Source organism: Emys orbicularis, chromosome 10, assembly GCF_028017835.1.
Source record: "Emys orbicularis isolate rEmyOrb1 chromosome 10, rEmyOrb1.hap1, whole genome shotgun sequence".
Classification (NCBI taxonomy): Eukaryota; Metazoa; Chordata; order Testudines; family Emydidae; genus Emys; species Emys orbicularis.
The window spans coordinates 50,682,899-50,754,987 of record NC_088692.1 but is presented as its reverse complement, the minus strand read 5'-3'; the positions used below and the strand labels follow the sequence as shown (position 1 = coordinate 50,754,987).

Below are 72,089 nucleotides of genomic sequence, written 5' to 3'. Positions count from 1 at the left end.
CTAGAATTGAGCAATTAAGAGCATAGATCATGAACCAGGCAGCAACTCAAACCTATGCCCAGGGCAAGTTGCAAGCCTTGAGACAGGACTTCCAGGCAGAAAAGGAAGCACTGGCTAAGCAAGTACCGGTCCTTCAGGGACTTGTCAGAATTTAACCATTTGTGTTTGCATATGCTGTAACAGCAGTGTGTTTGCCACAAGAGAAAATTGAATAGTTAAACGCCAATGGGCCCTGCGTTTTGCCCAAGTGGCAAGCCTCACGAGGGAGGACTCGGGTAGCCTTGTGAGTAAGAATGTTTAAGAGAAGAGACCAGGAAGGGTGGGGGCTAGTTGAGAAGCCCACCCTCCTATCTAAATTGGTAGTGAAAAAGCCGGTGCCCATGGAAGGGACGGTTCAGCGAGAAAAGCAGGATTGGGCCCAAGCGGGCAGGCAATAGATAGAGAGATTGGAAAACAGGTTGGAAACTTTGAGGGCATAGTGGAAGGAAAGGAGTAAGTAATTATAAGCATGGGGATTTCAAATCCCCAGGACAATAATTGGAATGGTAAAATCTGAGTTGATTGGGTGTCGTTTTGGGAGACAAGCAAGTGATTTAAGAAAAGAGAGTGAAAAGTTAACTCTGTAGTTGCTAGAGGGAATCAAGCAGTGAAACTTGGTAGGAATGTCTGTAAGTAATTCAGGCAAGAGGTTATTTAAGTGGAATTATTCGACTATGAATACGTTAGTCTAATTTGCTGAAGAACACTCCTGCTGTATACAATCTGTGTTTTATAAGTTTGAGATGAATTGGTATTGTTTAAAGTTGCAAAAACCGAAAATACTTTTGCCAGACACAGGAAACTAGTGTTGTTTAATATGGTGTTTAGCATTTAATCCTTAAGGTGACTTAATGCTTTACAAGATTTGAAATGTTTTAACTAAAGACCAAAGGTTGTGGCTGCAGCAGGGTAGTCAAAGCCAGGAGAATAAAAGATTTGAATTTGTTTTTGGGTAACAAAATAGCAGATAAAAGATCTGGTAAAAAGATAGAGAAGGACAGTGCCCCTGGCTCTGTGTGGTCGAGCTGTCACTTTACTAGGGGTGCATGGAGATTTTGTAAGCACAAAAGAAACAGTTACACCTTGTGTAGAAATGGATGTGGCTAGTGTTGTGGAAATTGAATTGTGGAGAGGATGTGCATTTTCCCCAGAACATGTGCAGTGTATATTGTAGCAGAGGTAAAAGAAATGCAAACCTACCAGTATAGGTTGTGTTGTCTTTTTCAGATCACTGGGTGTTTGAAAGCAGGAGCTAGAAGTAAAAGGCAATCAAAAGTCTGGGAAAGTTAATTGTGTCCCTTTTAAAGTAAGAATCTTTAAGCTGTGGATAGCTTTGGATCTGGAAGCAAGCCAGAAAGCATCTGTATTAATGCAATTTTCTAACTAATAAGGTAGAAGCCACTGAAACCTGGGCTGCCTATGAAACAAATACAAGGAAATATGGGGTAATTCCTCTGTTTTGTCTAAAATCAACAAGAGTATGTGTATATAAAGGAAATATTTTAAGCAATGACTGACTACCCAGAAGGGGTAGACCTCTGTTCTTTTGTCTTTCAGATCATCAGAGAAAACGGATGCCAGCTGAACAGCATTCAATGTACCATGCATTTACTGGTACAATAGGAATTATTTTTGTGTTCTTTGTCCTGTCTTGTGGTGTTTGTCTTGTGGCCAGAATTGTTGGGTTTAATAATTTCATAAGACAGTCTAGTTCAAAATTAAATAGAAGGGTTAAATCAAAAAAAGCAGATACTTGTTTTATTCAACTTGGAATACAAAAAGTGTTTGGATAAATCAGGAAAATGTGATATACTAAAGTCTAATACAGTTGCTTAAGTAAGAAAAAGAAACTTCATTGGCCAGATTTTTAATTGAAAAAATTGTTGTTAAAATTTGCATACCAACAGTCTTTGGAAGCAAGGACATGGAAGGTTAACCCACTCCCCATATTGCCCATGGGATCCTTCTGGCTACCTCAGATTTCTAGCCAGAGGGCTGGGGAGGGAGGAAAGCTATTGGACACCTGAGGTTGTACCGAGTGAACTCCTCAAAAGTGGGTGTGCTTGTCCTGGTTTGTTGCTCCAAAGCTCTGTAATAAAGTTATTTTACTGGAAGGGTGTACATGGCATACATTGAATAAGACGACTAATGTACTGTATAATGGCAATGTGTATGTGTTCATTGTTGGGAAAAGGTGTATGAGTGAAGAGTGGACGTTTCCTTTGTAGGTTAAAAGAAGCCAAGAAGGGGAGAAGGAAAAAGAACAGAATGAGTTAACTGAGGAAAAAAATAGCTAGCAAGCTCAGTCCAAAGATAAGACGTTGGCCCCATCCAAGGATACTACCCACAGCTAAGACTTGGCTGACAGCCAAGAAAAGGGGGGGCCTGAATGTGCCCAACAACTATGATATCTGCAAAACACTGCCAGGCATTAATGAAATGTGTTAGGTTTCTTTTCTCACAGATAAAAGAAGTGCTACCCAAAGACCCTAGCAGCCCTGCCATTCATTGAAACAAGGAGACTGAGTCTATGTAAAGTCCATCAACGAAAGACTGCTTTGGCTCCATGCTGGAAAGGCCCTTTCCAAGTCCTGTTAACCACCAACACCGCTGTGAAGTGCCAAGGACTGCCCACCTGGAACCATGCTTCTTACTGCAAAAAGACCCCTCCACCTGGAGAGGATTCTCCAGCTGCTGATCAGCCTATTTCTCCTGCTAGCTCTGCTGTGCCTCCTGGACAGCAGGGAAGGAGGACAAGGTGAAGTGCTAGTAACCTCTCCTTTGTCCACTGACAGATCTACAATGCCTTTGAATTCTTTTACAGGAATCACACCAGTACAGGGTGAAGTGCTAGTAACCTCTCCCCTGCACTATGGTGAATCACAACTGCTTTTGAAGAAGAAAAGAAGAAACACTCGCTCTGCTGAAACCACCAAAGTCCAGGAATTCCTGACTACAAAAGACATTAAGAACTGGCCCTGGTGGAGAAGACGGAGCATCGTTTATTGGCAAGGAGGGAACTGTGGGGACCGTTCCTGGGAATGCGGGGTCCAGTGGTGGGGTGGATTCTTTCCAGGGGCAGGACTTTGTGCTTATGGACAGGTACCTTCAGGATGCACTGCCCTTCCTAATTGGCTTTCAGAAGATGAATATCAAAACCGCCTTGCCACCACTAGGACTACACCCACTAGTCCCTTGACCCCTGCCACCACCACTGTAACTTACCCAGATACAAACCGTACTGTATATTCCAATGAAACCCATTGGCCAAGGCTTTCACATCTTAGTGATTTACTGAAATTTTGTTCAGAGAAATTATTCTTTAAAGTTCAGGATAATGTATATGAGCAAACAATTGAATGGAAAACAAATGGATCAGTAGAGATAGAAATACATGATATCACTACCAGCGAACCCCAAGAATTAATAATTGCAATTGATGGGTTCTATAGTGAAGTAGATATGATGGTTGTTCCTGGAACTTGTACTGTGTTAAATGAGAGAGGCCCTTATTGTTATTTGGTCACCCAATTAGTGAATAATCAGACAAATACCCAAATTGTTCACAGGGGGCTGCCATTAGATTAGCACAACAGAGGGCTTGGGTTATTTCCTCTAGAAAGAAGAGAGACTTGACCGGATCCCTGTGGGATGGGGCCAATAGTGCAGCAGCAGTGTGGAATATTTTTAAGAACCAGGAACATGATGAGAAATTGGGCCAACTAGAGAAGGCCATTGGCCTTGTTTCTGGAGCACAACTAACCCAGGTACAGGCTGGAGTTGGTGAGTTACATGTTATTTCCGCCCTTAGTTCTATGACCCAGAAGTTGCTAAGAGAGATGGTACTGAATATCACTGAGGCTGGGAAGGCATTGCAGTGGGATCTAGCATGTTCAGAGACTCAGGATTTCCTGAATGACCAGCTGATGTCCATTCGGAATGATCTAGAACATCAGGCTTGGCCCACTGCCCTTACAGACACATCAGGAGTACCATCTGATCTGTGGCCATGGAGACTTACTTGGAAACTTTCTGGATGGAAGTGCGGACGTTCTCAGTGCTCCTTCCAAGCATATGGACCGGTAAAGGGGGTGTGGGCTCCTACATACCGTATCCTGCCGGGTCCATGGGGAGGATGCATGTGGGATTGGATAATTCACCGAGACATCTGGGAAATTAGACCACCTGATATGCCCAATCGATTTTTAGTCAGTGCTCCTGGGATTACACCTCACATTTGGATGGGGTTAGGAAGTCAGTGGACATTTTGGCCATTAGAACCCCCACAGCTTCAGTGTAACCGTAAACTGGAGCCAGGAGAAGTTGTCACTGTTTATGACTACGTTTGCTGGGAGGGTAGGGGACAAGGAACTACCCTGACAGGACACTTACTTTTTCAAGCTAACGATAGCTGTGTGTATGTTAATGACACCACATTACAAGACATACATTTTAATCTCACTACCACTGCAGGCAATCATATTATTTACTGGCCTGCAGATAGAGCTTTCCAAGTAGCCCTTAGGTTCCAGATACCCTTTAATTGGACTAGTTTAGTACCTGATAGATTTCAGAATTTGTTTTCACTGTTACCAGAGATTCAGAAAATCTCTGAAGTACAAGGGCAAATTCACATGCTTCAAAACATATATCAAGTTGAAAAGTATGCCTTTCAGACAGCTTATAGAGTATCCACTTTATGTACTAAGTATGATGTATTGTGCTTTGTGACTAAGGCTGTACAACAACCCCATTATAGTATTGCTATGGGAATGTTATTGCTTGTATTGTTATTAGTTAGCTTAGGATTATGTTATTGTTGTTGTAAAAGACGTAATAATAGTAATACCTTTCATGTTCATGCTAATCATGCATTGTCATTACATCCAATCAGAACCGCTAACATTGAAACATCTGATATAGAATCTGAAGTCCAGGACTTGATGCAAATAGAGGTTTGAGAATGTTTGTTGTACTAGAAGTACAAAAGGGGGGGTTGTGGAAGCAGAAAAAGAACTGTCAGAAAAGAACTGCAATGCATGACAGTTTGTTAGCAAGAGTCAGGCTAACTGTAGCCCTGATAACGCGAGATTTGTAGAAGCGAGGATTGTGTGAGGCGGGTGAGAAAGTACTGTGTGAGAAGTTATTGTGACCTTGTATAGATAAGGTGTAGAAGACCTTGTGTAGATAAGGTATAGGAAATATTGTATGTTGGCAAGAGTCAAAACAATTAAGAAATAAGATATCAAGATGGCTTATGTATAACAAAATGCAGCTGTCCCTCATTATTTTCTGTAATGAAAGGTATAAATGCTTGTTGTAATTAGGTATCAGTGAGAGAGACCTGCTTGGCTCTCTCCCTCTGCACAATTGTGAGAGTGAATAAAGCTTCTGACTTGCTGTACCCAAACAAAAAGTGAGAACTCAGTTTTTCTCCGACAATTCCTAGTAGACAATCGCAGAGTTCTAAGCCGCGTTTAACGTTGTGTTCATTACCATGATTCCTCAAGGTTGTGTTCTAACATGTAGCTGCCCAGTGCATGCAAACTTTCAGGTGTGCTAGGAAGCTTTTATCAGCACTGATTTGGATGATCACTTTACTCGTGAGTGGTGGAACCATCTCAGACTCATGACTTCTACAGCTCCAACCCATCATCCATTCTGGATGGATTTTTCAGGAAAACTATTATAGAAATATCATAAAGAATTATTTGCACTGCTACTAGTCCTGTTTTTTCTATCCTTACTTCTATAAAATTACTTCAGGACAGTGCAGTGCGTCCAACCATTCAGGCCTCAACTTGGGGCTCGTGGTGGAAATTCAGCTGAACATGAGCTCCCAGTGTGATGCTATGGCCAAAAGAGCTCATGCGATCCTGGGATGCATAAACGGGAATTTCAGTTAGGCGCAGAGAGGTTATTTTACCTTTATATTTGGCACTGGTGCAATTGTGGCTGGAATACTGAGTCCGGTTCTGGTGCCCACAGTTCAAAACGGATGTTGAAAAATTGGAGAGGGGTCAGAGAAGAGCCACGAGAAAGATTAAAGGATTAGAAAACCTGCCTTATAGTGATAGGCTCAAAGAGTTCAATCTATTTAGCTTAACAAAAAAAAAAGGTTAAGGGGTGACTTACAGTGTGTGTGTGTCTATCTGGGGAATAAATATTTGATAATTGGCTCTTCAGTCTAGCAGAGAAAGGATTGACATGATCCAGTGCCTAGAAGTTGAAGCTAGACAAATTGAGAATGGGAATAAGGCATGATTTTTTAACAGAGAGACTCATTAACCATTGGAACAAATTAGCAAGGGTCAGGGTGGATTCTCCATCACTGGCCATTTTTAAATCAAGATTGGATTTTTTTTCTCAAAGCTCTGCTCTAGGAATGATTTTGGGGCAGGTCTCTGGCCTGTGTTATACAGGAGGTCAGACTAGATATTCACAATGGTCCCTTCTGGCCTTAGAACCTATGACTCAATTCTAAGTAATACCTTTTACCTGAATTTGCTTTTCCACATATGATGATGGCAGGATGTTAAGGTCTGATATTTTATGATCTATGGCACCACAGTTAAAAGTCCCTGAAAGCAAAAGGAAGGATGGACCAGCCTAGGACTTGGGAAACCTGGGTTCACCTCCCAGCTCTACCACGGTCACTTAGCCACTCTGTGCCTTAATTTCCCATCTGTAAATTGGGGTAACAGCACTGCCATACTTCACAGGGGTGTTCAAGGATAAATACATTAAAGATTGTGAGGCGTTAGATACTACAGTAATGGGGGCCATATAAATACCATGGTAGACAGACCTTTCTGACTGTATAAAGAGCCTGGATAAGTGATGAGATATTGGATCTGGAATCTGTCACTGAATATTACATGTCCTGGGTCTCAGGTGAGTGTAATTTTGGATGATGATAAGGGGAATCTCACATCCCTGTGAAAGAAGGAACATTTTGCTGGCAGCTGGTAGTTGTTTTCAAATGGCAGCAGCTGGGATACACCAGGGGCTTGCATTAGTGGAGCTATGCTGATGGCTGAAATCAGGGCAAATCTCCAATCTAGACAAGGCCTGAAATAGATGGAAATGTGCTGCATTTATGAATCTGGTCTCAGCTGAGCCTTTGTTACACACTCCCATGCATTTTTGGCAGGGTTAGTACAGAATCTTTACACTTCAAGGAGCCAGTTTTACAAACCAGCCCCAAATAGTTCTTTGCATGGATTCAGTATGGGTATTGTTGACCTGAGCCCTGGTCTACACTACGGGGTTAGGTCGAATTTAGCCACGTTAGGTAGATTTTTATAATGAATGTGTCTACACAACCAACCCAGTTCCGTCGACCTAAAGGGCTCTTAAAATCGACTTCTGCACTCCTCCCCGGTGAGGGGAGTAATGCTAAAATTTGGGGTAGTGCAGACGCAATTCGACGTTATTGGCCTCCAGGAGCTATCCCAGAGTGCTCCAATGTGACTGCTCTGGACAGCACTTTCTACTCCAATGCACTAGCCAGGTACACAGGAAAAGCCCCGGGAAATTTTGAATTTCATTTCCTGTTTGGTCAGTGTGGTGAGCTCAGCAGCACAGGTGACCATGCAGTCCTCCCAGAATCGCAAACAAGCTCCAGCATGGACCAAACGGGAGACACTGGATCTGATTGCTGTATGGGGAGAAGAATCTGTGCAGGAAGAACTCCGATCAAAAAGAAGAAATGCAAATATATATGCCAAAATCGCACAGGGCATGGTGCACAGAGGCTACAACAGGGACACACAGCAGTACTACATGAAAGTTAAGGAGCTCAGGCAAGCCTACCAAAAGACAAAGGAGGCAAATGGTCGCTCCGGGTCAGAGCCCCATACATGTCACTTCTATGATCAGCTGCATGGCATTCTAGGGGGGGACCCTACCACTACCCCCCACCACTGTTTGTGGACACCTGCAAGGGGGAAATCTCACACAACAGGGAGGAGGATTTTATGGATGAGGAGGAGGAGAATGCGCAGCAGGCAAGCAGTGAATCTGTTCTCCCAGGTAGCCAGGACCTTTTCATCACCCTGGAGCCAAGGCGGGATCCCTGACCCTGAAGGCAGAGAAGGCACCTCTGGTGAGCGCACATTGGTAACTACAGTACAGGGTTTTAAAGCAATAGTGTTTAATGTTTGATTTGCCCAGAAGACTTGGGATGCATTCACGGCCAGTACAGCTACTGGAAAAATCTGTTAACGTGTCTGGGGATGGAGTGGGAATCCGCCAGGGACATCTCCATGAAGTTCTCCTGGAGGTACTCTGAAAGCCTTTGCAGAAGGTTTCTGGGGAGGGCTGCCTTATTTCGTCCTCCGTGGTAGGACACTTTACCACCCCAAGCCAGTAGCAAGTAGTCTGGAATCATTGCAGCACAAAGCATGGCAGCGAATGGTCCTGGATTTTGGTTGCATTCAAGCAACATTCGGTCTATATCTTTCTGTGTTAGCCTCGGGAGAGTGATATAATTCATGGTCACCTGGTTGAAATAGGGGAATTTTTGTAAGGAAACAGTAAAAGAACCCCATTCATGCTGGGCTGTTTGCACTTGGCTAAAAGGGATCATCCCTGAGAATAGCCATGCGGTGGGGTGGGGGGAGGTGTGTGCTGCACATCCACCCAAAAACCACAGCCCCTCCTTTTAAATGGCAAACCCAACCGGCATTGCTTGCTATGGGAAAGGAGGACACTGCAGTTTGAAACCATTCCTACTTGTTATGAAGGTGTTAGAAGCCAATCCCACATACCCTTTGGCTTACCATGGCGGCCCGGAAACCGAATTCTGTTGCCTAGCCGTGTGTGATGTGTCACCATACCGGCAGGCGCTCAATATAAAAGGCAAAATACGACCTTGTACCTAAAGCACATGTGCTGTCTGCTGTGAATTGCTTGATTCACTGTGAAAGAGTCTCCCTTTTGTTCTCAGAAATGTATCATCTTTAATTTTACTCTCCCTTTTTATCCCCTCACAGGTGCAAATGTTTCTATGCTCCCCCTATCATCTCCGTCCCTGAGGTTATCGCAGATTAGAAGGCAAAAAAAATGCACTCGCGATGACATGTTTTCCAAGCTCATGCAGTCCTCCCGCACTGATAGGGCACATGGAGGCATTCAGTTGCAGAGTCCAGGAAAGCATTAAGTGAGCACGATGAGAAGAGGCAGGATGCGATGCTGAGGCTAATGGGGGAGCAAACAGACATGCTCAGGTGTCTGGTGGAGCTGCAGGAAAGCCACCAATAGCACAGATCACCGCTGCATCCACTGTATAACTGCCTGCTCTCCTCCCCAAGTTCCATATCTTCCTCACCCAGACGCCCAAGAACGCCGGGGGGAGGCTCTGGGCACCCAGCCACTCCAGTCCAGAGGATGGCCCAAGCAACAGAAGGCTGTCATTCAAACAGTTTTGATTTGTAGTGTGGCTACAATAAGCAATGTGGCCTTGTCCTTGCCTCCTCCCCACCCCACCCCACCCCACTCAGGCTACCTTGTCAGTTATCTCACTTTTTAAAAAATTAATAAAAAAAGAATGCATGGTTTCAAAACAATAGTGACTTTGTTTCCTTTACCAGCTGTAATCGAAGGGGGGAGGGTGGTTGGCTTGCATGGAATTAAAATCAACAATGGGGGTGGGTTTGCATGAAGGAGAAACACACACAACTCTCCCACGGTAGCCTGGCAAGTCATGAAACTGGTTTTCAAAGACTCTCTGATGCGCAGTGCGCCTTGCTCTGCTCTTCTAATCGCCCTGGTGTCTGGCTGTTCAAAATCGGCCGCCAGGCGATTTGCCTCAACCTCCCACCCTGCCATAAACGTCTCCCCCTTATTCTCACAGATATTATGGAGCACACAGCAAGCAGCAATAACAATGGGAATATTGGTTGTGCTGAGGTCTAACCTAGTCAGCAAACAGCACCAGTGAGCTTTTAAACGTCCAAAGGCACATTCTACCACCATTCTGCACTTGCTCAGCCTATCGTTGAACTGCTCCTTACTACTGTCCAGGGTGCCGGTGTATGGCTTCATGAGCCATGGGAGCAAGGGGTAGGCTGGGTCTCCAAGGATAACTATTGGCATTTCAACATCCCCCACAGTAATTTTCTGGTCTGGGAAGTAAGTCCCTTCTTGCAGCTGTTCAAACAGCCCGGAGTTCCTAAAGATGCGAGCGTCATGCACCTTTCCTGGCTATCACACGTTGATGTCTGTGAAACGTCCCTTGTGATCCACCAGTGCGTGCAGCACCATTGAGAAGTACCCCTTGCGGTTTACGTACTGGTTGGCAAGGTGGTCTGGTGCCAAGATAGGGATATGTATTCCGTCTATTGCCCCACCACAGTTAGGGAACCCCATTGCAGCAAAGCCATCCACTATGACCTGCACATTTCCCAGGGTCACTACCCTTGATAGCAGAACGTCAGTGATTGCATTGGCTACTTGAATCCCCACAGTAGATTTGCCCACTCCAAATTGATTCCCGACTGACTGGTAGCAGTCAGGCGTTGCAAGCTTCCACAGGGCTATCGCCACTCGCTTCTCAACTGTCAGGGCAGCTCTCATCTTGGTATTCCTGCGCTTCAGGGCGGGGGGAAAGCAACTCACAGAGTTCCAGGAAAGTGGCCTTACGCATGCGAAAGTTTTGCAGCCACTGGGAATCATCCCATACCTGTTTTGCAGCCACTGGGAATCCTCCCATACCTGCAACACTATGTGGTCCCACCAGTCTGTGTTTGTTTGCCGGGTCCAGAATCAGCATTCCACTGTATCAACCAGCCCCACTGCCTCCATGATGTCCCAATTGCCACATCCCGTGCTTTCAGGAACGTCTGTGTCCATATCCTCCTCACAATCATCCTTGTGCTGGTGTCTCTTAGCCTGGTTCTGCACATACTGCAGTATAATGCGTGAGGTGTTTACAATGCTCACAACAGCAGCACTGAGCTGAGCGGGCTCCATGCTTGCCGTGCTATGGCGTATGCACGGGTAACCCAGGAAAAAAGGCGTGAAATGATTGTCTGCAGTTGCTTTCATGGAGGGCGCGAGGGAGGGGAGACTGATGACATGTACCCAAAACCACCCGTGACAATGTTTTTGCCCCATCGGGCATTGGGAGCTTAACCCAGAATTCCAATGGGCAGTGGAGACTGTGGGAACTGTGGGATAGCTGCCCACAGTGCACCGCTCCGTGAGTCGATGCTAGCCACGGTACTGAGGATGCACGCCGCCGACTTAATGCGCTTAGTGGGGACATATAGAATTGACTGTATGTAATCAGGTTTCAGAGTAGCAGCCGTGTTAGTTTGTATCACAAAAAGAACAGGAGTACTTCTGGCACCTTAGAGACTAACAAATTTATTTGAGCATAAGCTTTCATGGTCTACAGCCCACTTCATCAAATGCATAGAATGGAACATATAGTAAGAAATATATATATACAGAGAACATGAAAAGGTGGAAGTAGCCATACTAACTGTAAGAGGATAATTAATTAAATCAACTTCTATAAAATTGACCTAATTTCATAGTGTAGACATACATACCCTTAGATGCACTTGAAAAATGAGAGGGGCATTCAGGTGAAAGGAGGACTTGCAAGCACACATCTGTCCTGAGATAATTTGCCTCCCACCAATAAAGTTGTTAGCAGCTGTTCTCTTAAATTTAAAACAGCTGCTCTCTAATAATACTCTTGCATGAGTGCAGTGGCATGTCACAATGGAGGAAGAAACAAATTGCATTAGCAATATTGTGCACGAAAAGGTTATTATAGCTGAGATGGTGGAATCTAAATCCACCACTACTGAAAGACTGGGAGACAGTCTTAGCTGGTGTAAATGGGTGGAGCTGGATTAAATGCAATGGAAGTACACTGGCCCAAATTGGCTTTGATGGCACAACACCAATTTATATCTCTGGATAATACCGTGTTGGTTTGAGTGCATGGGAGAGGGAGAAGGAGTGGGAACAGCTCTTTTGGCATCAGTGGAGCTACCTTGATTCCCACCAGCTGAGGATCTGGCCCGTGCCTTTTCAGGATCTGCTGCACTGACTGAACGCTGACAGAGCAACATTTCAGGCAATACTGGAGAAATGTTTGGAAATAAAATATAATTGACGCAAAGAAGAAATATAAATTTGTTCCTATACAAAGGATGGGAAAGTCTCTTCATCTCTGTGTGCACAGCACCCAGCACATTAGGGAATGCAGATTGGGCCTTTTGGGTACTACCGTTATATAAATAATTGCTAGTTAATTATCCATTTTTTTATTTTCCTCGTTTCAGTCCACAGTCAAGGAGTTGTCTGGATCTGTGTGTCTTTTTTTCTATCGTGCAGCAGCACAAGTCGCATCTCACACCAGTGCGGCACATCTGCATTGTGGGGGATTGCACTTGTTTTTCTGGTGCAAAAAGTCCCAGTATAGATGGGCCTAACTAGGCTAAACAATGATGGATCCAATCTCATGCATCAAGCCCTCAGCTTGCCACTATGGGGGTCAGGAAGGAATTTCCTTCTTTGATGTATAATTGGCTAGATGTGTTATCAGCCGGGATAGATTAACCACTAAGAACAATAGATTCATGCCCTGAACTCAGGTCATGTGATGATGCTAAAGTAAAGCCACCACAACCCCAGATATTAATGTGTTTAGGGCCCTGTTTGCCTTAATCCAGCCCTAATGCTGAAGACATTTTGTTTTCCTCTGAAACATCATGTGGTGGTCACTTTTGTGGTACCCACTCATACTATAAGCAGTTTTGAATGCCAATGAGCTCTCTAAATGCTAAAATGTGGGTTAGTGCAGTATAGTGTTGTACCCAGTGTGATGCCAGTGCTGGTGTTTGGAACCAATCATTCACATTCATTGTTCTGTGCCTGAGGTGTATAATGGCTGAGAGGGAACTCTCTACACACCAGATGGCTGGGTGTTCAGATACATAAGTCTGTGCCATGAGTCCTGGAGAGCATTTGAAAGACTTAGCAAAGTCAAAGTTACCGAGCAAAGGAGACCGCTAGATTCCTAGGCTGCGTTTTGAACCCACTTTTTAACTACAGGCTACGGGGCAAAGATACACTTCAGAACAGCTTCTGTGGATCCCCACCCCTGGGACATGTGTGCGCCATCGGCACCGTGCACATGGAACCTTATGAGAAGGTTCCATCTGGTCACTGGAATGTCGGCCTAAGTTCTCTGCAGCCGGCATAAGTTTAGTGCAAGTGTAACGGGGTGAGATTCCCTGTGGCTGAGCTCCTGTTTCACCACTGCAGGGTTTTGCGCCATTGTCTCATCTTCCCTGCACTCCTTCCGCTTGCTCAGCATAGTTGTTAAGTGGCGCCTGCCCCATGTGGTTGTGTGACTTCAGTAGCGATATCCTTGGGCTCCTTGGCCAGCTTGGAATTTGGGTCGCTTCTTCTGTCGATCTGGTTTGGGTCGCCAGTTTTCAGTTGGCGCTGCCTCCCTTTATGTCGGGCCGAGATGGTGGGTTCCAAACACAAGGTGAGCTGTAAGCAGCATGCTTCTTGCGGGGGTGAGACATTCCTGTCAGATCAGGACGCTCACTGTATGCCGGCCTTAGGAGACGGGCACAGGCTGACAGGGCCGGATTAACTCTCCTGTGGGCCCGGGGCTATTAGATTTTGGGTTTGGAGTGGGGGAGTGGGCTCAGGGCTGGGGTGGGGGATTGGGGTGCAGGAGTGGTTGCAGCTCCAGACAGAGGGGTGGGCTCTGGGTTGGGGCCAGAGATGGGACAGGGGGTTGGGGTGCAGCAGGAGGTTCAGGGTGCAGGCTCTGGGTGGGAGTTTGGGGGCTCTGGGCTCGGGTAGGGGGTTGGGGTGCAGGAGAGGATGTGGGGTGCAGGCTCCGGCCAGGAGGTGCTTATCTCAGGCGGCTCCTGGTCAGCGGCGCAGCAGGGCTAAGGCAGGATCCCTGCCTGCCCTGGCTCCACGCTGCTGTGCTCCCCGAGGTGGCATTGAGGGCACCCAGCTTGAAGAACTGCAGTTATTGGTAGGTGATCTTTTTCCCTTTAATTCAGACTTGGACCAGTTAATATGCTAGGCTTCATAGATGCATAGATTCCAAAGTCAGAAGGGATCCATTGTGATCATCTAGTCTGACTCTCTGTATGACACGGGCCAGAGACCTGCCCCAAAATAATTCTTGGTGCAGATCTTTGAGAAAAAGCATCCAATTTTGATTTATCAATGCAGACATCAGGGCAGCAAGCCCCTCCCCAGCCCCCCCAACAAAGTACTGGCCACTGACTGGAGTGATGCTTAGGAAATGGACAAGAGGCCGTGTCAGTTGCTGGCAAGGTGGAGGCTGCCAGATCCTCGCACTTCCTGTATCGTAACAGGAACAACGTGTCGCATGAACAACCCGGCCATGGTGCATGGGCCCAAGGCTGCACAGCACACTGCTCAAACCCCTTCCCCTCTATACCTAGACACCAGCCATGGGCACCCGTCAGAGCTCGCCACCAAGTTACTGCCTGTGTGCTCGATCCCCCTTCCAATCAGGTACCAAGCCAGTGTGTAGCGTAACAATAATTCTGCTGAACCTACATTTGAATTAAGACATTTTGTCAGTCGAATTGAACCTTGTCACAGGACTGTTATCGTCTGCTGCCCCAAGATAAATGTCAGCAGCCAAAAAGAGATGGTTATTTTTAAATCCAGAGGTGACCGTCTCCTCTTTCAGTGTCTCTAAATCGTCTTTGCAGAACAGTCTTGAACATATACCAGCTTGGGCACAAAATCCACTTGCCCAGGCTATTACCGATGGAACAGCTAGTGATATTTGACTTGCCCCCACAGCATGAGTGAGTAGCGTTTTGCAAGGCTGATGTAAATTTGAGATATTAGAATCAATTGTTTTACCTGACAGATCCTGCTGTGATACAGCAGCAGTTGTTTATTGTCTAGTTTGATTGATTTGGGCTTTCTCACTGAATGGAGCACACAGTTGTGCCATTCTGAGAACAGTGGTTCTATGAAAGTACAGCTCCTTTTAGCGCATACAGCTCTAATTGGCTGACGTATGCATGTAATTATTATTTTTAAGGAGTTCATTGCTAAACCAGGGTGAGCCATCCAGCTGGTAGACTGGTTTCATTTAACTGGCTGGTTCAGGTTCCATTTGGCATGCCACTGTACTTCTTGTTATCAGATGATAATGGGATTAATCTCCTTCAGCCTTATAAGAGGACATGTCCTTCCTTAGAATTCATAATCACTCATTTTTTGTCATGTAACTTTTGATCTACAGCTAAAATAGAAAACGTAAGATAATTCTTTGCCAAAGCTGCCACGTCTCTAGTTTTTGGATCAGGATCTAGCTTTTGGATCAGTCCCCCCTTCCACATTCATGCTCCCTAATACAGCTGTTGTCTTTTCACTCTGCTACCCCAGCTAGAATTTACTTCACTTGCCAGCGCCATGCTCCTGTTTGGACCCACATCTGCATAGGGAAAATGGGCTCCTGGACAGATGTGCAGATGCATTCTTAAGTCTAAGTGGATAAATGCATTTTGAGGTTTAAAGAGCTTTCTAATGCTAGCTTTCTCCCCCACTCGTCTATCATTAGCGCAGACAGGACAGCTGCCCTGGGAGCCGTCTGAAACAGAATTAGGTTGATCAATTGATAGGCTACTGTAGGGTTGTTTTCAACATACTTTCATTATCTTCTGCAGAGGACACAATCTGGAACAGAAGGGTAAATCTGAACCCAGATATGTTTTAAAGGAGAGATGCAGTCAGTGGCCATTCTCTAAGGGCATTTTCTTTCCTTCACAGTGGCTTGTTAAGCTAAGAGTTGCATGTTGTTTGGGGCATCAGTGGCAGGTGTGTACTTAGCAACTATCCTCTTGGCACTGCAATTATCCGTAATCTGAACCTGCAGTCCCATCCTGTGCTCTGCTAAATTGAATATAATCCGTGGCCTGTGCTGTGGGGTCAAGTCAGAGGTTCCTGTCTGGGCAGATCCCAGTCAGCCTGCGTCAAGGCCTGAAAAAAAGCTTCCAAAATGTCACTGCGCATACTGAAGCTAATGACGTGTTGGTCCTGGCAGTGCAGCGAGCATTGCCTTCTGCACTAACTGAGCAGTCCATGGTGTGACAGCGCGGAGTCAGCCCAGGTGGCAGGCACGCTGGGCCCCTCTTCTGCCTGCAGCATCTGTCAGGCAGGATCACATCAGGGTCAGCATCACAGACTTACTGATGATGGAATAATAGACCGCCTGGATTATCCAGCCTAGAGTCCCTGCAGAAAGCAGGGACCCTGTGCTGTACAGTGGATACCCTTATCCTTGCCTTGAGAGGCTCTTTTGTGTGCCTTAGCAATCCCACTAGGTGATCTAGCCGTCCTTATCCTCATTTGAATTTCTAAGACAGCTGCATCTTCTCGTCTCCTGTAACCTGTTACTGCTGGTTTTATTACTAGCCCCAAAGGGGGTCACTTGGTGACACAAACGGCTGCTAAATGTAGAGCAAGTACACTGACATCCCTGTGTTTCAGCCTGTGGATTACTCTGCCATAGAAGGCCAGAGGGTCAAGTAATATAGCTGGGTTTAAAAAGAGGGGTGGGAGAGGTTAGATAATTTCATAGCTGCACGAGCAATAGTAGAATCTCCCTTAATTCTAAATAATCCTAAAGAGCTTTAGAAAGTATAGCTGCAGCAGCACTGAAATGCAGCCATCTCTGGAGTGGAGAGCAGCAAGCAACCAATACATTGCATCCAGGTGAAAGGAGGGACAGAGGAGCAACACCATCTCCACTCTAATTAAAAAAGGTTGTGTGATCTTTAATATCCAGACAGGTCAGATAGGTTTCTAAAGTCTCATCCTAAAGACCCCTATGTGACAAACTAAATCTGATCCTGTGCTCCAGGACGAGAATACTGTGGTGTATTGAAAACTAAGTTAAAATTACAAAACTATTACTTTAAGTTTTTAAGGGTTTTCCTGGTCCTGCTTGCAGGCTAGGGGGCTCTGTAGGGAAGCTTGTGATCTGGGTCTGTCAGCAGTTAGTCTGCAAAGAGCAAGGAGGGGTGAGCTATGCTTCGCTGCCTTAGGGACCAGCCTGCTTTATCTCCCAGCTTTTGGTGCTTGTGTGCAAAGGTTCTGGATTTCAAGAAATAAAGTAGGGGTACGCTCCGACGTTCCAGAAAGAGCATTGTATGTTTTTACCTAGTTTCTCTGTTTATGTGCCAAGAACATAACAGATCCTGATTTTGGGGGGCCAGGAATTATTTTTGTCCCCAAATAGAGCATTACTCCGTTGTCCAGGTGCATTATGAGTTGCATATTTATTTATTTTTAAACTATTTATTTAGGAAGTTGTAACGAGTTTACAAACTCTTGCCGTGTAAATATCAGAAATGAAGCAATTGTTACACTAGTGAGCTGTTGTTTAAAGGGACATTATCCGGGAATATAATCATCCGATCTTTCTGTTGAACAGGGTGTTATTTTATTAACAAGTGAGCATCATTATAACACCTATGTCATTTCTAGTGATTTTATTAAATGGAGTGAAATCTCTATATATACATATTTAACAGGCCAGTATGTCTATCAAAAATTGGACAGGGTGTGCTGGGGTGGGGGGTTGGTTTTGGTTTTTCTTGCAGGTGAACGTACTTTATCTGAGTACTGAATAAAAGGTAACCAGATATCTAAGTGTCTATCTGTCCTCTATCGGTTTTGTTGGGTATGTAATTGGTGTGTTAATTTTTCCATAATCACACCCTCCTGTATTTTTTGAACCATTCCTCAATAGTTGGGCTATTTTTCTTTTTCCAATGAGAGGCTACCAATAGCTGAGAAGCTACTGGCAGATGAGGGATTAATTCTTCGTTTCCTTTTGTATGACCGTTTCCATTAGGAAGCTCCAGGAGGTTTGCCAAAAGCTCATTTGGTAATAAATATCCAACCATTTGTGATATTTGGTTACAGATACTCTGTAATGACTGGCCATGTCCGCCATATATGCATAAAATCTCCTCTTTTACCACAGTTCTCCAATATTGATCCCCATTCAGTCTGGCTCTATTTTTTAACCTGACTGGTGTGAGATGCCATTGAAACGGTATCTTAATTCCATATGAATCATTGGCTATTGGCCACTGCTAGAAGCAGGAGAGCAGGCTTGATGGATCCATGGGTTGAGCCGGTCTGGCAAATCCTGTATTCTTAGTTGCTTCTCTCTTTTCAATTATCGCCCTTTACATTTGCTCTTTTAGTTTCCTCTTCACTGGGAAAAAAAAACATGATCAGAAGAGCAGAGCAACTGGAAATGCTGCTCCCTGACAGCAGCAGCAGCAGTTGGGGCCCAGGACTGAGATGATAAAACAAAAACCCTAGAACCAAAGGTTAGGGAATTATATGGGATTTATACAGCGGAGGGAAAATTGATTCTCTGGCTTAATCCCCAGTAATGCTTTGTTTAAAGTTATTAGGCTGTGTTTTATGGCCAGTCCTTTCATGTGGCAAGAAATCCAGGGCCAGCCTAGAGCTGCGAGCCGGTGAAGGAAGAAAGGGCTTTCATGCAGGGTGGGGCCACTTGTCTTTGCATTGGCAAGAGAGCCCCAAGGCCCGACAGAATGAAATGGACGGGATGATGCTGGCAAGTGGAACTCGTGTTTCCTGAATAGATGGGGGCATTGACCAAACAGGAAAATGGAATCCTTTTAAAAACAGCTTGTGGATCTCTATGGAGAGACTCCTCAGTATTGAAGCCAATGCAGATCAGAGTTATTGTGAAGGCCTGTGCAGTGTGCAGGTACATTCAAACCAATCTAGAAACTAATATCAGTGGCTGGTTTAAGGAGCTGTGCTGTCTAAAGTTGCACCCTATAGGTTAGGAAAAGCTCATGCATTTAGGAACAAATTATTATTTGTTGGTTGTATTACTGTAGTGCTTAGGAGCCCAGTTACGGCCCAGGCCCCCATTGTGCTAGGCACTGTACAAATATAGAACAAAAAGACAGTCCCTGCCTGCAGTCAAACCTGTGTAACCCCATTGACTTCACTGGAATTGCACTGACGTAGAGGGGTCAGCTTTTACTCATAGACTCATAGACTCATAGACTTTAAGGTCAGAAGGGACCATTATGATCATCTAGTCTGACCTCCCGCATGATGCAGGCCACAAAATCTGACCCACCCACTCCTGGAATAATTCTCTCCCTTGACTCAGCTGTTGAAGTCCCCAAATCATGATTTAAAGACTTCAAGTCGCAGAGAATCCTCCAGCAAGCGACCCCTGCCCCATGCTGCGGAGGAAGGCGAAAAACCTCCAGGGCCTCTGCCAATCTACCCTGGAGGAAAATTCCTTCCTGACCCCAAATATGGCGATCGGTCGATAAGGGTGAATATAGGGATAATAGCAGTGGTACCTGTCTAAGAAAGGGCTATTTTAAGAATGAACTGTCTTTCCCATGATGTTTGTGTGACTTGGAAACCCTAAGTGCTTAGGAGAGGTTCTTATTCATAGAGTCAGAACATCCAGATGACACAATCTGACTGTAGCAGCTGAGAATGGAGTGGCACTAGAGAGAGCTGGTGAGGAGCTACTGCTAACAGCAGAGAAATTCCCCATCCCATAGTGTAGAGCTACTGCTTTCTATTGCCTTATCAAGCTCAGACACATACTCTAGCATATACTGGGCAGATGCCCCTCTGCTAAGTTAGCTGGGTCATTCTTAGCGGTCTGCCTAGTAGGTATTTCTGCTGCTGCTGCTGCGTCCATCACCGCGGTATCGGAGCCCGGGGTTTTAATTAACAACACATACAGCTGCTGTAGCACTTGGCAACCGTTAATTACTCCCCACAGCATCTGTCTGAGGTAGGGGCTGTGAATCTTCTTATCCCTGTTTCACAGATGAAAACGCTGAGGCGAAGGGCAACGTTTTCCAGCTTGGCTTCCTAAACTGAGGAGCCCAACTCCATATGTAGGCACCAAAATAAATGGCCTGATTTTCCAAGGTGCTGAACCACCAGCTCCCATGGAGCAAGCCCAGAGACGCTGGGCCGGCTTCTCTGCTGGTGGACACTGCTTCAGCCCCAGTGATTTCATGGTGCTGTGCTAATTTACACTAGCAGATCATTTGTCCCATTAGCCGAAAGTGCTACTTTTACCATCGTTCTATGGTGTGTCCCGGCTTGGATGCCATCACAAGTGCTGCTGCATTGCAATGCACCATCTGGCTGCTCTTACAGCATATGAAACACTGTGACACGGCAATGGGCCAGTGATGTTCAGAGAGCACAGGAAGCAGCACTGACTTTCTGCTGTTGTGGGGATGACATGTAGAAGACATGCAGTAACCGCAGGGAATATGATCAGTATCCTAGAGACTCCCAAGCGCTTGTGATAGTTTATAGGTGCCCATGTTTAGCGCATGCTCATTCCAGTCAGGATAACATGCTGCTTTCTTTTCACACGACTGGAGGTCATATTGCCTCCTAAAATAAACCAGAGGAGCATCACATGGCCTTGGCAGAGCTGAGATTTCAGAGCTAGTGGTAAAAAAATCCCAACCTGAACAGAGAGGATAAAATAGAAAAGGAAAAGGGAGATTAAATAGATACACGCACAGGGCTAGCTTTCCAGTGAGTGTAAGTTGGCCGGTCTCCGTTGAAGTCATGTCAGTTTACGCTAGCTGAGGGGCTGCCCCGTTGTTGTGTGTGTTAGTGTGCTGTGCACACACTCTGATGCTAAAGCTGACATTCCCCAAATTGCTCAGTAATTTTCTCTAATTGAATGAAGACTCAGGACTGTCCGAGCCATTGGCAACACTGAGCCCTTATTAATAAAGCATCTGGATTTGAAATTAGCTGGAGAAATGACCCTAAAAAAGACAAAGCGGAAGAGAGACTAAATAAAACAAGTGGTTTCTAGGAGCAGTTTGTCTCTGGAGCTGTTCGGTCTCTTAGTGTCCTCCCAACCTCTGTCTATTTTAACTGTTTGTGGGACTGGTTCAGATGGAAATGATGCCTGTTTGGTACAATCATTCTGCCTTCCTGCCCTACAAAGCCTGCTCTACCCAAGCTTTTGGTTTAAGAATCATTCGCTGCCAGTTAAATCCCCTCTCTTTTCTTCCTTGACAGCTTCAGGCCCCACCTTCGGGGAGGCTAGCTGCAAGGGTACGTTTCACTGACCTGTAAAGAGAGGCGCACCACTGCCCGGCTTCCTACCTATATATAGCCAATCTGCCAAGCTGCCTGTTATGAATAAGCAATAAGACACAGCAGGCTGCCTTGATGTTCTTTGGTTCTACGGCCCTGAGGGGGGACGAAGCCCATGGCAGAGTGACTTTGACTCTACAGACACCCTAGATGTGGGCGAGATCCTTCTCCCTAAGCTGCTCACTGCTCTTATAAATGGCCTGGTTTAAAACAGAAAAGTTCCTGCTTTAATTAAGCCCGAAGTGCAGATATGCTCTTGATTCCTTAAAGCTGAACCCACAACCTGTCACTGTCTAACCCAGTGCTTACTGCAGCAAAAGGACACTTTATTCGTGTTGTTATTCTGCCTTCCCCTCCCTCCAGTGAATGTAGTGTTGATGAGCGGTGGCAGGCTGACAGCCCTAGGTTTTGCACTGCTCAGTACCACCTCAGGATGAGCCAAGAAGGGCCTGCAGCCCTAGCGGTTTCATCCATGCTGCTCCTCCAAACAGCCTCATTCTGAAGGTGAGATGATAGATCAATTTCTATGCCTTGCTTTGCGGCTGGGATGGTAGGTGGGGGCGCCAGGAGGCCCTGGGTGTGTGTGATGATTATGCTTTGGTTATGGTCTGACCATGCCCTCCTCCAGTTGGAAATTGGGGTTCACCCTTATTCCCACCCGGGCAGAGGGCTGGTCCACTCACCGAGCCTGATTTCAGATTTCCGGTGAGAGATTTCCCTGCATCTGCTGGCCCTCTTTATCACAGGTCATTATGATCCTCTAGATCAGGGGTCTCAAACTCAAATGACCACGAGGGCCACATGAGGACTAGTGCATTGGCCGAGGGCCGCATTACTGACACCTCCCTCCGCCACCCTTGGCCCCGCCCCCACTCCACCCCTTCCATGAGGCCCTGCCCCCATTCCAACCCCTTCCCTGAAATCCCCACCCCAATTCTGCCCCCTTCCTGCTCCCAGGGAGGGCAGGAGGGGTGTGGGGTGTGGTGGGGGCTCAGGGCAGGGAGTTGGGGTGTGGGGTGCAGGAGGGGTGTGGGGTACAGCAGTGGGTTGGGCTGCAGGAGGGGTGCGGGATACAGCAGGGGGTTGGGGTGCAGGAGGGGTGCAGGGTACAGCAGGGGGTCAGGGTGCAGGAGGGGTGCAGCAGGGGGCTCAGGGCAGTGGGTTGGGCTGCAGGAGGGGTGTGGGGTACAGCAGGGGGTTGGGCTGCAGGAGGGGTTCGTGGGGTGGGCTCCGGCCCGACGCGCACTGGGGGCAGGGCAGGCTCCCTGCCTGCCTGTCCCCGCACCGCTCCGGGAAGTGGCTGGAATGTGGGGGAGGAGGGGCACAGGGGTCTGTGTGTTGCTGTTGCTTCAGGCACCCCCCCCCCCAGCAGCTCCCATTGGCCGGGAACGGGGAACTGCGGCCAATGGGAGCTGCTGGGGATGCTGCCTGAAGCAAGAGCAACACACAGAGCCCTGTGCCCCCCCTTCACCAGGTTCCGGCCGCTTCCCGGAGCGGCAGGGGCAGGGCAGGCAGGGAGCCTGCCCTTCCCCCGGTGCACGTCGGGCTGGAGCCGCTCTAGGTAAACGCTGGGGGGGGCCGCGAGGAGCTTGTGGGCCGCAGAAAACAACCCCGTGGGCTGCATGCGGCCCCTGGGCCGCGTGTTTGAGACCCCTGCTCTAGATATTTGGTATTCAGATGACCTGCGACAGAAAAAGCTCACCTGGTGGAGGCTAGAGTACCGTGGTGAGCATCAGTTGAGATACAGAGAGTTTTTTAAATTCTGTGCTGAGGCTGTGTTGGAGGCAAAGAGCTCTCTTCCTTCACTAGAGAGTTCACAAAGGTCCAAGCGGTGGAGTTACTCCAGATGGTGGACAGATAAATTGAGGAGTCCAGGCTTCCCCACTTAGAAACAGTGTGAATGTTTCTTGAGAGGAGTTTTCAGTTCAGTGGACAAGTTGTTTGAATTTGGACTAGGCTAGCTGCCGCGGTAGTGGCAAATCCACATTGACAAATGCAACCTCTTCACTGGTTGAGTTCTAGCCAGTTTTGCTCAGGGAAGTTCTAAGTATCTTGGGGGAACTCTCTGAGAACAGAGCTCTCAAACTGGATGTGTGTCCCTCTTGTCTGATAAAGCCAACTAGAGTGGATTGTTTGTGGAGATCACGAGTTTAAAGTCAGACGTGACTGTCACATCATCTAACTTTCTGCATATCACAGGCCATCAGTACTATCCAGTCACTTCCACTCCACGTCCAATAACCGGAATTAGATCAAAGTATTACAGCTCCCAGGACATAGGCTCTGGGGCTCAAGCACTCATGGAAAAAGCCAGCCACAGCTGTTCAGCGGCGCCACCTATCAGCTGTTTGGCAGCTGGCAGGAGGCACTTGGGGGAGGGTGAAGAGCAGCGAGGGGCAGGCAGGTGGGGGGTCTCAGGGGGAGGAGCAGAGTGGGGGCAGGAAGAGATGGAGCAAGGGTGGGATCTCGGGGATGGAATGGAGTGGAGGCAGGAAGAGGTGGAGTGAGGGCAGGGCCTTGGGAAAGGTGGTGGAGCAGGGGTAGGAAGAGGTGGAAGGAGGGCGGAGCCTCGGGGGAAGGAGCAGAATGGGGGTGGGACCTCAGGGTGGAGCACCCACGAGGAAAAATAAAAGTCAGCGCCTATGTCCCAGGACACTAAAATATGGTGTGCCACGGGCAGAGAACAAGGGACCACTCCAATGCAGTGGCTAGATGAAGTGAGCTATGCCTAGATGATCCAGGCTTCCCAAAGGAAAGGAAAGGTGGTGGCTTCTTTGGCAGGAGCAGTCGGTCATTAGGTCCATGCTCAAGAAATGTCCTGTGCTGCTGCGCTTTCCAGTTATCACCCCACATCTCATGGGAAGGCAGCTTTGATGTTATCTGGAGAGGCTTCAGATTTCCTCGATCGCGGTGAATCTGACTTCTGGGCTGCATGTGAACTGTGTGGGCATCCTTGATGGGTGCTGTCTCCCTTGCACTGTCTCTGATGCGTCTTTCAGAGGGCTCAGAAACCCTGAATACAATTGGCCACCAGGCTGTGTTGGATGGGGCGAGGGGATTGGTCCTGCTTTGAGCAGGGGGTTGGACTAGATCACCTCCTGAGGTCCCTTCCAACCCTGATATTCTATGATTCTATGAGGTGCAGATATTTTTTGTACTGTTCCAATGTTTGCTGCAGATGATCAGGACCTGCTGTGGTTGGAGCTAAAGCTTCACTTCATACTCCTGAGCATCACTGCTAGGTCGGCCTACATTTTACATGTAGACCGGGCTTCATGCTAGATCGTGGGTTCTCGACTTGTGGGGGGGGTCGTGACCAGTCTGCCCTTCCCATGTTGCTAAATGGGAGAAGGGTCCTAGCTAGATGGGAGGATGGTTCCACAGCATAAAGAGAACCACTGGCCTTGGTCTGCACTTAAAAATTATATATCAGCGCAGCTTTGTCAGGCAGTGGTGTGAGAAAAACACACCCCGACTGACCTAGCTATGCTGACAAAACCCCCAGTGCAGATGCAACTATCCCAATGGAAGAGCACTTCTGGTGACATAGCTACCGTTTGGGGAGGTGGTATTCCTACACCGGTTTAGGCGGCGTCTTCACTGGGGGGCTATGCCGGCACAGGCTCTGTAGTGTAGACATAGCCTAAATGATCATAATGGTCCCAAATGTCCTTAAAATCCAAGAAATATTCCCGTGCCTCAATTTCCCTATCTGTAAAACAGGGATAATAATACTTCCCTCTCTCCCAGGGGTGCTGAGGCTCACATGTGTAAAGTACTTTGATGGAAAGTGCTTTGGAAGTGCAAAGTGTTTCTTACCATCATCATTATGAGATGTGGCAGAGTTGCCTGGAGATTTAAGCATTACCCACCTGGGCAGGTTACCCTTTCCCAGACATTCTTTCACCTGGAGAAGGCATCTTTTAGAAATCTTGGCAAAGGTTGGAAAAAGGCAAAGCGCTTCAGACATACACACACCCCACAGACAGATCTGAGTCCACTGAGTTCAATGAGGCTGGGAATGAGCAACAGGGAATGGATCACTTGATGATTACCTGTTCTGTTCATTCCCTCTGGGGCACCTGGCATTGGGCACTGTTGGAAGACAGGATACTGAGCTAGATGGACCTTTGGTCTGACCTAGTATGGCTGTTCTTATGTTCTTAATGCTTTTTAAAAGGGATCACAGTCTATGGTAGTTCACTGAGTCCATCCTTGGCTACTGCACAAAGAACACTGATTGTACGGGGGGGGGGGAATGGCCCATGCTGGACCACCCATCTTTTTAGCATGGAGATACTGGTGAGAAAGAAATGCATAGAGATCTCCTGGTATTTATTCCATCAGTTATATCAATACCATAGAATAAGGAGGGTATATAAGGGGTAGAAAGTCAGACGAAAACTTGGCATGGTTACATCACAATGTATAGATAGATTTCCCCCTCATTACACAGAGTTGAATTATCCTCTCTCCTTCAAGGAACATGAATTGTAGTAGGCCCCATATTGTAGAAGTGACACAGCATTTGAACGCGTTTCCAGTAAGTGACGTTTCTTACACAGAAGGGCGACTGTGGTCTAAGCTGACTGAGCACCCACCAGTCTGGGCTCTATTCCTGAACCTGCCGCTGACTTGGGCAAGTAGCGTAACCGCTCTGTGCCTCAGTTCCCCCCCCCAAAATGGGACCGATATAGCTGTCCCCTCCTTTGCCAAGTGCTTTGAGATCAATGCATGAAAGGTGCTATCTGGGCAAAGTAGTAGTATTATTTCTTGGCCTTAGTTATGTGGATCTGGGAAATTTCCCTGTCACGGCTTGTGTCTGGAAAGCAAAGGGAACACCGGTCATCGCCTCCAGGAGGTTTGCTCCAAATCTCCTTCACCAAGATGGGAGTGAAGGCAGAGGAGCAATGCCAGTCTGCTCCTCTAAAGAGGTTTTTTGCTCCCATTCACAGGCATGGCTCAGCAACCCTCATCACAACCCTCCCTCCCTTCTGCACTAAAAGATTAAAATGGGCAGAGGAACTCGGTCACCCATGTGAGCAGTGGCACAGGCAGTTTTAGATCTGACCTCAGGAGGGGTGCTGGGGGAGGACAATGTTGCCTCCTGACTCCGGCCTCGCACTGGAAAATACACGTCACGAGAGGAACAGGACACGTAAGTCTGTTTCGTGGAATCTAGGCAGAGCATGGGTTTAGAAAAGGTATCCAACTCACACAGGGAAGGGTGATAAACTCTGTGGGGTTCCCACTGGTTAATTTTCATACACCATCATTTCCCCCAGACCATCCACTGCATCCCTCCTCCCCCCCCCCAACATTATACGGTTAAGAATGGGGTGTTATGTCGAGGGAACCAGCTGCGTCACATAACAGAACACTTTTCAGCTGACTGTTTCAGGTCCTCTAGCGTGGCCTGGGCTTTATCCTTCAGGGAATCAAGGTCCAGGTTCGGGATGCTGGTCAGCTGTCCGATAACAGAGTCCTTTTCCTCTTCCTCCTCGTTATCTTGCTCGATCATCTTGGCCAGCTCCTTTGGGAGCTCCACGTCCCCTCCTGCCAGCTGGATCTGACTATCATCTGTTTCATTCTACAGGGTCACATCGATCAAAGAGAAGAGCATGAGTGAGTAGTTCAGAATCAGGCTCTGGGACAGAGATAAGGAAGGAGAGAACAAGTAGGAAGTGGAAGAGAATAGAAGCTCCAGTTCAGCATTGTACTTAATCACTTGCTCAGCATTAAGCATGTGCTTCAGTGCCACTGAAATCAAAGAGACTGAAACATGTGCCTCGATGTTTTGCTGAGTAATGCTGGATTTCAGCACATGCTTAACGTTACTCAGGCGCTTAAGTCACCTGCTGAATCAGGATCAAATTGGGAGGATTAATACACTGACGAACCACAGGATGCCTTTGAGAGTCGGCACAACAGTTGGACAGGATCAGTAGCTACTGCGGAAAAGATTCACGGAAGAAAATTGTCTATGTATTCGAAAAAAAAATATCGACGCTAATGAGAGCTGGGTGAATGAGACAGAGAGACTCGTGAATTAATACGTGTTCCTTCACTTTGGTCATGTTTCCCCCTCTTGTGTGTTTACAGAAACAAACCCCTGAGCAATCCACTTACCTGGCACCAATGTTGGTAGAAAATGATTTTTGGCCTGCGTATAAGAAGTGCATGTGTGCTTATCCAATAGGGACACTGAAACAATAGCAAAGGACTGATCTGACCTTTCAAAAATCAACTCGGGGCAATTTAGAATATTCGCAATCAAGTCAGAGAATTTTTAAAAAGCGCTTTTTTGTTGAATTCACTTAAAGAAACTGTGATGTGCTTGAGTTATTCCATGAACAAAGAAGGAGGCTGAATTATAGTAGATTAAATTGTTCCCAGTGAATCATTCATACAGCTCTAAGCAGACGTACCACAATAGGAATTAGCCTAAGAAAGTGCAGGTGAAATGGAGGGGGGAGACAATGCCGGTTGAAGGAAGATATTGTTACTCTACTGTCAATGAAATCAATGGGAGTTAGGCGCCTAAATACCTTTGAGGATCTAGGCTCAAGTGACTGACTTCAGTGGAGTTTCTCATGATTTGCTATTTATATTGAGGTAGCAGCCAAATCCCTGGTGAAACTGAGATCAGTGAGAGTGGCTGCACAATGGGGCTTTGCAGACAGAAAGTGATTTTGAGCAGGAGAAGGTGAGTTGACAGTACAGCAGAATGGCTCACATGACAGACTGCCAGAAAAAAAACAGATGTACACGTAAGGCTATTACTAATTGCCACTCAAAGGGACTGCAGTCTTCTGGCCAGCCGGACAGGTGGCTGCATAGTGCAGTGGTATTGCTAGCTGCTAGGCATTAGCAGGTGAGCGTCAGCACAGGATTCCCGGCGCAGAGCTGTAAGGAAGGCATGAGAGTGTTGCACTGTGGTTTTTAAGAGGCTGCAGAGCTGGTATTGTATCTAATCCACCAGCCAGATTTAAAAAGGGGTCTGATTAATGAGTTAGAGGAACCTGTTAGCTAGAAAAATGTCATTGCTGTCACACTAGGCGCATATCTGGTGGTCATCACCAGGGCAGATGGAGTTGCTGGTAGTGGTACTGTTTTTCTATATCACGTAATGTTTAAATGTCATCAGGGAGCCAATCTGAAGAAAATCATAAAAATCACCAAAAGGGCCATAACTTGAAGATACATTGTCTAATTTTGACCAAAATTGGCAGAAAGCTTCTAAATACAATTGATAGCGCAACTATATACTCAAACTAGTACTGGTTTGGAAAATTTGGGAAATATGTATCCCCAAGTGATATATTTGATGCATTTTCCTGTCCTTTTAGGCCTTTGGGTAAAGCGAAAGTCTGTAGTCACACAACAGTATGAGTTCGTTTCTACCCTGTAATACATCAAAATGTTTGTCATTATTTGTAGAATGGACTGATATTGAGACGTTTTTTCTGTCTGCTATTTTATATTTTATGATTATGATTCCTGCATTGGCAACTGATGTTAATGCAGCGTATACCATGATGATGAAATATTGTGAGGCGATGTTCCACTCTCTGAGCCAAGACTGGGCCTATGTCGTGTATGATGAAGCAATCTACTGCAAAGCACAGATTATTAAATGGAGGAATCAAAAGGAATTTGACCATGACCACCTTGATGTGGGAGGCATGCATCGTGTAAAGAATTTCATGGGTGATCTAGGCAGTGTGATGTAGGAAAGTGGGTTTGAAGACATCCTTGTGGAAGCCAGCAACTATGGTGCTTCTGCCATCAGCCATACTCTAAGAGGAAGAGGATATAACTGTGGTGTTGGAATCCACAAACTTATAAATGAGGCAATGAATTGCTTGAAATGGGTGGCACTTAGTGATTCCATGAACAATGGTGAGAAGATGAGGAGAGATGCATCTTGGGAAAATTCAAACACTCATTGAAGCATTTGACGCTGTGGAGAAAGCACACAGAGAAGACAGAGTGGAAGTACAGAATGCTGTGGCAGACTTCATGAACAGAACCCAGTCAGCTCATGGACACTTATGTTACCCAAGGAACAATCTGTTCAGATACCATTCTGTTCTGGGAGAACTATGTAACAGATTTATCCCAACTACTGATGGATTACAGAGGAGCAAAGAGAGATGATAACAAGACTAGGGAACTTGAGACATTTGTAGTGTGGCCACGTGAATTATGCTAGGTGGGGATGTGTAACTGTAGCAGAAGCCAGACTTCTGGAGGAGCAGAAGCCAGCTATATATCATGCCCTAGCTGATAGCCAAGGAGCAGTATACTGGACTGCCAGACCCTTCAGTAGCATATGGCATGACATGGCTGTCGAGCAATCTCTCAGCAAGGACTGTGAGAAGCATCAGCATCTTTGACAAAAGATAAGGCTCTGACCAAGTATTACCTGACTGCACATTTTGAGGCAGCTGTAACAGCTATGACAAAACAAATGTGTGGAATGCAGCCTTCAGCAACAGAGCTCCACCAAGAAGCTACCACACAGCGCATGGCTACAGATGAAACTGCTGTCCCAGATATTAGAAAAGTTGTGACTGAATGACAAATCCTTTAAGCCCAGATGACAGACAGCCATGTGTGAACATTGCAGCGTCTACTGGGGCCCCACCTGAAATTGCAGAAAGTTTGTGAATGAGAAGAGAGAATGGCCTACAAGTAAGGAAGCAGTTTGTAACCAGTAGGCCGCAAAGGGGTGAGGTAGATCTCTTTGATCCCATAGAAAGGTCTAATCTCAAATCATTTGGTAATCTCAACAAGACAATCGAACAAAAGAAGCAGCAGATAGCACAAGAGACAGCTATTGATCATCAGATATTCTGCAAGCTGACAGTTATTGCCTAGTGCAGAGAGGTTGGTAGCCAGGGTGATATGAAGTGTGAGCTGGCACCTGTTCCACTTTCCCTCTTCAACTTGGTTGGAACTCTAAGAAAGACCCCAAAGAGCAGCACATTGTCTTGGCTGGAGAAAAATCTATCAATGGTTGAGCTACCAGCCTCCTGTGAGCCAACATTAGCTATTACTGACATCATGAGGATTCTGCCAATGGTGTGCACCAATCCTGCCAAGTCAAAGACTTTTGGGGAGCTGTCTGATGAGCTACTGACTGGGGATGGTGGTGTCCTAGCCGTGGGGTCAAGAGTGATTTATATGTTTTCTGTGACGCAATACATATTTAATACAAGGGGGAAGTTGAGGTGGCAGACCCCTGTTCGCATCCTTTCTCCTCAAGCACAGAAGAGAATGGAACCAGGGTCTTCAACAGCCCAGCTGAGTGCCCTAATGGCTGGGCTAGAGAGGGCTTCTTATGCCAGGCTCCTCTTTTGGCCCTATTTTAATATTTAATTAAAGTGGACCAGCTTCAATAGGAAAGACTGAAGGAGCTCATGGCTTGTTTCTCCTCAGGCAGCTGGAGGAGTTGAACAAGGGTCTTCAGCATCCCACCTGAGTACCCTAACCACTACAGAGGGCTACTCTTGCTTGTTTTTGCCCAATTGATATTTAATTAAAGCCCGGGGGAGCTCGCTGTTCAAATTGCTTTTCCTTATCAGGAAGCTGGAGGAATTGAACTAGGGTCTCCAACCGGCTAGGAGAGCACCCTAAGCACAGAGGGCTACTTGTGGCTGCTTTGGCTCACTTAATATTTAATTAAAGTGAATCAGCTGCAACAGGAAAACCTGTGGGAGCCCAACTTCTGAACATGTCATTGCCCAGCTGTTAGGACAGTCACTTGCAAGGTAGGAGAGCCCCGTTCAAATCCCATCTCATCAAGCAGCAGGGGATTGACCCAGAGTCTCCCACAGCCTGGGTGAGTACCCAGACCACTGGCCCACTGCATGATTTTCACACTTTTTGTGGCCCAATGAATAGTTAATTATGGAATTAAAGTGGAACAGCTTTGACAAGAGATGAGCCCACATCAGAAGATCCCTTTGTTCAGTGATTAGGGCTCTCACTTGAGCGAGGGCAGCTCTCTAGTCAAATCCCTTCTGCACACCAAGCAGAGAATTAAACTGACCCAGGGTCTCCTGTATTCAGGGCATGTACCCCAACCATTGAGTTACAGTCTAAGGGTGGCTATCTCCACTCCCCCACCCCCACAGGGCTGGCTTTAGGACCTGCGGGGCCTGATTCGAATACCCGGCGGCGGTCCGGGTCTTCGGCGGCACTTTGGCGGCGGGGGGTCTTTCACTCGGCTCCAGGTCTTCCGCGGCACTGAAGGACCCCCCCACCGCTGAAATGCCGCCAAAGACCCGGAGCGGACCGCCACCGGGTGCGTAAAAAAAACCAAAAAATTAAAAAGGCGCCTAAGGCGCGGGGCCCTCTTAGGCACAAGGCCCGATTCTGGGGAATCAGGGGAATCGGCCTAAAGCTGGCCCTGCATCCCCACACCTTGTATGGTGTTAGGTGGCCTATGAGCATGGCTACCAGAGTGAGCCCCACAGGGAAGCTATGCAGGGCCCTGCTTATTGCCCCTGGTTTGAGAATTGTGCTGGGGCTTAGGCATGAGCAAGGCATCTGGTGCCTAGCAGGAGGTAGCAGTGCCTGAAACTGGGACTTAACCTCCTATGTCCCTTTTTGGAGCTGGCTTTGTGTGCCTTGGTGTGGTCTGTGTTCTGGGGACACGCATGCTCAGTTCACGCCCCAGCTCAGCATTGCATGCCTGCTAACATAAGAACATAAGAACATAAGAAAGGCCGTACTGGGTCAGACCAAAGGTCCATCTAGCCCAGTATCTGTCTACCGACAGTGGCCAATGCCAGGTGCCCCAGGGGGAGTGAACCTAACAGGCAATGATCAAGTGATCTCTCTCCTGCCATCCATCTCCATCCTCTGACGAACAGAGGCTAGGGACACCATTCTTACCCATCCTGGCTAATAGATATTTATGGACTTAGCCACCATGAATTTATCCAGTCCCCTTTTAAACATTGTTATAGTCCTAGCCTTCACAACCTCCTCAGGTAAGGAGTTCCACAAGTTGACTGTGCGCTGCGTGAAGAAGAACTTCCTTTTATTTGTTTTAAACCTGCTGCCTATTAATTTCTTTTGGTGACCCCTAGTTCTTGTATTATGGGAATAAGTAAATAACTTTTCCTTATCCACTTTCTCAACATCACTCATGATTTTATATACCTCTATCATGTCCCCCCTTAGTCTTCTCTTTTCCAAACTGAAGAGTCCTAGCCTCTTTAATCTTTCCTCATATGGGACCCTCTCTAAACCCTTAATCATTTTAGTTGCTCTTTTCTGAACCTTTTCTAGTGCTAGAATATCTTTTTTGAGGTGAGGAGACCACATCTGTACACAGTATTCGAGATGTGGGCGAACCATGGATTTATATAAGGGCAATAATATATTCTCAGTCTTATTCTCTATCCCCTTTTTAATGATTCCTAACATCCTGTTTGCTTTTTTGACCGCCTCTGCACACTGCGTGGACATCTTTAGAGAACTATCCACGATGACGCCAAGATCTTTTTCCTGACTCGTTGTAGCTAAATTAGCCCCCATCATGTTGTATGTATAGTTGGGGTTATTTTTTCCAATGTGCATTACTTTACATTTATCCACATTAAATTTCATTTGCCATTTTGTTGCCCAATCACTTAGTTTTGTGAGATCTTTTTGAAGTTCTTCACAATCTGCTTTGGTCTTAACTATCTTGAGTAGTTTAGTATCATCTGCAAACTTTGCCACCTCACTGTTTACCCCTTTCTCCAGATCATTTATGAATAAATTGAATAGGATAGGTCCTAGGACTGACCCTTGGGGAACACCACTAGTTACCCCTCTCCATTCTGAGAATTTACCATTAATTCCTACCCTTTGTTCCCTGTCCTTTAACCAGTTCTCAATCCATGAAAGGACCTTCCCTTTTATCCCATGACAGCTTAATTTACGTAAGAGCCTTTGGTGAGGGACCTTGTCAAAGGCTTTCTGGAAATCTAAGTACACTATGTCCACCGGATCCCCCTTGTCCACATGTTTGTTGACCCCTTCAAAGAACTCTAATAGATTAGTAAGACACGATTTCCCTTTACAGAAACCATGTTGACTATTGCTCAAGAGTTTATGTTTTTCTATGTGTCTGACAATTTTGTTCTTTACTATTGTTTCAACTAATTTGCCCGGTACCGACGTTAGACTTACCGGTCTGTAATTGCCGGGATCACCCCTAGAGCCCTTTTTAAATATTGGCGTTACATTAGCTAACTTCCAGTCATTGGGTACCGAAGCCGATTTAAAGGACAGGTTACAAACCTTAGATAATAGTTCCGCAACTTCAAATTTGAGTTCTTTCAGAACTCTTGGGTGAATGCCATCTGGTCCCGGTGACTTGTTAATGTTGAGTTTATCAATTAATTCCAAAACCTCCTCTAGTGATACTTCAATCTGTGACAGTTCCTCAGATTTGTCACCTACAAAAGCCAGCTCAGGTTTGGGAATCTCCCTAACATCCTCAGCCGTGAAGACTGAAGCAAAGAATCCATTTAGTTTCTCCGCAATGACTTTATCATCTTTAAGCGCTCCTTTTGTATTTTCATCGTCAAGGGGCCCCACTGGTTGTTTAGCAGGCTTCCTGCTTCTGATGTACTTAAAAAACATTTTGTTATTACCTTTGGAGTTTTTGGCTAGCCGTTCTTCAAACTCCTCTTTGGCTTTTCTTATTACACTCTTGCACTTAAGTTGGCAGTGTTTGTGCTCCTTTCTATTTGCCTCACTAGGATTTGACTTCCACTTTTTAAAGGAAGTCTTTTTATCTCTCACTGCTTCTTTTACATGGTTGTTAAGCCACGGTGGCTCTTTTTTAGTTCTTTTACTGTTTTTCTTAATTTGGGGTATACATTGAAGTTGAGCCTCTATTATGGTGTCTTTAAAAAGGGCCCACGCAACTTGCAGGGATTTCACTTTAGTCACTGAACCTTTTAACTTTTGTCTAACTAACCCCCTCATTTTTGTATAGTTCCCCCTTTTGAAATTAAAGGCCACAGTGTTGGGCAGTTGAGGTGTTCTTCCCACCACAGGGATGTTGAATGCTATTGTATTATGGTCACTATTTCCAAGCGGTCCCGCTATAGTTACCTCTTGGACCAGCTCCTGCGCTCCACTCAGGATTAAATCTAGAGTCGCCTCTCCCCTTGTGGGTTCCCGTACTAGCTGCTCCATGAAGCAGTCACTTAAAGTATCGAGAAATTTTATCTCTGCATTTCGTCCTGAAGTGAAATGTTCCCAGTCAATATGGGGATAATTGAAATCCCCCACTATTATTGAGTTCTTAATTTTGATAGCCTCTCTAATTTCCCTTAGCATTTCATCATCACTATTACTGTCCTGGTCAGGTGGTCGATAATAGATCCCTAATGTTATATTTTTACTAGAGCATGAAATTTCTATCCATAGAGACTCTATGGAACCTGTGGATTCGCTTAAGATTTTTACTTCATTTGAATCTACACTTTCTTTAACATATAGTGCCACTCCTCCCCCTGCACGGCCTGTTCTGTCCTTCCGATATATTTTGTACCCCGGAATGATTGTGTCCCATTGATTGCTCTCAGTCCACCAGGTTTCTGTGATGCCTATTATATCTATATCCTCCTTTATCACAAGGCACTCTAGTTCACCCATCTTATTATTTAGACTTCTGGCATTTGTGTACAAGCACTTTAAAAACTTGTCCCTGTTTATTAGCCTGTCTTTTTCTGATGTGCCAGATTCTTTTTTATGTGGCTGTTTATCATCTGATCCGGCCCTTACATTATACTTTTCAGTCCTCTGCTCCTGACTATAACCTGGAGATTCTCTATCATCAGACTCTCCCCTAAGGGAAGTCTGTGTCCGATCCACACGCTCCTCTGCAGCAGTCGGCTTTCCCCCATCTCCTAGTTTAAAAACTGCTCTACAACCTTTTTAATGTTTAGTGCCAGCAGTCTGGTTCCACTTTGGTTTAGGTGGAGCCCATCTCTCCTGTATAGGCTCCTCCCATCCCAGAAGTTTCCCCAGTTCCTAATGAACGTGAACCCCTCCTCTCTACACCATCGTCTCATCCACGCATTGAGACTCTGAAGCTCTGCCTGCCTACCTGGCCCTGCGCGTGGAACTGGGAGCATTTCTGAAAATGCCACCATAGAGGTCCTGGACTTCAGTCTCTTCTTCAGTGCCTGCTGCATCAGTGCTGTCTGTTCCGCCATCTAAAATGCTGCTGGAGTTCTCTGGAGAGTTTGCCTTATTATAAAGCCAGGTCAGGGGAAAGGGCAGCCCCTCAAACTGTACCCCAGATGCTATTTTGGGTCTTCATCTGGCATATCAGGTCTCAAACCAATCTGGCTCTGCATTTGCATTTTACAGCATTTTAAAATTAAACACAGGTCATTTGCCAGGAAGGGAGCTGTATCCCACCACACATAGTACCTAAAGCCTTCTCCTAGCATATACATTTCCAAGCCAGTCTGACTCTGCCTATGACCTATAGAGCATTTGGCATTTCATGTCTGGCTCACAATAGCACCACTTTGTAGAACCAAAGGGACAGTCTAACGGTGCTCAGATTCTTGGCCGTTGGATCTCTGTGTTGGTCAGCTCAGGGGCAGGCTAGTAAGATATGTTCTGTATGAACACTGCTCATTTCCCCCTTAGCCTTGTGCAAAAGAAAAATGATTTCTTCCCATCCCAAGAACAAGTGTGAAATACCAGCTGTGGTGTGTCAGTAACCTAACTGCAGGCTGTCATTTATAAGCCTGCTCCCATTAGCCACAGGATGAGCAGTTTTGAGGGCAAAGAGCAGAAACTCAGTCATGGTCACACATCAAAGATGATCTGACAGTCCAGGAGGTAGCTCCGTCTCTGCCTGTTGATGGCTTATTAAATTAGGACCATTACTTTGAATTCATGGCATGGACAGACCTGACCTCACCAGAGAGGTAACAGAGACACAAGCAGTAGCTAAATCAAGTAGCCCTTGCTCAGGATATTAGGAAGATTTGAAGGTAGGTAACTGCAGTCCAGCCCATTGCTGCTTTTTCAAAGGCAGCAGCCTTTGTCTTAATGGTATCTTTGTTACAGTGTGATAAGAAGGAAGCATCTCTGCATAATGGGCGCTACCCGTTGTTTGCTAAAGACAAAACAAATGAGAAACTGCCAGCAACAATGGCCTCCTTCAGGCAGCACCTGAAACATGCTAATTATCAGTCACACATATGGAATCATGTACCAGCTCAGTATCTTTGTGTCCCCTGTCAATAACAGATGGGTGATGGATAGCAGGGGACAGCTTGTTCCCAAAATGATGGTGTTGGCACCTGCTCCAGAAGCCACCCTCACCTTTGTGCAGTGTGACTGTGAGACCACAAGGAAGCTTTGGTGTGCTCTGGTGCATGCAGCTGTGGCAGGGACGAGTGCAGCAACAGCGTATTGCACACATCAGACACAGATTCGAAGGGGGAGTAGAAACGTTTCAACTACCTGCAAATCACAGGGACTATTTTTGTGAGTAAATATTGCTCGAAGGGGTGCTGCATTAGCCATTCAGTGGCTCATAGTTATATGGAGGGTTATGTAAGCATACATGGTTATACTTTGTTATGCACACGATATATCAGACAAGACTTTCTAAGCCCTTCTACTAAGAGTCATTACTGTTATATAAGCGGTTTACAGATATTGTCATTGTAGTCAGTGGTAGTAAGACAATATTAATTACTTGAATACTGCGTGCAGTTCTGGTCACCCCATCTTAAAAAAGATATATTGGAATTGGAAAAGGTACAGAAAAGGGCAACAAAAATATTAGGGGTATGGAACAGCTTCCGTATGAGGAGAGATTAATAAGATCGGGACTTTTCAGTTTGGAAAAGAGACAACTAAGGGGGGATATGATTGATATAAAATCATGACTGGTGTGGAGAAAGTAAATAAGGAAGTGTTATTTACTCCTTCTCATAACTCAAGAGCCAGGGGTCACCAAATGAAATTAATAGGAAGCAGGTTTAAAACAAACAAAAGGAAGTATTTCTTCACACAACGCACAGTCAACCTGTGGAACTTTTTGCCAGAGGATGTTGTGAAGACCAAGACTATAACGGGGGTCAAAAAAGAATTAGATAAGTTCATGGAGGATAGATCCATCAATGGCTATTAGCCGGGATGGGCAGGCATGGTGTCCCTAACCTCTGTTTGCCAGAAGCTGGAAATGGATGACAGGAGATGGATCACTTGATGATTACCTGTTCTGTTCATTCCCTCTGAAGCACCTGGCATTGGCCACTGTTGGAAGACAGGATACTGGACTAGATGGACCTTTGGTCTGACCCAGTTTGGCCGTTCTTATGTTCTTACAGTTGTACCATGAGTGCTTTAGACTCATGTCTCCAGCTGAGCAGATAACTATGTTTTATAATTAAGGTTAGGGGTCTTATTATCTGCACAGCTTCAGAAAAAAAAGTCAGAAAAACGTTTCTCAAATTAGTCCATTCTACAAATAATGACAAATATTTCGATGTATAACATGGTACAAACAAGTTCATACTGTCGTGCGACTACAGATTTTTGCTTTAACCAAAGGGGGGGGGGGGGGAAAGATGGGAAAATGATAAAATATATCACCTGTACTATTTTGAGTAAGTGGTTGCATTATCAATTGTATTTCAAAACTTTCTGCCAATTTTGGTTAAAATTAGACAATGTTTCTCTGAGTTATGGCCCTTTTTGTGAGTTTCTGTTTTTCCCCAGATTGGATGCCTGATAACATTTAAATATAAAGTGATATAGAAAAAAACTGCACCACTTCTAGCATCTCCATCCACCCTGGTGATGAGCACCAGACATGTGCCTAGTCTGTGATAGCAAAGACATTTTTCTAGCTGATGGGTTAGTGCCCCAAATGGGTCTGGGTCTGGGCTGGTAGACTAGGGAAGCAGCAGGGCAATCAGTTGCAGTAGAAAGGCCTGTGGATAGAGGAACGCTGAGTGAGAGAGGATGTGACTAGAAGTGCACAGTCTTGCCTCAGTGGAAGTATTACCTTCCTGGGAAACTGACTAGAGCAGAGTGGTTCTTAGGAATGCAAACCCTGACTTAGCTGTAAATAGGACACAATCAGCCAGGCCAAGGGCTGATCCCCTCTCTGAGCTCATGCTTCCCCAAGAGCGTGGGGGTGGTGTGGGGCAGGAATCATACCTCCTATACCCCCATCCTGGTGCCTAGCTGGTAGCCTGCCCGGAGACAAGCTGCTGGAAAGAATGTCCTTGAGGAGCCATGAGCTGGGATCCAAAGAGTTCCCCTGAATGCAGGGCTGCTGACAAAGCAACAGAGGTGAGCGTGCCTCACTCTTTACCTTGGGGAGCCGGTACTTGTCTCTAAAGTGGGTCCGGAGCGTGGCTCTCTCTGCTTTACGCTGGGTGAACTGGGCATCCCTTTCCATCCTGGAAACAACATTAGAAAACAAAGGCTGTCAGCCTGCTTCCGCTCTGCTCGCTAGGCCGGGTCGGGTGAGGAGGTGTCCAATGCAGGTCACTAATGCCCATTCCCTGAGCTCCCGCATGCACTGAATGGAAGTCCTGATCTGACATGGACAGGTCTTAATTCGCCAGATGGGGCTCAAAGGCTGCTTTCCAACTGGCATCCAGGAAAGGCTTTCCCCACCTGAGCCTCTCTCTCCTACAGCCACACACAGGAATACAGCAGCATCAGGGGAACGAGTTTACTGCCAGTTTCTATTGCAAACGCCTGCCTGGGCATTATACATAATATAATCAGCACATAACACATGGTGAAAAAAACCCTCCAGTGTTTACAGTCAAGAACAAATACGTCGATGACCCCCCCCCCCCCTGCAGCTATTTTGGGCCGTCTTTCAGGATCCTCCCAACTTTAGTTTATTTAATGGTCAGCCAACTGGAGGCTAGAAGCCAGCTGGAAATGGATACAACCTTCTCTTCAGCCTGCTTGATTATTTGTTTCTTCAAGTCAATTACTTTTTCACCTGAATTTCATTGCCACAGAAATCAGTCAATGCATGAGCCCAGTTTGAGATGCAAATGGGGTGCAGCAAACGGGCCTGGACAAGTTCAGTGACCAGATTAAAGCCCTTTTAGGCAGGTGGCGGTAAGGGAAGCTCTTTCTCCAGGCTTGTCTTTGTCAGGTTTGAAGGCTCTGCGTGTGCGGAGGAAACCTGAATGCAATCTGGCCCAGATTGCGGTGACGCCCTTGTGCATGCTAGTTCACACCCAGCGCTTCGCGCCTTCAACACGGACAGACATTCGCCACCCTCCACCCCAATAAAGCAGGAACCGGAGACACCAAACCAAACTTTGGGGGAGAGCCATAAAAAATAACTGTAGTGAAATGTGGCCCAGGAGGAGAAGACGAACCCAGCTCGCCGATGCGAAAGCGGATTAAGAGATTATGGGTTCCATTAAAACGGCATCACTAAAATTCCCCGCCTTCCACAACCATTTGAACGTATTTCGTGCAATGCCGTCTTCCGCCTGGCGCCTGCTTTGAAAAGGCAAAGACAAGGCGGCCATCTGGTAGTTGGGTGTAAACCAACCAACGACCCCCACCCCAGCACTTTCCCAAACTGCAGCTCAGCTTCTGCGCTGGCTCCGCTGCGAGTTTAAAACCAGGAATACTCGGGGGTTGACGGGGCGCTGAAGTTAGTTGCAGCCCAGCCGCACGCTCTGCCCCGGGGTGTGCTGGGCTTTGGGCTAGAACAATTGGCCTAACTCAGCCGCAGCCCGCCGGTTCGCTGGGTTACAGGAGTCGCTCAGTTAGGTGAATGGTCTGGTCGGGTTAGGCAATGAAAGTCTGGGCTGCTCTAGGGGCGGAGACGCTGGGGAATTTCCCCCGTACACCGCACTCTCCACCACACCCCCCCGTCTCCCATGCTCCCGTTCCCTTCGGTGGGGCTTCCTGTCTGGCAGCTACCCCGTGGGGCAGTCCCGATTTGCTGGCCAGGAGCCCCTTGATGCACTGAGCAAAAGTCCGAATGCCTCTGACATATTTTGGAGGGGGGGGGGTGTCATGAATCTCGTGGACAAGTTTAACGGGCTTTTTTTCACCTGGTCCCGAACGGAAAGCCCGTCAGGGGAGCAGAGGAGGTGGGTGAAGGGCTCCCACGGTCCGAGGCATCTGCCCTACGGGGGAGATGAGGTGGCCAGAAGGGCTAGCATGAGCATCACACACCGCAAGCCCCCCAGGCGCGCTCCGGGAGCCCAGCGCACTTACTTTTCCTCCACTAGCTGCTTCTGGTATTCTTCATACTCCTCCCGCGTCATGCCCTGGGCTTCGGCCGGGGATTTCTCGCCATCCCCCCTTCTCCTCGCCGCCCAGCCCCCCGGTGAGGTTCTTCAGCTGGCCGCCCACCATGGACTTCACCATGAACGCCATAGCGGGGCGGGCCGGGGGGGAGTTGCGGCTCGGCTGAACGAGAAGCGGCGGTGTGGCTGGAGCGCTCTGCCCCCGCTAGGCTCCCGGCGCCCGGGCTCAGGCCAGCCCCGCTCCGCCTCCCATGGATGAGCGGCTCCGCTCTGCCGGGAGCTTTACGGGTCGGCACCCGAGCCGATGGACAGCTCCGAGCGCCTCCGCCTTGCTTAGCCGCGCGGCCAGCGCCACTCAGGGATGCACTCGACGGGGCTCAGGGACAAGGTTCAGCACCACGACGCGTGGACAGCTCCAGCCGAGCGGGGTTGCGTGTGTGCCGGAGAGGGGCGAGGGCTCCCCCGCTTCTATAGGCGAACGTGCCCCCAGCGGTGCTGAGCTATTCTGAGCTCGACTTGCAGCCTCCCCGAGCTTTACTCTGCCCCCTCGCTCCCCCTCCCACCCCACCCACCACGCCCCTTTGGAAAGGAGGATTAACTTGTTTACTGGTGTGACGCCAGCAGACCACATGGCTCCAGCCCCAGTCTCCTGCCTACAACCCTCACCTTCGCTCCGTGCAGCTAAAACATGGGGCGGATGACAGCGAATTAACATTGGAGAGGCTTTTTTCACACCCTGGCTGCAGCGTGTGCGTGACTGAGAATGAGAGCGAATAGATGGAGATGTATGAACGTTCTGCAGCATCCCTATGGGAGAACAGTGGCCAAAAGAAATCATCAGCCAAAATTAAAATCCAGCCTGGTAATCACTGTAAGAGCGATAAAATCTCCCCCTCCCCGCCTTTAAAGGGTGAGTATTGGCGCTGAGGGCAGTAGCTTGCCTCTCCAGAATAGTGCTAACAGTGGCAGTCATGAAAGTTTCCAATGTTTTAATGCAGGGGTTCTCAAACTTCATTGCACCGTGATCCCCTTCTCACAACAAAAACTACATGACCGGGGCAGGGGGTGACCGAAGCCTGATCCCACCTGAGCCCTGCCACCCTAAACCGGGGGCGGGGGGAACTGGGCAGTGGGGCTCAGGCTTCGGCTTTGGCCCCAGGGACCAACAAGTCTAACGCCAGCCCTGGCGACCCCGTTAAAACAGGTCACAACTAGCGACCCACTTTGGGGTCCTGATCCACAGTTTGAGAACCGCTGTTTTAATCTTCTAGATTAAAACCCAATAAATTAAAAAACTCTCCTGAGCCTGAGCAGGGGTTTTGCTGTGGTGGAGATTACTGATGCTTGGGAGACTTGTGTGTCATCAGCGATTGCTCCCAGTGCTTCAGCTGGGAGCAGAGTCCCAGCTCAGCCTTCCTTGGGGAAGCTTGCTAGAAAGTGAGAGGAAGACATTTACAGAGGGAAATGCTATGTGACATGTGCAAGATAATGCCAGAGTTCAACCCTCCTCTTCGATTTGCTGTTTGGAAAGAAGGGGGGGGGGGGAAACCTTGCAAAAATCGAGCCATCTCAACAAGCCAGCCAAATCTTGCAGTCGCTGCTGCTTCGATGGAGACCAGGCAACTTTCACAATGAATCAGTGACTTCCAAGATAATGTGGTTTCCAGACAGCAGCTTCAGCACCATAATGAATGTAATCACCCAAACCACACGTTATCCCATGGACCCCAACCCATAAACGCGGTACAACGGCTCCTTTACTTTAACTACAATCCCAATGTCAAATGGTGAAAAAATGTATTTGACAGAGACAGTGGAGCCTTGCCCCAAATCTATCAAATTCAGAATAACATATGCTCCAGTCAGTTCATTGAAGGACACAGCCCAAGTTATTTGCAGGAATAAAGAAAGTCCCTCTCTGTTTTTCCCCCCCCCCCCGACCGCGGGTTTTTCCTGATCTGGACTTTCCCCTTTAAAAAAAATTATTCCTTGATGTCCCCATCTGCCTTCTCTCTGCAGTGAGCAACTACAAGGAAAGCCCTTTCAAATGCATTCAGAGAATTGAGAGAGAGCTCAGAGCTACAGTTAAAGAAACCATCCTCAAAACGTCATTTCAAGGGTACAGGGAGGAAAACGCTCAGCTGCAGTCAATGGGAGTCTTTCCACTGACTCCAGTGAGTTTCGGATCAGGCCTATATAAGAGAGCGATGCTTTAACTAAATGTAAAAAAGCCCTGGAAATCGCATAAGGCTTCATTAAAGTGCTTGCTTAAATCAGGAGGACGCATAAGGGGGAAGATCTTTGGTTTCACTCTATAATTCTTTCCTCCCCTTTCGAGTTCATGAATAACAATCTTATTCTGACCCCCCTATTGAATCTTTTACCTACTGCAGTATCACAGACTTGGGGGGCTTTGCAACTAACGATGATCCAAAAAAAAAATGCACCTAATTGCCAGCTGGCATCATCGTGTTTAACATACATTCTTTGCTCTCTCTTTCTCTCCCAAAACTATGTAAGAATTGTTTTATTTTCAATAATGAAATCCCCGTTTGTGGCAAATCATTTAGATTCCTGAATTTAAAGACAATCTCTGGAGATTAAAATGACTGAACAGCTGTGACTCCACAGACCATGATGAAGGGGGAGGGGACGTGCCTATGCCCCCAGTATAGCTACAAGCAAAACTTTCTCTGGTTAAAATCAAGATTTTTTTTTTGCTTGAATAATAATCTGGGATTTGAAGGTCATTCATTAACTATCAGGCAATGGTACATTTAAGGACAGAAGGGTTTGGCACTCCAATCAGTCATCAGTGTTATTATGTTATTATGACTGCCTATTTTGTGACTAGTAATTTTGTGTGCCTCAGTTTGCTCAACACTATCTGAAAATCAGGTCCCTTTAAGGCACCTCAAGTTGGGCACCCCAAATCATTAGTTACTTTGGAAAAAATGAGGCCCCTTTTCTTACAGTAGGAGGCGCCCTTCTCAGCTGTCCAGAGACACTAAGCAAACCATTTTCACTGGCTTTGGGGGGGATTTTTCTCTTGCAGTAGTGCCTAGAGGGCTCAGTCAGAATCAGGGCTTCATATAGCCAGACACGGCCCCTGATCTGAAGGTCTTACAATCTAATGTACATTACCACATTTACAGAAACAGCACTTAACTTTATTTTTAATTTCCCCAGTGATCCGGCATTCCTCCTGGTTATGAAATGGCTTTAGAATGATGAAGACCCTTGGAGCTTTCTGGCTGGCTGCTGGTGATGTCATACCCATCGCTGTAATGCCCAGGTCTGACTGTTTTCCTTATGTGCAAATTACATAGCACAGAAGCCAGAGTTACAGGCCTAAGAGTCACTCAGCTCTCAGTTCACTATGCCTATGTGGAGTGTATTATCATGGTCCAGAAACATGCCTGTACTTGTTGGGCCCTCTTGATTACTTAATGATGCACTAGCAACCAATGAGAATAACAGAGTAAGCAACAGTTTAGAGTTTTGGGGTTGGTACCTCAGGTCCAGCTGAGTTGTGCTTGATCAGAGGGAGTGGGGGTGGGGAGAGGCAAAGCTGATGGTACTTCACCTGTATCGTCCCATCCCCCAATCCTGGGCCTCTTTGAATCCTGGCTCAACTTCAAGCAGCCTCCAGACTTAACGGGTTTGAGGAGCTGGCCCTTGGTTTTTATCAATCCCCGACAGAAGGACTTTTGCTTAGTCAGGATATCTAGGAAAAGGTTTATAAACCCTGCTGAACTTTTCATTCTGCTGTAGCAAAACAGAGCAGCAGCCTGGGTCTACCTTCAGGTGGGTTTAATCACACATATGGCCCCATTGCCATTTCTTGTTTTGCACAGAGCTGAGACCAGCTGCGAAGTCTGGACCCAGATATGACTTTTCCCCCAAGTTCAGGGGTATTTGAAACTAGGACTTTCCTTCTGGCCGCGCTTTATCATTGTTAATTCAAGTCAGACTCCATCACTGAGTCAGGGTCTCCACACCTGTTCTACACCAGGGGTTCTCAACCTTTTTCTTTCTGAGGCCCCCCCAAACATCCTATAAAAACTCCACAGCCCGCCTGTGCCACAACAACGCTTTTTCTGCATATCTAGTGGATTAAAAGCCAGGGCTGGCATTATGGGGTAGCAAGCAGGGCAATTGCCTGGGGCCCCATGTCACGGCGGGGGGGGGGGGAGGGGGCGCAAAACTAAGTCGTTTGAGCTTTGGCTACAGCCCAGGGCAGTGGGGCTCAGGCTTCAGCTTCAGCCCCGAACACTGGCCCTAGTCTCTGGTTTATTTTGGTGGACCCCCTGAAACCTGCTCATGACCCGCAGTGGGCCCCGGACCCCCGGTTGATAACCACTGCTCTAGACCACAGCACACTAACTAGAAATCTAGGACACGTAGAGTGCCCAGCTCTGCTTTGAAGCATCAGATGAATTCTTCACTTCCAGCTGAGAGGGAGCATTGTCTAGCAGTTAGAGCAAGAGACTTGAAATCAGGACTGATTTTTTTCCCAGCTGGATCAGAAGCGTCAACTAAAGTGTAGCCTCCTTGTCTGGGAAACTAAGTGAAAGTGGCTTCCGATGAGCTGTGCTGCTTGGCTGACCCCAGTCAGGGATGCAGGAGAAACACCAGGTGACTGGCTATCCTGAGGGAGCAAACAAGTTCACAGGAAACCTCCATGGGCAATTTGCAGACACAAACAACATTGGAGTGAACCGCAGCTGGCAAGGGATGTGGGTCAGACACAGATTAATTCCAAATACTTCTGTGGTTCAAGCCAAACAGCCCACACCGCTCAGACAATACAACTTAGTCACAGGGCTGTGATGAGGCTTCATTAGAAAATAATATTTGGGGGCTGATCCTGCCCCCCACTGGCTCCACCATACTCGTCTGGATACATATAAGTACTGTTAACAGCACAGGGGAGAATTTTCCTTGTGTGGGGATGCTGTATGCTGCTAGCTATCTTTGCTACTTACCTGACCCCCATCACTACAGTATCTGAGCTCCTCCCAATCTTTAATGTAATTGATGCTCATGACACCACCACAAAGCAAGGTGGCACTGCTGTTCCCATTTTACAGATGGGGAACTGAGACAGAGAGGGGCTAAGGCCCAGATCCTCAAAGATATTTAGGTACCTAATGCCCATTGAACTCTATGTGAGATAGGCACCTAAATACCTTTGTTGGGCTCGCCCGGGGTCACACAGGATGTTTGTGGTGGAACAGGAAGTGAGCCCACTAGCCCAGGTAACAGTTCTAGCCACCAGGCTATTCTCTGGTCCATTCTCCCAGCCTTCTGCACTACCACCATATGTGATCTAGCTGGAGTGGGGCTAGAGGTGGGAAAAGAGCAGGATCTATAGGAGTTCTGGGCTGCTCCAGGCTGCAGCCCAGCCGAGAGGCATCCCAGATAAGGCTGCTGCTAATTAAAGCAGCCCCTGGGGCATCTGTATTTTACACTGAGGTTGGATGGGAGGCTCAGAATCCAGAAGTCACTAAGACAACTTGAAGTCACCTTCCCCACTCCTCTGAGGTGTGGCACAGAATCAGCCCTGTGGAGCTTCCGGCAGGGGGGCTGGAACAACTTTTATAGTGGGGGTGCTGCTGATGGAAACCATGTACTTGGTGCTTGTTATTACTACATCAAACCAGGGGGAGTGGCAGCCCCCCCAGCACCCCTAGTTCCAGCACCACTGGCCTCAGGTGCAATGGGATACATCAGTGAAAGCATCATATTACTGCTTATCAAGGTGTGCATTTGCCACATCATGTTTTAATTGTGGTTACATAACTTACGTGGTTGAGAAACACGAAATGGGGAGCTACAACATCACCCCCCCCCCCCAGATTGTCACTGACTGCCAAGCTCGGTGATAACTGATCCACACTGCTTAGATTAGGAGGTAAAAAAGCAGGAGGGCCCAGATCCTTAAAGGTATTTAGGTGCCTAACTCCCATTGAAATAAATGGGCATTAAGGCACCTAAATACCTTTGACGATTTGGGCTGAGGTGGACTTGAGACCCATAAGAAGAAGTAAGTGCAACTGGTGGGCAATGAAGCTTTTGATGAAAATGCTAAAGGAAACAGCGAGAGGTTAAAAAGCAGAATTAAGACTAATACAGGCTGCAAGAATGAGCCTTAGGTTCTTTGCAGCCTTCTGCAACGATCTCCCTATCCTAGGACAATGTGCCTGGACTGATGTAGGTGTTACATAGCTCAATAACCAGCACCCCGGCATTTACTTTTATGGGGCTTGGGGGCATCCTGCCCCACGGAAAGATCTTCCACATGCCGCACATTGGTTGCCTGCCCTTCTACCCTGTTTGCCAGGTAGGCCTAGAAGCAGTCAGGATCGAGGTGAGAGGTGGAAGAGAGAGAGGAATATGAGGCTTTCACCTCTCATCTTTCTGACAGGCTGAATGTTCTCCACTTCAGTCTGCTCTGCCTTAAGGGTGTCTCCAGGCTGGGAGTGCCAGCACACTCCTCCCTGAACTAGAATATTGTCATGGCAACAAGCTTCATCTGAGGACAAGAAGAAGGTCCTCCTCTCCCCATATCAGTCAGTAAGGGCTATGTGTGTGGCTCAATGCTCCTCCATCCCCCAGGGGTGAAGACATCTTCTTCCATAAGCCTTACATCTAGGCTCTCAGCTTCTGAAGGAAGGCCGGCTGGATACTGGGGCTAGAACTCACATCCCCCATGGAGTGAGGCCTGGGCTGCTCCATGGTGGGCAATTTAACATTCTCTTTTCTCTGGGTAGCCAAGCTGTTCCTTAGCCACTAAATATATTCCAGTAAGTATGAATCATCCTTCCGCGAGGACTCTAACCTGTAGTAATTAGATGTAAATCCTTGCATGACCCATTATATTAGCTTATGCTATATCACATATCTTCATGGATTATAAGGAGAGGGGGAGGAAACCTCACCCAGTGGAAGCCAACCTAACACAAGTTGGCAGAAGTTAAGAGCATCCTTTCCTCATTTTGACATCTGATTTGAATAGGAGACAGGGCTAGGAGCAGAGCCGTTTGCTTCCATGCATTTGCTGCTAAAAGCACTGGCATTCAGGAACTGTTTCAACACAGAGAATCATAGAAATGTTGGGTTGGAAGGGACTTCAAAGGGTCATGTAGTCCAACCCCCTGCACTGAGGCAGGACTGAGTAAACCCAGAGCATCCCTGACAGGTGCGTGTCCACCCTGTTTTTAAAACCTCCCATCAGGGGATTCCACAAGCTCCGCATCAATACATGTGTCTAAGGAGAGCTAGCTCCACCAGGCCATGAGGAGCAGTCAGGATCCCCTGCACTAGAGCATGCCCCAGTGAGAGCTCACGTTCACTTGACACCGAGGAGAGATTTGGAGAGGACTAGACCTCTCATTTCTCTTCTAACATGGAAGGGTTGTTCTTCCATGTTATATGGTATCTTTGTGGGGATTACTTAAGCCTGTCATGATGAGGTATCTCTCTACAGGGATCTTTGTCATTCATTCATTCCTGATTCTGAGGTGTTCAGGCACTACTGTGATAAGAGACATAAGTCAATAGATCTTCATTTCCAAAGCTCATGCACCTTAGCTTCTCTGTCTCCAGTCTTCCAGCAGAAGGAAGGGTAATGTTGGGAGTTGAGATGCTGGATCTGATTAATGAGAAGCTGTCATTAGAATATATATTTTGAACCTGAAGCCCAAGACACGGCACACCCTGCAGAAGTCAGTCTCTGTAAGGTCCCTGGGAGTGTCATCAACTCCTTTCAGCAGGTTAATGGTCTCCTCAGTGGGACAAATTCTCCTTTCAATTACTCCAGTGCAACTCCATTGAAATCAATTAAGTTGCACCGGAGGAAGGAGAAGTTTGTCCAACATACATATAGCAGTAGGTCCGGTGAGGAAGTACATGGCCTTGACTTTTGATGTGATCTTCAAAAACATTTGCTCTGTGCCCAGAGGAAGAAAAAGGAAGAGTCCTTAGATGATGCCCACCCTGTTTCCTTTGGGCATTTTACTCTTAAATCTGTGGGGAGATTTTTAGACATTCCAAGACTCTGGGTTGCAGAGTTCAGTCCTTGAAAGGTGTGTGTTGGAGTTATCAATGCGGGCGAGGAGGGGAAGGAATGAGAATTCAACTCTGAAAAAAAAAAAGCAGAAGATCTCTCCGCCTGGAGAAGTCACTTTTCTTATGATCAGGACAGTCACTGTGATATAGGAACCTAGATCTTCAGCTGTGGCTAAGGGTATGTCTACTTTGCAATGTAAGCCCAGAGTTTAAAGTCAGGCGCAAGCCTAACCCCCGTTCCGTCTACTCTCAAATCAGGCTAACCCCGGACTCATGGGGTCCCAGGACCCTACGGAGGGACCCAGGGTTCAAGCCCTATTGCTTTGCAGTGTAGACGCAGCCTCACTGGACTCATACTCTGGGAGTCCCACAACCCCATGAGCTGATTTTCTTTGTCCTCTGGATGGTCAAGTTTATTGAACTGGCAAGTTTCCCCACACTGCACTACAAAGAAAGGGCTAGTGGAGCCACATGTTGGGAGGGCGCCAGGAAGTCTGGGATGTGGGTGGCTGGCCTCAGGCCCATGTAATGCAGTGTAGACACTGGAGCCCCAGAGTTCAACACTTCCTAACCTGGAGTTACAAATGAATGTAGATGCTCAAGCCGCATGTTAACAAACTCAGGGTCTGCTAACTCGAGTTCCACTACTGACCTTACACTGCAATGTAGACATACCCAAAGGGGTTACTCAGCAATACGCAGTGCTGTAAAGCCACCTTTGTTCTCCCTTGCTCCTGGGCAGCTGTGCATCGGGCTAGCCCCTGGCATAATTTAGAGCAGCCTAAGAGCTACCCTAATTGGTGCCAGCTGCCAACAGCCCAAGCAGTCATCCTGACAACCAGGCATCACCAGTGTTCATGAAAGCATTAGCCACGCTCCCTTCGTCCAGCCGTGCCCCCTACACTGATGGCAGGAACTGGTGCGCTGGTGCCACCCTGCACTGGGGTGAGCTTCCTCCAGGCAGCCATGCCAGCTTCAATGCAATGCAAAGCAGCCTGAACATAGGGTAGAATCTGGGCAAGAGTTAAAAATTTGTGCCCTACACAGGCATAAGATCAAGTGGCAGCTTGCAGTGAGAACAGTCTCCTCCCTCACCCAGACAACATATGGGCAGAAGCTACAGAGGAGCTCAGTGGTGGAAAAGGACAAGCTGGTTTTGTATTGAAAGCAAAATAGGAATAATCAGACTGAGCCTTTGTATGGCATTTACCAATCTCTGTGCGCTGCAGGGACGCCAACGAATGGGTCCAAGGAAAGGAGCATGTTGCATGTAGGCACAATATAAATATTGATCGGAGAGCTTAAAATAAAAGGAAAGGAGGAGGGGGAGCTGGAGAAAGTCAGCAAGGGCTGAGTCACTTTCCACTGATGTTTTCCCTCTCTGATGGAGTGAGAAAAGGTTCCACAGTGCCCAGTTCCTTTCAGTGACAGCAAACACCTGGCCCCTGGGGCCAGTACATTAGTGAGCAGTGAGGACTGAGGACAGGAGTGATCTTCCCACCCAGGTGGGTGCCCGGGTTTCCCAGATCTCACTCACTGACACTGCTAAGTAGGCCGCAGAGCGGAGCGGCCTGACCTGGAGAACTCACAGACTTGCAGACAGGTTGGTCTGCTTGGTAATACCATGCCTGCGCCGTCCCACCCATGCTGGCCCCGTGTGCCGTGCAATCCATACAAGCCCACATTTGCCCCCTTGGAGCATGGACAGACTGGGTGGAGGGTGAGGGGAGCAGGGTGGAACACAAAGCAAATTTGACATCTTCAATGCACTGGGACTTCTCAAAGTTCAACGTAGCCCAGGCTGCGGAATACCCCCCAGAAGGATGATCACACCAACATTTATTCTAGGTCACCACAGAGGACCCCAGCGAGGCTCCTCTGAACAAAGCTACCGAGGCAAAGCTAAGAAAGGAACAAGGATTCTCCGGAAGCTCCATGCCTTCTCCGGTGATGCCATGTCACGTAGACACCAGAAAGAAACAGGACACGCCACCTTCTTGGGGCTCCCCCATCACCACCACGCCCTGAAACACACATACCCTTGGACACGGGAAGGCCCAGAGCTGCGCCCTGCTACAAAAGGAGATGCCAAGATAATGCTAACTGTCGCTAGAGGCATCATCGCTGACCCGTGCTGACAAAGTTTTACCCCTTTCAATGTGAAGAAATTCATTTAATTACAACAGCTGTCTGAGCAAGGACAAGCATGCACAGTAATCCGCACTGCAAACAGCCAAGTTGCCTTTTCGGCTTTCATGCGGCTGCCTGACCTGCACCCTTTGCAAACAGCATCCCCGGGGGCTCTTTGCAGGGCACTGGGCATGCTGTCAAAGGCTGAGTGCCAAGCGGGCAGGAATGAACTCACTGACATGACACACGCGAGGCATACGCATGCACAGCAAGTGACACAAACATGCACGGACAGACACATACAGCAGTGGATCGAGCCATGAAAACAGGCACATGGGGGAACATGTGCTCCCTAAATACCCAGTGGCGGCTAGCAGCCCCTGACCTCAGAGGAACATGAACGCACACACACACACACACACACGACAGAGGTTTCCCCATAGGGGAGCTTTCCATAGTTGTCTAGTTTCTTTGAGTCTTAGGAGAGAGAGAGGTGAATGTGACCTACTGGGGATACGGATGTCTCTGTACATCACGGTAAAAATATCCACACATGCTGTGGGGACATGTGGAGGTATGGGAGTGCACAGACGCACGCTCGATCTGAGAGGGTTTCGCAGCATGGGCACAGAGGACGTGACAGAATGAGTTTGACTCTTCGATTGGACCTAATTAGAGCCAGCAGTATCTGCTGAACAGTGAATAAAAATAATTAGGCAGGCAGATTGCGAGGGAGCCCTGTGAAATTTACAAAATTCCTTTCTCTGGCAACCGTGACATACTTAAGCCCAATCCACATCCACTGGAAACGCCTGTGATGATTGGTATAGCACCTTAAGTGAATGCAGCGCTTTATAATAGAGGAGCAAATGGACTCCGTGCCCTCAATGGGTTCGCACATCTAAAAAAGGAAGGAGCAGGGGGGAAACAAGCAGGACAGAAGAAACAGAAAGCTGCACACAGTCATTACAGCTGGAATTTCTCACGGAACAGATGGGGTTTCAGTCATTTTTTCAAAGAGGGAAAGGGAGGGAGTTCGGCATACATCACTCAGCAGGCTGTTCCAAGCATATGGGGGCAGCACAGAAAAAAGCAAAAATTCAGGAGTGAATAAAGAAGACAAAGGGGGCAGGCAGGAGATCAGCCGGGTTAGGGAGCTAAGGAGTAGGAGGAGATAAGGATAGAGATGGTGTCAGCAGTGGGGTCCAGGAGAGCTTGGAAGGGGAAGAGAAGAGAAGAATTTTACTGTGGAAGCCAGTACCAAGATACAAGAAGAGAGCAGCAGAGAAGAAAAAGCTGGCATTTTGGGTGGAATGGGGAAGGATAGGAGATGGGCAGGCTGGAGAGGAGGATGGAATAGTTGAGACAGGAAATAAGTAGAGTAAGAACTAGAGTCTTAGCAATGGGGGTGGGGAAGAGACAGAGAAAGAGATGAGGTAAGGGCAAGACATCCAAGAAAAGATGGCAGAGACACAGATGCAGGTCCAGGCAGATGGTGGGAGGCCGAGGGGGTGTTTATCACATGCATTTAATTCATTCCTGATTTTATGCTATCATCCGTGCCTGTCTCAAGGTGCAGTATTGGTGCAGGATCCGAGGTGCTGGCACATGCAAGTAATTTTAGAGGATCTAATATAAAAATAACTAAGATCATTGGTGTCTAGCGATTTCAGTACAGATTTGAAATGATTTCTGTTTGGAATCACCAGGATTTTTTGGTCAAGCCTTTCATCTACACTGTCCCTTGCTACCTGGGACTGAAGGCAAAAGTCACAGGGAGGGGAAGCCAATCCACCACGTTGTTGCCCGCCCTAAAGGGCTCGAGGGGACAACAATGGTCTGTCGCCCGGTGTGCTTGGCACCAATAAAGACACCGAGGGGAGAAAGCAAGTCAAGTTTATTTCAGAGCTCTGAAATGGCACTAGGAGACCAGCATGTCTCAAATCCAGTGCAACAAATACAAACAAATTTTACCTTTTATACTCCAAACTGTTTACATACATCTCTTTGTCTGGCTGTTCCCCCTTACCCCTCCCTTCCAGACAACTGTTACAATAAACTCTACATAAGCTTGTGAGAAAACTTTCCCAGTCTTTGCGACCTTGAGTTAGACGCCTGCAAACTAACTACCCCTCCTTTCCCCCGCTCCTTATCTCTATTATTTCTGCTAGTGTGAGTGAAACTGCAGCCATCTGCTAGAAACGCTGACCAATACATTTCTGCTTCAGCCTGCTACAGAGCATGTAAGCAGTTAGCATAGAAGTAGGTGAGAGTTCACAAGATGGAGTTTGGGGGTTCAGATAGGCCCAGAGCAAAAGAGTTTCATCGGCACTTTTGGCCTTCCGCTCTCCCGAGTTACCTGGTAGCTATGCCTAGTGGACCCCAACAACGTGGTGGCCCATCTCTTGAGAAGGATAGCCTAACACTAGAGATCCTCCACCTCCCCTGGCTTCCCAGCCAGATGGTCCTCACCTAGGGACTCCTTAATGGGCTAGGCCATGCTATAAAAGATATCATCCTCTCTCTCCATGCTGTGCTGTGGTAGCTATATTACGGCTGACGGAGCCCAAGGCCGAGCTTGTGGCAGGTCTTTCTAAACCAGGGACCTGCCTGCCAGACAGAAGGATCAGCACCTCATCTTTGTGGCCTCCCCTTACACCTCTCTGGCAGTGTGAAGATACTTTCAAGTGAGTGTCACTGTAATTTCCTCCCATGTTAAGGCTCCTAGACGCTGTCAGAGGGGTGTAAAGGGGCCATGGTGCAAATAAGAATCAGGCTCATTATTGTTCAAAGAGCTGATGCAAAACTCACCACGACATGTAGGGCTCCCCGAATGACAGAGCCGAAGAGAAGCCCAGAAGCCCATTGGTACAGAGGACAGCTTATACTGAGAAGAAGGGAAGGGCGGAGATGTCTGGTCCTACTTCAAACAGACTCATCATGATTCTCAGGCCCTAGGTTCAATGGTGATGGGCACTTTAGAAATGCTGAAAAGGACGGGATGAGGGAGATTCAAAACATAGCCAGCACATTGGTCCCTTATCTCCTGCATGGACTACTATACTGCCCTCCCTTCCAGCCCCCTGGAAGCCACGTTGCTCCCCTCCAGCCTCACCATCCATGTAGCTGCTAAAGTACATTTCCTTTCCCACAGATCCTCTGTTAGCCCTTAAAGTAACACACTGAAACGTAGGGACGCGCTGAGTGAGTGCACGTGAAACACACAGTCAGCCCGTTCAACTTCACACCTATCTCTGAGTGATAACTGATGCTGCGTCATCACAAGCCGTGGTGTAATCATCTCCAGATCCTGGATCACTGGCACTGTGAGGAGGATAAGAGCGCATGCCCTTGGCTATGCATTGAAAAGCAGCCAGACAGCTGTATGAACAGGAGTCTTGCTATTTTTAAGACTCATCCTTTAAACAGGGGCTTTCTCCAGTGATGGAGTAGCAGGCCCAGAAATTATTGGGTGAGTTTCTCTGGTTTGTGTTATGCAGGAGGTCAGACTAGAGGGTCACAGTGGTCTCGACTGGCCTTAACATCACTGAACCTATGAAAACATTTCTTATGGAAAACCCACCTCTGTGATGAATCCCACTTGAGAACACAGCTTCAAAAAGGGAGGAGAGCTTGATTCTGTCTTCAGACATACATGACCATGACCCTTAAGTTTTTATATGGCAGCTAGACCCTGCAGTGATGTGATCCTTTTAAATGCAGGTAGATAGATGAGCTGGGATAAAGGCTGTCTTCATATTAAAGGGCTGTGTCAAAACCATAGGCTAAGCCTTGGAGCTGCTCACAGCAGGGAAATGAAAACGTTCCAGCTCAAACGACAGCATCTCAGAGTTACAAACTCTCTGCCTGGTGCCAAGGTGCATAGCTGGGGATTCATTTACCATCACCACCTTGAAAGCCTTTCTTCTGCTGAGAGCGGCAAGCCAGGAGCCAACAGCAGTTGCAACACACTCACTGGACCCTACTTGGTCTCTATAAATCAGGACAACTGGACAAACTAGAGAGAGTCAAGAGGAGACCAGCAAAAAGGATAAAAGGTTTAGAAAACCCAACCTGTGAGGAAAGGTTAAAAAACCCAGCCATGTTTAACCTTGAGAAAAGAAGACTGAGGGGGGACCTGAGAACAGTCCTCAAATAGATTATGGGCTGTTATAAAGAGGCCGGGGATCAATTGTTCTGCAAGGCCACTAAAAGTAGGACAAGAAGTAAAGGGCTTAATGTGCAGCAAGGGAGATTTAGGTTAGATATTAGGAAAAACTTCCTAACTCTAAGGTAGTCAAGCTCTGGAACAGGCTTCCAAGGGAAGTGACTCACCCAAGGTTACATAGCAGGACACTGGCAGAGCTGGGCCTAGAATGCAGGTCTCTTGGTTCCTGTGCCACTGACTCACACTTTCTCTCTGTGCAAAAGGTGTTATTTACTTTACTTTGCCAAAAGTATAACGAAGGCTTATTTTAGCATAAAATAGCCACGGGCTCCAAGACCTTGAGTTTGGATCTAGATTTTAATCACCTCAACATTTGGGGGTGTTGGCATCTGGGGCTTTGATTTGATCCTGTCTCACTGATTTTCCTCTGGGTTAGACATTGCTGGAGATGTTTAAAATGCTCACCTTGCTAGCCAGGATGCGGCTTTGATGGGGCTGGGAGCAGCGTAGACACCTTCTGGGGCCAGGGCGAAGAGATCTCCTAACTGTGGTATGTAACCTATCATTTAAATCAGCTTCTGTACCAGATGACTGGCGGGCAGCTAATGTGATGCCAATTTTTAAAAAAGGCTCCAGAGGTGATCCCGGCAATTACAGGTTGATAAGCCTAACTTCAGTGTCAGGCAAATAGGTTGAAAGTCCAGGTACCTGTGCCCTTGGGTGAGCATACCCGTTTCCCTTCTATCTGCCCTATTTAGACTGTCGGCTCTTTGGAGTCTGCCTCTGTGTATACACAGCACCTAGCGCAGTCAGGCCTCAGTCCCGCTTAGGGAGTCAAGATGACTTAATACCGCTAATTTCTACTATTCCAATGGTGAATAATTCATCTACTCCTTTTCTCTCTGTGTGTTTTTCCTGGATCCCCAGCTGCTTAGTGTCTGTCTGGAGCTATTGATGGATACAAAAGAAGCTGCTTTTGGATGCTAGAGGCGTATCTTTGCTCCATCGGTTCAAACATGTTCTTAACTATTTCCTGGGTTAATTCTAGAAGATTCACCTGGGGAAGTTTTCCCCTGGATTGAGTGGTTCTTATTGCTCTCTCGCTTTCTTCCCGATGATCCCACGTAGAAGAATAGAAATGTCGGTCTGGAAGGGACATTGAGAGGTCATCAAGTCCAGCCCCTGTGCTGAGGCAGAGCCAAGTGGCCAAGACCATCCCTGACGGGTGTTTGTCCAACCCGTTCTTAAACCTCCAATGACAGGGATTTCATATAGGGAAAGATAAACACTCCTCTAGCCTACCTTCACCATAGGATCTTAAGCAAAGTAAGCAGTCATAAGATAAGAGGGAAGGTCCTCTCATGGCTCAGTAACTGGTTAAAAGATAGGAAACAAAGGGTAGGAGTAAATGTCAGTTTTCAGAATGGAGAAAGGTAAATAGTGGTGTCCCCCAGGGGTCTATACTAGGACCAGTGCTGTTCAACGTATTCATAAATGATCTGGAAAAAGGGGTAAACAGTGAGGTGGAAAAGTTTGCAGATGATAAAAAAATTACTCAAGATAGTTAAGTCCAAAGCAGACAGCGAAGCGCTACAAAGGGATCTCACAAAACTGGGTGACTGCACAACAGAATGACAGATGAAATTCAATGTTGATAAATTCAAAGTAATGCACATTGGTAAACATAATCCCAACTATACATCCAAAAAGATGGGGTCTAAATTAGCTGTTACCACTCAAGAAAGAGATCTTGGAGTCATTGTGGATCGTTCTCTGAAAATATCTGCTCAATGTGCAGTGGCAGTTAAAAAAGCGAACAGAATGTTAGGAACCAGTAGGAAAGGGATAGATAAGAAGACACAAAATAGCATATTGCCTCTATATAAATCCATGGTACGCCCACACCTTGAATACTGCCTGCAGTTCTGGTCACCATATCTCAAAAAAGATATATTGGAATTGGAAAAGGTACAGAGAAGGACAACACAAATGATTAAGGGGATGGAACAGCTTCTATACAAGGAGAGATTAAAAAGACTGGGACTTTTCAGGTTGGATGCAGTGGGCTGCTGTCAGTTACTGGGATGGGTGGTTGTGCCTAGTGGTTAGAGCCAAAGATAGTAGCCCAGGCCTAGAGCTGGAGCCAAAAGTCAGAAATCAGAGCTGAGAATCAGGACTGGGTTACCTGGAGAGAGGCAAGGCAGGGGCAGAGCTGGAAACAAGCAGGCACCATCACAGCTATGGGCAGATGCTTTGAGCAGCCAGTGAAGTGCTGCTGCTGCTGGGCTTAACAGCTGGTGGAAGCCTCAGCAGACCAATCAGGCAGCCTACAACAAGCCAGCTGCACTGGTTAGGTTGCAGCCCCTGCTCCCTAACGGCTACTGGGCATAGCTCCAAACATGGCAATGCATGGTGAGGGGGGTCTGCCTCAGTGTCTCACGAATAGCTTAGATCTAGCTCCAGCATGGAGTTGTGGGTCAGGGTGGAAATCTGGCTTTTAGTCAAGGTCCCTTGGCACACCTGAGACATAGATGGGGCTTGGCCTTCACAATCACCCTCAGGTTTATACTCCACTGGGGCCGTTTGTGCCCTTTGCGATCTGCAATGGCACATCTAGGTGCTTACATGTGGAGTGGATATCTGATAGTGGAGAGCTGATCAACCTTGCCGATAAAGACGTAACAAGATCCTTGCTGGAAGTTGAAGTTAGATAACTATAGCCTTGAAATTAGACAGTATTTCCTAGCTGCAAGGGAACAGTTTACCCAGGAAGTGGTGGACTCGCTATGACCTGGAGTCTTTAGAATGAGAGTGGATAACTTTCCAAAATTTGTGCCTTGCTGCAGGTTCTGGAAGAAATTCTAAAGCCTGTGCATGAGGAGGATCAGGCTGGATGGCTACGGTGGTCAGCTTTAGTACTATGGTACAGGAAAAGGTTCTGTAAAATACCAGTCTCCGAGGAGCCATCCAGTGCAGCAATGTTACATTCACCTTACACAGATGGTGTGCTCCTCACGTTACGCGTTTCAGCTGGTATCATTTATACAATTTTACAAGTTACACATCTATTTACTGGTCACTAAATCCAGCCCATCAGTTTGCCCCAGTTCTCTAACTTGTTCTTCTGTTCTTTCCTCATCTTTGGGTTGGATACCAGCATTCAAGGTACTGGTTCATGGAGGTGCTTCCCTCGCTTATGCTAACTAAGACATAGAACGAAAGTATGTCGAGTTTGACAAATGTCCTATCTGCTTATGCCAAATGCTTACTTCAGCAAATGCAAGGAGTTATGGGATACTTAGCCTAAGTGAACAGGAAGATGGTATAAGCCAGTTTAGGCTATGTCACTATTACAGTATTGGTGCTTAATGTTATTGGTGCTTAATGCCCACTAACAGATGGTGTGGATAATGCATATTATTACTATGATATATAGTTATATGCTAGCCGCCATATATTAGGCAACAGGTTTAATATGAGAGTATATCCGGGGAAATTAGAGCCTGTGATATACAGGAGGGCAGACTAGGTGATCTAATGATTCCTTCTGGCCTCAAACTCCATGAAACTATGCAACCTGTCATATAGTTTGGGCTGGTGACCCTCGCTAGGTAATAAAGTTGCAGCCTCTTTATTTAACCATACTATGGTGCCTGCGTCTCACTGTTTCCATGGCCACATCAATACTTACTTTAAATATTTTCGTTTTCTATTAAGAAAGGTTCACTCCCCTGGTACAGTTGCTTTTTATCCCCCAAGGTCACTGGATCATGAGTTAATCAAAAGCCCAAGAACTTACTGGGCAACTACTTGACTGGCTTTTTAACTGACTCAGTGGATGTCACAGCTGATGGCCAAAAGGTGGAACCCTTTCCTGGAAACTCACAGATTAATTCACTCAGGGAGAACAGGGGCATGGTCAGAAACCATGTGAAAAACTAGGCCAGGCCTACACTAAAAAGTTAAGTCTTCACTAAGGGGTGTGAAAAATCCATCCCGCTGGATGACGTAGTTAAGCCGGCTTAACTCCTGGTATAGACAGTGCTAGATCTATGGTAAAATTCTTCCATCAACCTAGCTACTGCCTCTCAGGGAGGTGGATTAGCTACAAGGCTGGGAGAACCCCTCCTGTGGCTGCAGTGAGTGGCTACACTGATGCAGGACAGCTGTGCTACTGCAGCATAGCTAGTGAAGACATAGCCCAAGCAAATAAAGTCCAATACATTTCATATGAGCAGCACCAAATTCAGCCCATACCCGTTAGCGGCAGGCAGATGACCTTAGCTCATAGTGAATAAACAAAATAAAGGAAAACTAAATGGATCCAAATGAGCCGGAGATTTGCCAGCGTACCTCTGCCAGTACTTGCTTAAGGAAGCGTGCTGGTGCGTGTGGATGGAAAGGTGAGTGGGTAAACAGTGTTATGGGCTGGGTTAAACTTCATTGAAATTGGGGGTTGCAACAGCCCCTCTTCATTATTGATAAATATAAGAAAAAAATAAGCTCTTTTATTGAACCACATAGTTGAACTAACAGCAGCCTCCACCCAATTTTGTGTGTGTGTGAGAGAGAGAGAGAGAGAAAAGCAGGAGAAACAGCAGAGCAGGTGAGAGGAAAGCAGCAGAAAGCCAAGGACACAGGCAGAACAAGCACTGGGGACGTGCCCCTGAGAAAAGACTAGAGAAAGAACTTTTGGGCTGAGTGCTAGATAGAAAGAGGCTTGGAATGGGTGAGCAAAGAAACGTCTCCTGCTGTGTTCAGGGAACCAGAACATTGTATATTCTTTGTATGGAAACAGGATTGCATCAAAGATCCCTGATGCCATCATCAATTTCTCCTCCTAACTGAAACAGTCCGCAGGAGCCCAAATTTTAGCTAATCACCTGGGTCAAAAAAGGGGTAACCACAGCATGCTGGGGACATGCAAGAAACTGTGTGCGCTCAAACATGCTGGAGACAGAATGCTGTTGGATGGGGTCTCCAGTGGGCCGTCTGATACACATTCCTGCATGCAAGCACGTTTGTATGCACATGGAATTCACACAGGCAGAGAGACCTGTGAGCATCTGGTCTACACTTAATGCTTAGGATGAGATAGCTATGGCGCTCAGTAGCACATTGCTCAGGGAAGTGGTGCTTCAACAAAGATGGGGAAAAAACTCTTCCAACACTGTAGTCTGCATCTACACTGCATAGCTACAGTACTGGGGTTATGCCATTATAGCACCCATTGTGTAGACGTGGCTTGGAACTGCATCTGAGTGTGTACACAGACCAGAGAGCTAAGTACATGTGCACATTAAGTATGTAGGAAAATTATATGTAGGTGTCATTTTTTGTATTAGGCAGCTCCTGTCAGGCTCTCACTGTGCTAGGTGCTGTACAAACATGCTACAAAGCGCTAGCCCCTGCCCTGTGGAGTGTGTACCTGAACAATACTGGGCATTACATTTGTGTTTGCAGATGTGTGTAACTGCCTCCGTGCTATGGTGTCATCTGGAGCTAAGGGAATCCAGCACGAGCAGCCATTCAAGCAAACAAAAGTGGCTGTGCTTTGACAGTTCTCACAACTCTATTTATTTGCTTTCTGTGACCATTTATACGAATGAACTTTTGTTGACAAGAACCTTCACAGAAGGAGAAAAGAGTCACAGTTCCTTGGTGAATATGTAGCTACATGAGGATTCAAGCCAGAAGGCATCACCCAGCCATCTGTGGATGTGGGAATCACCCACTCAGGGAGCAGAAACGAGACCGTGTGACCAATTGGCACCTTGCAAAGAGCAAATGCTCAAGCTGCAGTTGTGAGCAACAGTCTGAGAGCAAATTTAGGTTTGTAGGAACCACCGTTGACTATTTGGGCACAATGAACAAATTAGTTAAGATCAAAGTCTATGCCTGCATAACCGACCAAAAAACTAAACTAATTTAATAAATTAGCCATTGAAAATAGTGAATTTGGGCCCACATGCGCATTGAACTTCAGGTGCACACCCATTAATGCAAGCAGGTCAGTTGAGGAGTCCGGATCTAGAGGTGTGTCCACATGCAGCGGAGTCTGGGAATACTTGGGGAGGATAATGCTGGGATGAAATATTTCCTATAGCTCCAGGGAGGCCCCTTGTGTCTCCCTGCCAGTGAGCATTGCCCACAGTGACAGCCCCTGCTCCGAACCAACCTGGGACCTTTCCACCGCTGCAAGAGCGAAAGCTGGAGCCTGTCAGTGGAACTAGGGCGGAGGTTTCAGTTACCCTGGGGGGGACCATCAGCATGGACCTGGCCTCCCAGCCTCAGAGCGGGTGTGAGGGTTTTATGACCCGTTCCCAGTCAAGGAGGGGACCGGAGAGCTTGCTGCAATGCCTGGCCTCACAGGGGGCAGAAATAACCCATCACCCTGTTGTCGCTCACGATGATTCATGCCACAAACTACAACAGGATGGAAAGTGACACAATTAGGCCTGGCCCAGATGAAAGCTCAGAGGGGAGGAGGAATCTCATGACACACAGAACCAGTAAGAAGGTAACAGGCTGGTTTAGACAGTCAGCATCTCAGTGTTATACAACATGCCCACTAGCTCCCTCCTCCCCCATCTCCTCCACGCACCCCACAGGCGCAGGGTATTAAGGATGTACCCTCAGCCTCACTGGTAAATGGCCTCTTGGCTTTACCCCAGACAGGTGAAGCAGCCGGGGGAGACCTCTACTGGAAAGGTGGCTGGGGGAGGATCTTCACTAAACAGGTGGCAAGTCCTCCATGGCCTGTGCTTGTAGCTTAGCCTACTGCCTGGTGCCTCAGTTGCTCTGTTCCTGCCCTCACCTCCAGCTCAGAGTCTGAGAGTGTGCCTGTGAGCATCACGGTAATGCCTAGATGCTTCAGCCGAGACTGAGACGCCGTCATGCTCCAAGCTGTACAAACACCTAGCGAGCAGCAGCCTGACGGTTGGTGATTGCCACTGCTTGATGGGTGCTGCCCAGTGGAGCGTAGCAGAGGGTGGAGCTAGAGCTGGGAGGAACAGCCAAGTACCCAGTGAGGAGGAGCGGCTGGAGAGAGATGGCAGCAAGGTGTCGGGAATCAGGGCAAGGTAGCAGGTCTTTTAATGTGACTGGCGTATTGGTGATATACCCCGTATATTGGCTACAGCTTGCACAGTTTGGAGTGGGCTCTGGAGTTCCAGCAAGCAGGAGGGGGTTTGGATCCAGAGTCCCTGGTGTTCTCTTTCCACCTTCTAGAGCTGTTTATGGTGGCTTGGGCAGTGCTGCATCACGACAGGTCACTTACAATGCCATGCTCCTAGGTGGGTTGTTGGCAGGAGAGATTGAACGTAGGACCTCTGCAGCTAACTGCATGAGCTCTGCTACTTGTTAGCTGAGGCAGTAGCAGGCTCCTCAATGGCTTTCTGTGGCTCTGCCACCACTAGGGGGAGACAGAGTGCTACACCGAGTGCAACACACACAACACATTGCCTGCAGAATAATCCAACAAAGACATGTTTAAATAAGTCAGGCTCAAGCAGTAGATGCCCAAAGAGTTGCAGGCCCCTTCCCCTAAACGCTCCCTTCTGCTCCAGTATCCATTGGGAATCGGATGGATTTGCAGTCCCTTGGCCAAATCCTGCTTTTGCTTAGGGCTGTAGAACTGAATTGACATCAATGAGCCAATTCTGCTGTCACCCCAGTGTAATGCTAGTGTCGGTGGGGGAAGCACAGGGTGTGAGCCAGGGCAGAACTTGTCTCATGGACTTGCATGATGTCACTGAGAGCAACAACGTGGCTCCCAGGGCTCTACAAGTTTTAATTGACCCTTGTAATCTTGTGGCGCCGACGTGTTGTAGCTTCATTTTATATCGGCTTACAGGGTGTGAGCGGGGGGGCACCACCATTTTGGGCACCACCAAAAATTATACAAACCTGACGCCTATGGAAGAAGGCACTTCACAGGCTTAGCACTGCAGCTTCTATTCTGTGGCCTGTACGTGTCTGGTAGTGGAGGTGCAGGTCTAACATGCCTAGAGCCGGGCAAATAACTGATTTTGCAGTTTGTTGGCAATTTTGGGGGGGGGGGAAAAAGTTGGTTTGGAACAAACATTTTTGGAAGAAAAAAAAAAGCTTCAGGTCGACGTTTGATTTCGCGTTTGATCATTTGGAAACTATTTGAATGTTTAAAATAAAATTAAAAGGAAATTTTGACCCAAAAAGTCACTTTGAACCAACCCCCCCCCCAAACCGAAACATTTTATTTCCTTCAGATTGTTGTTGTTTTTAACTGACAAATGAGGCAGAACTGACGTGAATTTGCAAGTGGGCTGTAGCCCACAAAAGCTTATGCTCAAATAAATTTGTTAGTCTCTAAGGTGCCACAAGTACTCTTGTTCTTTTTGCAAAACAATTCAGTGTCACCAAAAGTCGTTTTGATCAAAATTTTTGACCAGCTGTGATTGTGACCCCACTCGTGGCTTGACAGTTTGTGCAGCAGAGACCTCTGGCTGTTGAGCAGAACACCTTAATGAGTCAGTGCCATTAGGAGAGTGTGGCACTCTGTGCTCCAAGCAGCACCCTGGCCCCCCCATATTCACCCATCATAGAATTCTGATGTGTTTTGTACGAAGTGTGCCTTGTGCGGTATCATTCTAAAGGTCTTGATCTGTTATACATTAATATGCTGTTGGATTGTATGTGCTATCATTGCATGGGAAGTTATGAAGTTTTGCTATGTGTGTGTTACTGAAATATATTGTAAGGTTAGGAACACCCACAACCAGCCTTTCAGGTGCAACAATGGAGCAGCCAGAGGATGTTGTGAAGGCCAAGACTATAACAGGGATCAAAAAAGAACAAGATAAGTTCATGGAGGATAGGTCCAGCAATGGCTAGTAGCCACGATGGGCAGGGACGGTGGCCCTAGCCTCTGTTTGCCAGAAGCTGGGAATGGGCAACAGGGGATGGATCACTTGATGATTACCTGTTCTGTTCATTCCCTCTGGGGCACCTGGCATTGGCCACTGTCGGAAGACAGGACACTGAGCTGGATGGACCTTTGGTCTGACCCAGTATGGCCGTTCTTATGTTCTTATGCTGCTGATGGTCCATTAAAGGGAGTCCACACTCACAACCACGATCCCAGGAACCATATACAATGGAGACTTCTCAGAGACAGCACATACAAAATGCTGACTGCTTGACCCACCTCATAGCAAAGGCTTTTTCTAGCAAGCTGGAAGAAGCTATAAAAGAGGGGAAGTGACATCATCACTTGGCCTCACCCCCCCCCCCACCCACACACACATACACAAGTCAATTCCTGGAAACACATCTGGAGGACAAAGACTGAACTGGGGAGGTTTACAGCTTGTCACAACATCACAGTGTGAGAGAGAGCCCAGGTTGGTAAGCCAGAGGGCTCAGTGTACCCCAGTTCCAGGTTGCACCCTGGGGAACCCGTCACAGAGAGAAAAAGGAGTGGCATGGACTTAGGCCCTGGCTTCACTAGAATGGGTTTGCTAGTAGAGCCATTCTGATAGAGCTAAATTGGCAACCCCCCAAGTGAGGACGCAGTGCATACCAGCAGAAGAGTTCTAGCTAAACCGGTATAGCTTTTAGCAGCTCCCAGAATGAAATGAGATGCAGCTATATTAGGGCTGTTGCCAGTCCACCTGTATCAGATAGGAGGTGTGACCAACAGCTATGCCAGCAAAAACTTAAATGTAGATGTGACCCTAGACTTGTAAGCCCTTTGGCACAGGGTTTGTGTGCAGCAACTGGCACAATGGGGTCCTGACCCTTGACTGGGGCCCTGGGGTACATCTACACTGCCATAAAAACCCCATGGTCTCAGAGTCCAGGTCAATTGACTTGGGTTCATGGGGCTTGGGCTGTGGGGCTAAATATAGCAGTGTAGACATTCAGGCTTGGGCTGGAGACTGGGTTCTGAGACCCACCCCATAGGATTTCAGAACCCGGGCTCCAGCCTGAACCCGAATGTCTACACCACAATTTTTAACCCTGCAACTTGAGCCTGAATCAGCTGACTTGGGCCAGCTGCATCTGTGCCATGGGTCTTTAATTGCAGTGTAGACATGCCCTCCATTCAGCGGGCGTTGGACCAAGCCCACGGCTATTGTTAAATTGCTTCCTTTCCCTTCTTCCAGCCTGAGAGGAGAGATTGCCCCACCCTCTATTTCTAGTGCTGAGGCCCCAGCTGGGTTCCACTGGGAGGTGGAGAATGGCTGTAACCATCAAAAAGGCACAGGCGGCCCATTGGAGCAGGGTGTTACACAGGCAGCATCATCCTAATAAATAGTTACAGAGCAACCAAGGGAAAGAGACACACAAAAAGGTGCAAGGAAGAGAGAGAGACAGAGCTTTCCATACACAAGAGGTGGTGGCTGATGGAGCAGCTAGAGGCAGACCGCATGGGCTGCGCTGGAGAAAGCTCTTGCGCCGACAGAGGTGAGATTGTGGGGAGGGATTGAGTTGAAAGAGAGCAGTGGGAGACCGGGGCCCAGAGGTAGGTCAAAGCAGACCAAGGCCATGGACACGGCTAGGCACAATGGTAATTTGGAATCAGGTGCTAGAAGGCCTGATCTGTATTTGGGGGAGGCATGCAACTCCATATGCACCTACTGTTCAAGACGGGGCAGCGGGGGAGGGAGACTGGAGCTAGCAAATGTAGAGGATTTATATTTGTCCTTAAATCTGTGACTTGTTCTCTCCCAGCTGACATATCTTCCTGTTACCTGTGCTAAATGAGATGATTAACGAGGATAAAGGCAGATGTAAAAATATTTTGAGAGAGAGACAGACTCACACACAAAGGAGAAAGGGAAAATATCATCTTATTTTTATCCACAGGGGTGAAGCTGCCGTTGAATATTTTGCATTTTAAATGTTTAAAGCATCACTCCTGAGGCTTTGACTCTAAATTACTTTAATCTTCATAAGCCCTAAAAGTAAGCAGCTTATGGACCTGCGGGCTGCTGGAGCGATGAATGAATTTGGGGGATGGAGAGGAGCTATGTGGGGCTGGAAGTAATGCCATGAGCAAATCAGACCCCAAACCTCCTGGCCTAGACTCCTTTAGGCCTCAGGAAGGCTGGGAGGGAAAGGGGGTGGGGCCCACATTCTCAGTTGTTGTAACCTGGGCAGCGCCTTAGCAGATTTCTTTCTGGAGGCTAGAAAAGATTCTGGTTTCTCCTAGGAAGGGGCTGATTTCAGAGGCTCATGGGGCTCAGGGGAGCTGGGGGTGGAGGGAAATGTCCCACTGGCCTCCTGGGAGAGTGGGTATAGTCAGGGCCGGCTCCAGGGTTTTTGCCGCCCCAAGCGGCGGAAAAGAAAAAAAAAAAAGCCGCAATCGCAATTGGCGGCAGCTCCACCGCTCCACTTTCTTCTTCGGCGGCAGGTCCTTTTCTCCGCCCCCGCAGAGCCCGACACGCCGCCCCTTCCCCTTGGCCGCCCCAAGCACCTGCTTGCTGGGCTGGTGCCTGGAGCCGGCCCTGGGTATAGGGGTAGGAAAGCTCTTTGAAAGCCAAGGAACACTCCCAGGAGCAGTGCTGGCAGCCTTAGATCTGGACAGCCATCCAGGCCCCCCCCCCCTCCCGGGGTCCCGCCCCCACACACCTGACCTGCCCATCACAACAGCAGGCACTAGGAGGGGATGGAACCCCGTACATATTCTTTTCTGAGGAGCCTTGGGTTAGCCAGGGTGATCAGGAGCCTCGTGGGCGTCTGCCCTGCTGCCCCATACTGTGGGCGGAAGGTTATTGTGGCCACACAGCGAGTCTGTCCAGTTGGGGGTGGATTTCCCTACTCCACCCCGCAATACCCCTGACTGAGCCTCTGAGTGGTGTCCACCCTGCTTGTGTCTCTCTGAGCTAAGCCAACACATTCTGCCGCCCGCCCCCGATCCACGTGAGGGACCGGGCGCTGCAGCTGCCCATCTTGCTGACTGCCTTTTTCCAGGGTGCCAGCTGCTGTCTCTCCTTATCAGCGAGAGCCGAGCCCTTAGGTGAACTGCTCCCCAGCTCACTCTGCAGCCAGGATCCCAGAAGCTTCCTCCTGCAGCACATGGGCAAATCAAAGCACCAAGCCCTGCAACGAGCTCCTGGGGGACGGTGGCGGATGCTTGGGCCTGCTCCCTCCAGGGAGAGCAACTGGGACATACCCCAGGTTTGGCTGGAAATGGTTTCATTAGCACCTCGTAATTCCCGCGGGGATGTGCTGCTGCACAGCAGCAGAGAAAACGTCGTCTCTACAGGCAGTGCCCAGGCGCCGTCCCAGGTTGATACACTATAAGGAGCAGTGGCATGACTTCGGTCCCATTGCTTAACTGCAGGGAAAGAGCCCTGACCCATCAGGACTGGAGACCTGGCTGCTAAGGGTCAAACCCTGCCACCATCATGGGGTCGCTGCCTGCAGACCCAAAGCTGGGCAAGGCAGGATTATGGGAGCCACTGCACCTGCTACACAATGCAAAGTCAAGGTCCTGCTGTGTCCCAGCCCATCCAGGCCTGGAAGCAAGGGCAGGATCGGGGATGGCCAGGATGCTGAGCCATGCACTGCCCCCAGGGGGTAAGAGCCCAGAGGGGGTTTCTGCAGCAGTAACAGCCTTGCAGCAACTCTGTTGTCTCTGTGCGGGTTGGAATCTTCTCCACCTTTCTCCCTAAAACTCCCCTGCGCAGAACCCAGCCCAAGTCTCCTAACACTGCTCTGCACTTGCACAAGCTAAACACACTTAAAATCCGGCCTGATTTCCCTCGCCCTGACAGTTCCACAGCTGACCTCTGCTCCGAGTTGCTGGCGAAGCAGGAAGGATAGAAGTAAGAGCTTTAGGCCACAGAATATTTGTTTAACACTGAATAATTCTCCCTGGCGGAATGGAACTATTTTAAACCTGCCGAGCTCCGTGTGAGAACAGGCTCCAGAACGCACGGCGCCCCCAAGCCGCTTCCCTTAAGGAGACAGGCAGAGCTGCTAAAACCTCTGTGTCAACCCCTCTTCCATGTCAACCGTTCTGAGCCAAGAACCCTCAGCAGAGATAAACCTGCAGGGCTGGATTCTGGGGTGGATTCTGTCTGGTCTCAGCAGGCTGGATTCTCCCCTCTCAGTGGCAGTAGCTCAGTTCTAAAGGGTTCACAGCTCCAAGACGGTGGCCTTACCTTGGAAGAGGCTAGGAGTTGGAACGGACCTGGACTCAAACTCTGATCCCAGACCATAAAGACAGGCTTCTTCTGACCCAGATGATGGCATCACACTTGGGTAATGCCACCAGGTTCAATGGAGGTGCTCTGGCTTTATGCTGGCTCCAAGCAGCTGAGGGGTTTTATCCTTTACTTCCAGAGAGTCTCCAGTTCCCAGAGGAGTTGGCCCGAGGTTCTTCTCAGCTGGCTCAACCATCTTTCCAGGGTGGTTGCCTCCTGAGAAGGCAATGGCAGCAGCTCTAAGACCTGCCCTTTAGAAGAGGCACAGGCCATGTGACTGGGTGCAGCGCTCTAGTAATGGGATCCCAATAGGAGACACCTGGGACTTGTAACACCAGTGAAAGGCACCTGAGCCTTCTCAGGATCTTCTCCCTAGGGAGCAGAGGGAGCACATGGAAAAGTTTCTGTTCATAGCAGCACTTGCCACTGTAAAACCGATCTCTTCTTTGTGTGGGCAGGAAAGAAAGGGCACATGGAGATCTCTTATGCAGACAGCTGTGAAAGCTCCATGGAGTCTTCTCTACTCCATGGTCCGTGTTCTCCAGCTACCCCGTTCCCAAGGGTTCCAACCCCTCCCTCCCCACCCATTCCTCAGCAGCAAGCCCAGCTAGGTGAGAATGGCTCAACCTCCTGTGGGCTCTAAATACAGCCAGCTCAGTCGCCTGATTAACATTGTGCACCTGCTACTGTCTTGCAATGTGCTCAGACCACCTACTGTATCCACCTACTATAAACAGGAGCAAAATCAGAGCGGGCACCTCTGAAGGCAAGAAAGTTCGACTGACGGAAAAAGATTTGCCTCCCCCCCCCCCTTGAAATGTGGTTTCTCAGTGGGGAATCTTGTTTGCTAGTGGATAGAGCACTGGGACTCAGGAGATGCCAGTTCTGTTCCCATCTCTGCCACTGTCCTGCTGGGTGCCTCAGTTTCCCCAGCTGTAAAACAGGGATAATGATACTGACGTCCTTTGTAAAGCACTTGGAGATCTACTGATGGAAAGTGCCATGGAAAAGCTCAGCAGCTCTCAGCTCGGTCACAGCAGCAAGGGGCACTTCTTGCAGGTAATAAAAGGCGAGATAGAATATAGTTATCCTCGCTCGCCCCTGGGAGGGCAGGAAGAATTGTTATTTCTGTTTTACAGATGGGAAACTGAGGCATGGAGAGATTAAAACAATTGCCCAAGGTCACACAGAAAACTATGGTAGAGGTGGGATTAGAACCCAGATCACTTGAGTCCCAATCCTGGTGCTCTTATGGATGGAGTCCCTTAGGGGCCTGTCAGGTATAGGTAGGTACTATTCTCTCTCCATCCTTCTCTCTCCTGGCTTCTGGTGAGACCTGGGCAATTCCAATGGGGTTTCTCTCTGCCTCATGGGTTGGGAGAGAAGTTTGCATTCCTCGGTGCTTCTCAAGAGCCGAGGTCTTCATTCCTGATCTGCCTAGAATCAGTGGGATGTGGAGGCAGGGGCTAAAACACAGTTTCTCTCACATTACTGGAAGTCACCAGGTGGTGCTGTCACACAGAGTATTATACATTCTGATAATCAAAATGTATAGGCGTTAGAACTTGGAGAAATGCTTACTGTCCACTGTCATGCAGTTCTTTTTAGAAGCTGAGCATCAATACCAGTGAAGTCTTAGTTTCCTGTCTTCTGAGTGAAATCACCCTTTCTTTTCAGGGTAGTGCTGTCACCTACAGCTATACCCATGCGAGCAAATAAATTACAGTGCAGGAACATGACAGTCTCATAACTACACAAAAATCTGCTGCCAACTTGCTTTCAGGTCCCAGCCACTAGGATGAGAATGACTGCTCTAGAGAAGCACGGCTTTGAGACTGGACCTAAAAGCAGAGGCATATGAGGTAGATGCCTCATTTGCTAAGCAGCAGCTATTCCATTGCATTTAAATTTATTGCAGAATTAAGCACGTACTTTGAAGTGTCATTTCCTCTCACCACCAGATTAGAATTAAGTGATAACAACCTGGCAGAATAAGCTGGCTCCAGAGTGGATAAACATCCAGGCCACAGGCAGAGCGGTTTATCCACATAACAACCAGATTGTCGCCAGGTAACACGCCATGGCAGCGTTGTTATGACTGTTACATTACCTGGGCTTCAGCAAGTGGCTTTGCCCTCTATGGGAAGCACTGGGGGCGAGGAGGCAATTGGAGGAGATAGTCTAACCTCCCATGTGCAAAGGGGGCCCTGTGCAGGCAATGGAAATGTTCTGAAATTAACGATGGACTCATTTAGGGCCCAAGTCCAAGTCCTACCACGTGATTGATTGTAGCAGGAGTTGCAATTGAAGTCAACAGGAGTGGGTAGAAATTGAGTAGGGGCTTCGCAACTGGGCCCCTCAGCTGGGGAGAACCCCAGTTGCTTTCATGCTAGGATAGCTAAAATAAAAATGACCATATAGAGGATCAGCTCCTCAGTTGGTGTGAATGGGAGCCACACCGGTTTACATCAGCTGAGGCACTGGCTCACTATTTTAGCAATCTGAGACCGAAACCAGCCGGGAGTCCTGGAAGTTAGTGATAGACAGGACCGCTAAGGGTCAATGCAGGATTGATCCCTGCAATACAGTCTGGAGTCCTTTGTCCTTCCCCAGGTGACAGAGCTCCCAATGCTGCCCTGGGGAAGCTGTTCCAACTGGACAGAGAGCTTAAGTAGAACTGGCTGCGAAATGGACTTCCAGGTCTGTGACAAATTTTGAAAAAAAGTCCCAAATGGGGATGAAAATCCAAAAACTTGGATTTGGCGGGGGAGCGTGGGTGGAATTTTAACTCTGCAGTATTTTGCCGCAGGAATGTTTTGGTGTTTCTAAAATGAAATATACTCCCAGGGTTCCCAGCCCGCCAGGCGGGCAGCCGAGGAGCCAGGCAGGCCGGCAGGAAACCAGGCAGGTTTCCAGCAACATCTTTGAAATCAACATGTTCCCACAGTCCATTTAAAGTCTGAGGAAATTGGCATTTTCTGATGGGAAAACCATTCCACTGGAGAATTTTCCACCAGCTGGAATCTTAAATGCTGTCATGTTAGGAAATATTAATGCAAGAGGCTCACCCTCCCCCCACTCCCCCAACAACACTGACAACACCATGCTGATGCCCTACCTAGGCTTCCAGTATCCTGCTCCCCGCACCTATTGGGAATCGGGGGATGGGCCCTGCTCACGGTTCCGTGAAGGAGCTGCCAGCTAATATCCCTGGTGGGCTGTGGGACCAGGGTGGAATACAGACTGGTCCACTGGGGCTCCTCATCCTCCACGGGTGGTAAGCAGGGCCAGCGCTTCCACTAGGCGACCCTAGGTGGTTGCCTAGGGCGGCAGGTTTTGGGGGGCGGCATTTTGCCGTCCTCGGTGGAAATTCCGCGGTGGGGGGTCCTTCCGCTCTGGGTCTTCGGCAGAAATTCGGCGGCGGGTCCTTCACTCACTCCAGGACCCGCCACCGAAGTGCCCCGAAGACGCGGAGCGGAAGGACCCCCGCCGCCGAACGCTCAGAGGAGGAGCGCTGCCACCTAGGGCGGCAAAAACCCTGGCGCCGCTCCTGGTGGTAAGAGGTCCTGCCACTTGGTGTCGGGGCGGAACGCAAGGATTAGGAAATGAACAGTGTGGAGTATGAGCATGTACAGCTGTTTCCTGGGTGCAGTTCAGAAATGGACTAGCTGCAGGTCACACAGCAAGCTTGGGTTATGCGGGGGTGGGGTGGGCAGGAGTGAGGGGCAGGTGGGAGCACTCTCCCGCAGGACCCACTCAAGGAAGGCCCGAGAGGCAGGCGATAACAGCATGACCAACGTATGCAGCAGAATTGTGCTCCTCACATTGCATGCGGTGCTTTCCAAGCCTGGGGGGAAGGGCAAGGTTTGCTCGGTCTATGTGTACGCATCTGTGTACATCCTGCCTTGGATACTGCACCAGCCTCCTCTTTGACTTCCCAGATGCACACAACTCCCCACACTCAATACGTACAAAGAGCAGCAGCTA

At 47.8% G+C, this 72,089-nt stretch overlaps 1 protein-coding gene across 1 annotated transcript; it reads right to left on the bottom strand.

Annotated features, from left to right (window-relative positions):
• Window positions 1–26,608: 26,608 nt before the first annotated feature.
• On the bottom strand, window positions 26,609–40,668 carry CPLX3 (complexin 3). Its single transcript, XM_065412754.1, is given in 4 exon segments — window positions 26,609–26,833; window positions 38,615–38,702; window positions 40,507–40,596; window positions 40,598–40,668. Coding segments are annotated over 4 exon segments (474 nt in total).
• Between the last annotated feature and the right edge of the window lie 31,421 nt (window positions 40,669–72,089).